The sequence below is a fragment of the Bubalus kerabau genome, chromosome 1 (assembly GCF_029407905.1).
Source record: "Bubalus kerabau isolate K-KA32 ecotype Philippines breed swamp buffalo chromosome 1, PCC_UOA_SB_1v2, whole genome shotgun sequence".
Taxonomy (NCBI): domain Eukaryota; kingdom Metazoa; phylum Chordata; class Mammalia; order Artiodactyla; family Bovidae; genus Bubalus; species Bubalus kerabau.
This window is the reverse complement of record NC_073624.1, coordinates 212,630,850-212,698,547: the sequence shown is the minus strand read 5'-3', so window position 1 is coordinate 212,698,547 and position 67,698 is coordinate 212,630,850. Positions and strand designations below refer to the sequence as shown.

The 67,698-nt window shown below is 55.3% G+C and overlaps 4 protein-coding genes and 2 non-coding genes across 13 annotated transcripts in view; 2 read left to right on the top strand and 4 right to left on the bottom strand.

The window, feature by feature from the left end:
• The window catches only part of DAZAP1 (DAZ associated protein 1), a 19,080-nt gene extending 993 nt beyond the window's left edge, over positions 1-18,087 (bottom strand). The window contains exons 1-11 of one of the 3 annotated variants that reach the window (XM_055553260.1): positions 17,892-18,087; positions 11,622-11,662; positions 10,970-11,136; positions 10,624-10,689; positions 9,209-9,319; positions 8,363-8,411; positions 5,326-5,408; positions 3,059-3,212; positions 2,214-2,243; positions 1,967-2,107; positions 1,183-1,359 (exon numbers count right to left, since the gene is read on the bottom strand). In XM_055553260.1, the coding sequence (XP_055409235.1) occupies positions 1,183-1,359; positions 1,967-2,107; positions 2,214-2,243; positions 3,059-3,212; positions 5,326-5,408; positions 8,363-8,411; positions 9,209-9,319; positions 10,624-10,689; positions 10,970-11,136; positions 11,622-11,662; positions 17,892-17,920 (1,048 nt within the window). In that variant the 5' untranslated portion in view covers positions 17,921-18,087. Of the gene's footprint in view, positions 1-1,182; positions 1,360-1,966; positions 2,108-2,213; positions 2,244-3,058; positions 3,213-5,325; positions 5,409-8,362; positions 8,412-9,208; positions 9,321-10,623; positions 10,690-10,969; positions 11,137-11,621; positions 11,663-17,891 lie in introns of those variants that run through there. The other 2 variants (XM_055553267.1, XM_055553278.1) reach the window with 2 other exon arrangements.
• A 7,199-nt stretch (positions 18,088-25,286) lies between these two features.
• GAMT (guanidinoacetate N-methyltransferase) lies at positions 25,287-28,308 on the top strand. Its single transcript, XM_055553245.1, has 6 exons — positions 25,287-25,531; positions 26,501-26,646; positions 26,762-26,825; positions 27,107-27,174; positions 27,378-27,488; positions 27,966-28,308. The coding sequence occupies exons 1-6, from the start codon at positions 25,351-25,353 to the stop codon at positions 28,104-28,106; spliced, it is 711 nt and encodes a 236-aa protein (XP_055409220.1). The 5' UTR covers positions 25,287-25,350; the 3' UTR covers positions 28,107-28,308.
• Positions 28,309-28,725: 417 nt separating this feature from the next.
• NDUFS7 (NADH:ubiquinone oxidoreductase core subunit S7) lies at positions 28,726-36,779 on the bottom strand. The gene is made up of 9 exons (XM_055553233.1): positions 36,725-36,779; positions 34,827-35,003; positions 33,171-33,204; positions 32,205-32,273; positions 31,707-31,824; positions 30,063-30,242; positions 29,932-29,978; positions 29,383-29,471; positions 28,726-28,889 (listed from the first exon to the last, which is right to left on the bottom strand). The coding sequence occupies exons 1-9, from the start codon at positions 36,762-36,764 to the stop codon at positions 28,792-28,794; spliced, it is 852 nt and encodes a 283-aa protein (XP_055409208.1). The 5' UTR covers positions 36,765-36,779; the 3' UTR covers positions 28,726-28,791.
• On the bottom strand, positions 35,105-35,178 carry TRNAN-GUU (transfer RNA asparagine (anticodon GUU)). Its single transcript has one exon. It is a non-coding gene; the product is annotated as a tRNA-Asn (tRNA).
• Positions 35,311-35,383, top strand: TRNAF-GAA (transfer RNA phenylalanine (anticodon GAA)). The gene has a single exon. It is a non-coding gene; the product is annotated as a tRNA-Phe (tRNA).
• Positions 36,780-38,282: 1,503 nt separating the features above from the next.
• PWWP3A (PWWP domain containing 3A, DNA repair factor) lies at positions 38,283-56,764 on the bottom strand. 6 transcript variants are annotated; one of them, XM_055553207.1, is made up of 15 exons: positions 56,190-56,764; positions 54,442-54,570; positions 53,793-53,878; positions 52,652-52,722; positions 50,391-51,083; positions 49,412-49,513; positions 47,649-47,719; positions 46,267-46,343; positions 45,740-45,800; positions 44,339-44,462; positions 44,072-44,122; positions 43,182-43,618; positions 42,845-42,898; positions 42,089-42,177; positions 38,283-39,622 (listed from the first exon to the last, which is right to left on the bottom strand). In XM_055553207.1, the coding sequence occupies exons 2-15, from the start codon at positions 54,496-54,498 to the stop codon at positions 39,568-39,570; spliced, it is 2,028 nt and encodes a 675-aa protein (XP_055409182.1). In that variant the 5' UTR covers positions 54,499-54,570; positions 56,190-56,764; the 3' UTR covers positions 38,283-39,567. The 6 variants fall into 6 exon arrangements, with proteins under 6 accessions (XP_055409182.1, XP_055409173.1, XP_055409166.1 ...); XM_055553198.1 differs by lacking the exon at positions 56,190-56,764 and adding an exon at positions 55,622-55,754; XM_055553191.1 differs by lacking the exon at positions 56,190-56,764 and adding an exon at positions 55,493-55,633.
• Between the last annotated feature and the right edge of the window lie 10,934 nt (positions 56,765-67,698).

Genomic DNA, 67,698 nt, shown 5'->3' with positions numbered 1-67,698 from the left:
CCCGGGCAGCCATCTTCACAGAAAGGAGAGCAGCTCCGAGACCCCTTCCCCCACTTACTGCCCTGTCTCGGGGCTGGGGGCCTGCGGCGCACCCTCGCGGCTGGCGAGGCCTTCGAGCTTGGAAACATAAGACACCTGGCCAGACCTGGGGGACCACAGGCTCCTACAAAGTTTGTTCTCCAGTGGAACTCAGGGTGGACGTGGCAGATTCCAGATTTGAAGAAACATTACAGATCAGGCTGAGCTGCAGAGCTTGGACCCCAACAGTGCTGCCCCTCCTTTGAGCAGGGCCAACCCGCCCCACAAGGCCCCCTGGGTCAGTAGTGCCGACCGTGGGGGCAGAGCTCCAGGGCCAGAGGGGTGGTGGCCAGTTGAGATCCTCACCCTGGCAAGGGCCCGTCCCCGAGGGCACCGCCGAGTCCACCCCCGCCCAGAACAGCAGAGGAGGTGCCGTCTGTGGCCCGGGCGCAGGCAGGGGGGACCATGGAGGAGGAGGCACCACCTACCTAGGCCACATCACTGCTCAGCCTGACCAAAAGAGTGTAAACAAAGTGTGGGCCGAAGCCTGGCGGCTCTGGAGAAGAGGTGCCCAGGCCTGGCGAGAGATGAGACCAGGGTAACTGCCCCGGGCGGCCTTGGCAGAGGAGGGAGGGTGGGGGGCACATGCTTGCTCAGTCGCTCGTACATCCCCTCTAGGGGTCAGCAACACTGCACCCACCACCACGGTGTCCTGCTCTGGGCGAGGCGAGAACCCACATGACCACAGCCGGGCAAGGCCCCGAGGGCACAAGAGCCTGAGATGTGGAGGTGCTGCGGGGGGGCATCTGTTCAGCACAAGAGAGCCCCCTGCCACCCCGCCCCCACTCGAGCTGCTCTCACGGGCGCAGACCCTGGTCTCCAGCACCTACTTGGTGAGCACCCCTTGGTGAAGCTGGATGCCGACTGATGCCACATGGCCCCCAAGCCCACCCTATGTATGGCAGATTCAGACACACACGGCGCAGGCCCACTGGGGCCCCCACATCCACAGGCCCCAGACACAGGTGCCGAGCTGTGAATGCTCCTCCACACCAGCACCCTGGCCAAAAGCCCACCTCAGGCCTGCTCTAGTCTGGGCCCTGCAAGCAATCCCACAGTCCTGCGGCACCCAACCCCCAGGCGGATGGGGAGCAAGGCACTCACCATACTGGCTGTACGGGAAGTCAGGCTGGGCGGTCGGTGGTTTGCTCATGTCTGGGGCGGCCTGAGATGGGGGTGGTGGGAAGGCCAGAGGTGCGGCCCCGGGAGTGGCCGGTGGTGGGGGAACCCCTGGAGGGGCAAACTGATCTGGTGGGGGAGGTGGAGGTCCGTAGCCAAAACCTGTGGACAGACAGGAGACAGACAGACGCGGTGCTCACGCTCTTCAGCTGCCAGGACCACATGCATCCACCCCAGCTGCCCAGCCTGCAGCCCAGGGAACGACCCTGCTGGGCAGACAGCGACCAGCCAGTGGCCTGGCAGAGTGAGGTGGGGCTGCGTTCCAAGCCCAGGGTCCCAGGAGGATAGGAAGTGCCGGCGTCTATGAAGAAAGACCTGCTCTTTCCCATTAGAAATGAAAGTGATCTAGGCCTGGGCCGGGAGTGGCAGCCTGACTTGGTTGTCAGGTGGCTTGCATGCCATGGCAGGGCTACAAAACTGCAGTGTCCTGGGACTCTGGTCACAGATGGCCACTCAGCACGCAGCGCAGGGTCGGAGAGGGATGGAAGGGGGAGGACTCCTCCTGCCGGCTGAATGACATGCCCCAGCACCTCCACCTGCTGGCCTAATGGGGTCAATGGGGCACTCCTCTTTTGGTGGACACAGGCTGCTGGGGACAGAGAATCCAGCCGAGTGGACAAGGTGAGTCCAGCCCTCACCTGAGGTGTGGGGAGTCGGCTCTCTGTGCTGACATGCCCCAGGCCCACCCCCAGGGGCCCAAGGCACTTACTGAACTGTGGGGGCGCGCCGTAGCCCTGGGGGAAGCCCTGGGGAGGCGGGAAGCCTCCAGGAGGGGTAGACACAATGTAGGAGGTGAAGGGTGGGGGTGGCGGGGGGGCTCCTCTTCCTGCGGGGGGCGGTCCATAGCCACCTGGAACACAGCATACAGGTGAGGCGAAGAAGCCCCCTTTCCCGCCTGCCCTGCCCCACCCCGCTCAGATCCTGCTTTTCTAGGTTTTTTTCCAACAGGGACTTACCGATCGCCTGTCCTGCCGGCACCCACATTCCTGCAGGGAGACAGGGGGGAGTGGGGCGTGCCACATCAGCACCAGGTATGGATTGGGGGACCCTGCCCCCCCAGGGGACCCAATTTCCTGACACATCTCAGGTGCAGGGCAAAGACGTCAGAGCAGCTCCAGGGACACCCAACAGGGAGGCTGTCAGCCAGGAGAGCGGGGACCCAGGGTATCCTCCGGCCAAGTGCTGGTTCTTTCCCTGCGATGGGCGTGAGAGCATCTGGTCTCACTGGCCGGTTTCCTATAGCTGTGGCTCATTTTGCAATAAAAAACACTTTTAAAGCCAGCTCTGAAGAGACCGGGTGAAACTTGGAGCCAGGTAGAAATAGCTCTACAGCTCAGGGTACTGGTATCCTTCCTTGGACGCCCTTCTCTAGGTCTCTAAAGGGCATGGAGGCTCCTGGCCATCCCAAGTGGTCTGTAAAAGGTCCACCCATGCTACATGGCAAGTGCAAAGCCAGGGGAGCTGGAACAGACCCAAAGGGCCCACAAGGCAGGGCTCATGTTTCCTCCTTGCTCCTCTGAGGAGCATCCAAGTGAAGCTCTGAAGACAGCCTGACCTGCCCACATCCACTCCAGCCTCAGTGCTCGCCCTGGGGGCAAAGCTGGCTGCTGGGCATGACCCCTGACCTCCCCTGGAGGTACCGCCCCAGCACCCCTGGTGCCTGGGGGTAGCTGAGGGGACAGACCCACTTGGCCCCGGGCGACGACGCTTCACAGTTCTGGCTCCCGTATCCCACCTGGCCCACCCAGGTGCCAGAGCTGCAGGAAGTTCCTGGGGCTGGTGGGCAGGCAAACACCCTTACCTTGTGGGCCGTATCCCTGCTGCCACGTAGGCGGGGGCTGGCCTGCCCAGCCGTTGGCGGCGTTGGGCACGACCCGACTGCCCCACTGGCTGGCACCTGGCTGTCCCGGCGCTTGGCTCTTGCTGTCCCGAGGTTCGGCCCGTTTAACTTCCACCTGGACAAACCAAGCTCTGATTTAGGGAGACGCCAGGGGTCTCAAGCCCCCTTCCCTTCAGACACACCCTCAGGTAACTTACAACTACACTTAGCATCTTATTATGACTTAAAACTAAATACTTAACTATAAACCTTATTTAGACTAGTAACTTTTTTCTTAAAAATTTTTAATTTTTTTGTCTAAAAAAATGTTTCTCAGGTACAACAGATTCAACTATAAAACATGTGAGGCCCCACCCACTGCAGACTGGGCTGAGGACCAAGAGTCTGCTGAGTTCTGTGTATGACAAGGGGTCTTTGGGTCAAGTTAAGGGACAGTGTAGACCCAGGGACACAGAGGCCAGGCTCCTCCCCACAAGAGCAGCCCTCCTCCTGGCCGCTCCGGCGGTCAGGCCCTCTCCAGAGCCCCCACCTGCCTGCGCTTCCAGCTCATACCTGAGAAACACAGTTGGTTTACTTAGGTTTTGTATTTAAAATGTCTAATGGAAGATAAAAGACTTACCTTCCCCAGGCTAACGCTTAAAGAATCTCAATTAACTCAAAATAATGTCAGAGGGGATGGATGTGATAAGAGAATCTTACATTACATCTAACAAAAAAGTAAACAAACATGCAATAAAATGGACATTTGAATCAGTAAGCAATCTTCATACTGTGTTAGGTCAGCAGCCCAGGAGCCTTCCCTTTTGGAGGTGCCAGGAGCCACTGCATGTGGAGGGCGGGCGGAGGACCAGGTGCCCGCCCCGCCAGGCTGCATGCCCCCCTCACACAGCCTTTTCAGTCTGGGCCGACTGAAAGCAGACCCCCATCTCCAGGGCTGCATCAGCACTCAAGAATCCCAAGTTGCTCTTGTTTGTAGGATAAATTTTAATGAGAAAGAGACAATGAATTCACCGGAGTCGTCCTTGGGGTCTCGGAGCCTGGCAAACATTGTGTACTCAGAACCCCGTCAACTTGGCCTAAACCCCTTTCTGTGAGAGGACAAGGAGGGCACAGAGGCACAAAGACCCCACCTTCCGATGCCCCAAGGACGCTCCACAGAGGGGAACAAAACCCCTGCTAGCTCCAGGCGGTGTGGCAGCAGGACGTTTCAAAGAACTCAAATTAATGAGTCTTCACACACTTTCCTTAAGGGAATAAGGTTCCTGCTTACAAAGCAAAGCAACCCTTGTGATTAAAAAAAAAAAAAAAAGCTGCTCTTCCTGGCCTGTGTTCAGGTTTTAATTACAAAGTGGGCCCCTGCCCTTTGAGGCAGGCCTGAGGCTGGACTCTGCCCCTGGGAGCAGACACCGCCCTGAGGAGGCCCTCACTGCTCCCCAGCTGTAGCCATCACAGGACCTTGAGCAGGGTACACAAGCACCTCGGACCCTGTGTTCATGATGGCACGCACCCCGGAGACCTGCATGCCAACCCTAAACTAGCCATTGATGAGCACCTAGAACAGCTGACCCAGCTGCCCATCTGTGATGTGAGGGACAGAGGGGCCACCCTGGGCCATGTTCCCTCTGTGTCTCAGCTGATGGGGGGGCCGGGGCTCTGGCAGGGGGGACTGGGCTTGCCTCTGGGACGAGGAGCCGGGGGCCTGGGAGACGGGGCAAGGAGGGGTCAGGCCACTTTCTGAGTTTCCCTCCGAGGCAGCAACACAGTATGAAGATGTAACAACCAGAGGTCACTTGACTGCATGGAGTTAAGAACTACCAGGAGCATGTGGTCGGACCGAGTTCACAGTAAGTGACCCAATTTGGAAACCAATCCTTCAGGATGTTTACGTTGCCGTCAGTTTTACACGGAACCAGTTCTCAAAGGTTCGCGGCCTGGCACGTTCCAGGCCGGCATGGGACAGTCAGGGAGGGGACACACATCTGAAGGAGAGGTCACTGAAACCAAGCCTGAGGCAACCCGCGACTTCACTGGACGCAGCCCGCCCACCCCCCGGCCATCCCCAGGGGCTCTAGAGCCAGGGGCTCCTGAATCAGGTCTGACCCACAGGAGGGGTCCTAGGACAACTTGCCCGGCCCTTTTCCTGTCAAGGGATCTCCTCTCCAGTGAAATCCCTAGGTTGCCTAAGACTTGGTTTGGTCTTAAGGTAAAATAAAACTACAACTACACACTTTTTTGCCCATGATGTCGTGAAAATGCATGTTGACAGCCTGGTCCACTGATTGTTCGTCCTCGAAAGTAATAAATCCAAAACCTAGCCAACGACGAAGAGTGAATCAAGGTAGCAGGGTGTTGTGACACAAAACAGGATGATGAACAGTATTAGGGACGGGCCGAGGGATCGACCAAGGGTTTCAGCGAAGCCGGTGTGTGAGGCTGCGGGGCAGGAGCTGATCTCAGCCGACGCTGCGGCCAGTTATAAATCAAAGATGACCTTGGGACCCCTGGGCGTGTCTTAGCCACCATCTGGACAGTGGGGTGGTGAGGGCCCAGCGGGCAGGCAGCCCCAAATGTGTCATGGGTGCACTTGTGCTTTTCTGAAACCCAGGGTCCTCCCCCTCGGCTGGCAATCGCTCGGCAGCTAGTGCTGACAGCAGCCGTACACTGCTCTAGCGTTAACGGAGGCACGTCTCTACCACAGTGAGAGCCTCGCCAAGCTTGCCCAACACTGTTGGGTAAGCCCGAGGAGTCCTGCCCAAGTACCATACGTATGCACACAGTGTCTATATCTGTACGTATCTATGGACTAAATACACAGAGATACAGGCCACAAGGGGTTCCAGCAGCTCAAACACTGCTGTCAGCAGCAACAGCAAGAGGCACCATGTCGTCAAAAGGACAATTTTAACGGGAAAGACAATTTAGTGTTTCCCAAACACAAGAGAGTGCAGTATAAACGAAGTTTGCTGGTCTGGTGTGCGGGCCACCCAGCTAGCCTGCGTGTCCAGCCCTCGGGCTGCTGTTCGTCCCTGGGGGCCCATCTGCACTGAACACTAAGACCACTCATGGCAGCAACTGCCAGAAAACCCCGCAGAACAAAGGACAGGCCAGGAAAGGGCCGAGGAGGGTCAGAAGAGGGGTGCAGAGGAGGGACAAGGGTGCAGGGGAGGGGCAGGGCACAGAGCTTCCAGGGATGTGGATACAGGGTGGGGCAGCCCTGGGATCCCGGCCTCTCAAGCTGAACAAAGAGGGATGTGGGGCCATGGTCGCAGGGACCGTGGGGAAAGACTCCTGGCAGAACTGAGGTGGGAAGAGGACAAAGACGGGAAAAGAAAGCAGCTTAGCTCAGAAGTGTGGGCGCCAGCCTCGTGGGGTGGGCCAGCTCTCTAGCACATACGTGTGTCCAAGCATGACACACGCACATAGCCTGAGCCTGCACACCACATGAGAAGAAACAAGAAACAGACCAGAGAAGACAGGCCAGGCAATGGGGATGTGGGGGGTGGAGGGGCAGTGTGAGGGAGCAGAGGCAGGGCCAGGTGCTTGGGGACCAAGCCCTGGGAGGGGCACGGATGCTCAGATGGACTGTGGGACAGGGAGGGAGGAGGAAACAGGGGCTGCATGGAAGGCTCAGGAAGAGAAATTGGGGACAAGCTATCTGGGGCACCTGCTGACCAACTGCTGCTCCTGCTGTGGTGCCCACCCTCCGCCCACCTAGCACTGGGGGACCCACGGGGACTCGCCAAGGCCCACGGCTGAGGATGGCAGGACCCACACGGAACACGGATCCGCAGGTCAAGCCTGGAGTGCCCTCCTGCCAACCCCTCCTGCCCAGACCCCGCCCAGGCAGCCCGGCGCGCTCCAGGGCCCAGGCCAAGGACGGCAGGCAGCCCTGCAGGGACGGCAGGCAGCCCTGCAGGGGATCTAAGAGCAGCCTCAGGACCCCATGTCCCAAGATGCCCCAAGATCGGAGGCAAGTGGTGGAGCACAACATGGGTGATGAGCGGCATGTGAGAAAGTGAACGTTTTCTCCAAGTGCAGGAGGGTCTGAAGCCACAGGGCTCGCGGTCCTTAGAGTGCAAGAGGCGGTGAGTCGTGGGGAGGGAGCCCCGGGGCGGGCCCTCTAGGGATGCGTCTGTCTGTCAAGAGGCGACATCACCGCTGAGGAAGCGGAACAGAAACACACTGAAACTTCGTTTACACCCCACTGGAGCAAAGCCCGCTCCCTCCTCTGACTGCGGGACTGGCCTGTACCTGTGTGATATAATTTAGCACCTGGAGAAGAGAAATCTAAAGAGATATCGTTAATCACAAATAATTCACAGAGAGAAAAGGAGAAACAACTTACTTAACATTACTGTACTTTTCTATGAAAACACTTAAGTGCATCACTAAGCAAGTACGTCTATGTAAAGTTAAGACTAAGACTTAACAGCTTAATCAACATGAGGTGAAAGTACGTTACTTAACCATGGAGGGAGAGGAGGGTGAGGTTCAAATGGCAAACTATTCTCCAGCATGGCGGGCGCATGCTGCGGGCGCGCGGCTGGTGCAGTGCCTCCAGGGGCTGGGCAGGGGCCGCGGGCTGGACGCACTCGGCTCACGAGGCCGCTCCAAAAGCGGTTCAGGAACCAAAACACAGAGGCGGGGACAAATAGCAGCAGCCAAAAAAAAAAAAAAAAAAGGAAAAAAAAAAAAACGGCTCGCAAATTGGGTGCCCAGTGTCCCAGCCTTGCAAACCAATGTGGCCGTGCAGGTGTGGGCAGCTGGGGCAGCTTTGCGCCTCACAGACTTCAGTCCCACAGACTTCAGGAAAAAGAACAGGAAAACAAGAAAAAAAGCATGGGACACACCAAGGAAACTCCATGTTCAAGCCGAGCTGGGGGAGACCTAGCCTGACAACATGAAATGAAACCCCCGCCTTCAATGAGTGAACTTCAAACAGAAGATGGTCGTAATTGAGGAAGTTCACGATTTAACAAAACCACTCATCTTTCAGGACACGCTTAAAAACAGAAACCATGCTGAAATTCATGTCAAGTTGGAAAAGCTTCCAAAGAATGAGCTTAAAAAACAAAACAAAAATGAAAGAACCCCAAGACTGTACCGCCTGACCTTTGGAAGCAGACAGGCCGGGGCTGCATGGGAAGGACTACGCTAGTCTCGAGTCACCCTGTGCTGAGGCCAGGCTCGCTACAACCACCACCTAAGTGTGAAATAGTTTGCCATCTGAGGGGGAAGGACAAGGACAAACTCGATCTCTTTTACCTCGAGGCCTCTGCTTTTCCGCATCGTAGATCATGACCACTTCTGTGACCTGTAACAGAGACAGGGGTCTGAGGGCCCAGGTCGGCAGGCAGCATGTCTGCCCACAGCCAGGAGGTCCAGAGGCAAAAGGCCCACTGCCTGGGGTGTGAGACCCTCAGGGCTGTGAGCAGGCTGAGGGGTGCTCATAGGCGGGGCAGGACCAGTGGTGGGTCACCAGGGGCCCAGGGCTCCATGTGCCAGGACCTCCCACTCAGGGTCGGTGCCCCTGGCCTGGCTGGGCCTGCATCCTCCCCATGCTCCCGCATTGTGCACTGCAGCACGAGTTCCTTGCCAGGCCCTGGGTACACATAGGCGCCCCCTAGACAAGCACACTGCAGCCAGAGAACACGTGCTCGGTGGAAGCTGGAGGTGACCTTGTGCTTTTGCTTAGGACAAGGGATAGCCTTCTTCCCCAACCCCCCAACACCAAGGCCCTGCCTGCCTCCTGTCTGCCTTATTAGAATTTAGTTCCTGTATAAGCCCCCATGAAGTTCTGAAAGATTTGAGGCTCTTCTGGAAAACAATCCCTTCACACCCTGTCCTAGGGGGTGTGTGTGTGTGTCTGTGTGTGGGCAGGGAATGGGACCCAGCCATGTCCAGCACTTCTCCAGATGCGGTCAAGTGCTCTCAACTGCAGGGTTACAACCAGCCGAGGGCCTCCCAGGAGGGGAGCTGGCCCCGTCTGCGGCAAGCACTCCCCTGTGGGTGACTGGCCATGTGGGGTGCTTTGCGCTGTCTTGCCTCCCCAGGACACAGGGCTCTGCCACTCCCGCCCCGATCGTGGCTGTGGGCAGGGCAAGGACTCACCACTCCAAATTTCTTGAAGTATTCCCTGAGCTCTGTCTCACCACAATTGTGAGGAATTCCTCCGACAAATATCTTATTTGATTTACTGTTATCGCTCCTGGGTCCTTTCTGCTATTTCAACAAAGAGAAAATGGTTAGTCCACGTAGGGTACCCTCCAAACACACCCTGCTATTCAGGGCACAGTCCCTGAAGGCAGACCAGACACTGTAGGAGACCAGGCTGCCCAGGAGTGCCTCACAGGCCAACAGGGGCCAGGGGCCCAAGTGCCCCAAACAGAGTGTCTCCAGCTCAGAGAATGAGCAGCAGGGCCTGCACCAACCCCACTGGTGACCAAAGGGTGGTGGGAAGTTCCTAAGACTGAGGACAGTCGCCACCTTCTTCACCTTCAGGGCCAGATCCTGCCCTCTGCGGACAACCCCTGAAGCTGCCTCCCCCAGGCACCGCAGCCGGGAACTCAGACTACGTTGTTGGGGGTGCTGGCGGCAGAGACACGAGCAGAGGTGGGCACGTGCACACACACACACACGCGCACACACACCGACCTCCACAGCCACAGGCTCTGCATCTGGGATTCGACCAACCATGGATCAAAAACACTTGGAGAAAAAGAAGTCCAAAGTTTCAAAAGCAAACCTTGAATTTGCCACATGCCAGCCAGCTATTTACACTGTATCAGGCAACCGCAGTCAATTAGAATCGATTTAAGATGCACAGAGGACGTGCGCCGTCACAGCCATTTTATAGAAGGGACTTGAGCGCCCACGGACTTTGGTCCCCTCGGGCGTCCTGGACGCAGTGCCCTCAGAACACACAGAGACACGGCTGTGCAGACTACGGAAGGACCTGGGCAGTGTTTCTACCCACATGTTCGCTGCACCACTGTTTCTGTGTTTGATATTTCCTAGCAGACTCAGAAACATACACGCCTGGTCTGAGGCCCTGTCTACCATCACAGCTGGGAATCCTGCCAGAAATGAAGGTTCCCAGGTCCCAGCCCTCAACAGCACCAGTCCACCATGTCTGGTAAGGCTCTCCTTGAGAACGGAACACTCTGGTGACAGCTGGCCAGGCCCTGGGGGCACAGGAGGCTCACAGGGTCTCCGAGGTGCGAAAATAGACAGGCCTCAGCCCTGGAGGGGAACAGCCAGCAGAGTGCTGAGTGGGGCAGTGGGAGCGGTCAGTGTGGATGAACACGAGGTTTCTGACAACAAACAGCCAAGAGCCATCGTTTCTAAGGTAGACTAATAAGATACTTCTTGGCTGCAAGATGAAAAGCTCCTGGCACTGAATCAATCCAAGTGCTCAGGAGCTTGGCTGCTCAGCGCCACACGGGAAGGCCTGCTGTCGCTCAGTCTGATTGAGCAAGGGCCCCAGGGAAGCATGCAGGAGGGAACCCCCGCCCCTTGCCCCTTACCCAGCCTTCCTTCGGCCGTGTCCTCTCCGGCTGCATCCCCCGAGGCGTGCATGGCTTTGGGTCAATCTGTCGGAAGTTTCAAAGGACCAGCTGTGAACAGGAGGCTTGTCTCCCAACAAGAGAAAGTGTTGGCGGTAGGGTCAGGGGTACAGGCCCATCAGGTCGCCGGGGCCACATCCTGGCCCAGCGTCTGGTCTAAGCTCAGAGCTGTAACTTTTTTTTTTTCGGAGTTATAACTCTTGTAACCCAACCCAGGGGAAAGCCATCCTTGGCACCTACACAGCGCTGGGGCGCAGGGGCACCAAGCAGGAAGGCGGCAGGTGCCTCCTCAGGGTCGGGCACTCACGTTTCGGCCATCGAGGGTATGTGGTCTGCTGGCCAGCACCGTGCCCACGCAGTTTGGATCTTTGAATTTGACAAAGCCAAAGCCTCGAGACTGGTTGGTCGTCTTGTCTTTCATGATCACGCAGTCCACGACCTCTCCATACTGGGAAAAGTAGCTGCGCAGTGTCTCTGCTCAGAGATCAGGACACACACAGCCAGGCGTCAGGCAGGTCACAGGCTACTAGCCTGGCAGCCTGACCTGGAGAGTGTGCAGCCAGTAACCTTTACGCCGGCTGACCTGCTGACGTGGGGGCAGCAGATAGGGAGAGGGGGAAGGACGGATGCCAGGGAAGGAAATATGCACCACGTCTCCCTGGGAAGGAGAATAAGCTGCCAAAGGAGGGACACCTACAAGGCCTGAGGCTGAACACAGTGACCACCACAAACGCCTAACTCTGCTGGCTCCGTCTCCAGCCTCTGCCTTCAAAGCCGGTCTCCACCCTCCCTGACCAGAAGCATCAGCACAAGATCAAGTTCCAAAGCGCTGCCCCAGTCTACTCCCAATCAAGTGCCCTCCGCCCCCCACCGCAATCCAGACAGTAAGTCAAGAATTGAAAAGCGAATTCTCACAACTTGAAGACAAGGTCACATGCCCACAGCCCATCTGCACTTACCTTGGGTGGTGCTCCAGTCAAGACCGCCCACGAAGAGCTTCCTGCAATTCAACATGAAAACATTCAGGTCAGGAGGGTTCTGCCCAAGTTGTTCCTAGCAGCCCAGTGGTTAGGACTCCACACTCTCACTGCCAAGGCCTGGGTTCAACCCCTGATCAGGGCACCAAGACCCCACAAGCTGCATGGCACGGCCAACGACCATAGAGGGATCTGCCTGCGATGCTGCCCATCGGGCTCACCCTGGGGTGGTCACCTGGGGGCACGGCCATGGTACGGCATGAAAAATGCCACCGGGATCTGCCCAAATGGCGGGAGTATGAGTCACAATGTCCAGAGCCGCACACAAATGTTGACCTCAACCACAGTAAGACAGACTGCCACCCCAAACCTGCCAGTGCGGGAGTGGGATCATGGACCCCCTTCCCAACTGCTCTGCAAACACCAAAGACTTCAACATCTGAGACCCGACATGGCAAACTCAAGGGGCAGCAGTGGTGGGGCTTTAGGACAAAACAGGGGCACCCAGCACATGGGCATGAGTAAGCACCACCAATCGCTGGGGAGGCCCCTGGAGCTTGGACTCAGTTGAATGGCTTAGGTTATACTTTTGAGCTAGAGCCCTACTATGTGAGAGGAAAAGTACTGGTGGCCTCCCTGGGGCCACCGTTTCCAGAGCCTCCGTGCCTGCCACGCTTGGGCTGGCTGAAAGGAGAGATGCCCCGTGCTGTGGGCTTCAACTGGGGCAGGTGTGACTAGAAGGCAAGGCAGGGCACTCTCCATCCCGCGTGCTGCCCCAGAAAAAGGAGTGAAACTGGCACTCTCAGAGTGGTACCTGGGCGCTATCCGGTCCACAGCCAATCCCCCCTTGCACAGCCTGGACACAAAACAGCCCCCTGAAGCTGGCTGCACTGAGGCCCCAGAACCGGCAGCCGGGGCACGGGGACAGACCCATCAAGGCAGTGGCCTCAGCTGTACTCAGGGGTCCCTCCCACTGTGGCTTTCTCCCTGGGGTTGAGAGACTCAGGGTAGAAGAAACAATTTTCCCACCCCACTCGGGGTTGTAGCCCCTCACCCCCATACACATTCAGGGCACGTTCCTGGATGGAGGCCAGGAGGCTCACACCCAGCCTCCTGACCATTCCGTCCGTCCCCTACACACCCCTGGGAGGTCAGGCAGGCTCCTCCTGCTCCCTAAGACCCTGGGGAGCGTAATCCCATCTGTGTCCCGCTCCCCTAGCACCTGACACCAAGGCAGGCAAATGACAGAAGGACTTGATCTGCCCCAGGCCAATGTGGACCGCCTCTTTGCTCAGGCCTTTGGCATAGGCACAAATGGGTTTGCTATGGAAAAGCAGCTTGGAGAGGAAAAAAATCTTGAGCATTCTCAGAACACCCAGGACAAACCCCAACTGAGAGGAATACCTGCCTGCTTAGCCTGCATCTGACCAAGATGGGAAGGCCTAAGTGGTGTCCCTTCGAGCCACCCAACCCCCCCGCTGCTGCAGAGGGTGGAACTGGTCTGACCAGTCCACGCTCCAGCCCATGTTTAAATTTCAAAATCAGACATTAGTGGAAAAAGACGAGAAAGGCCGTCCTCTGTGCAGCTGACAACATCCACCAGAACTCGCACTCCGAGTTGGCCAGGGAGCCAACATGGACATGGGGCTTTCTGATGCTATCACCTCGCTGTGTTTGGAAAACAGGACACAGTGGCGCATCCGCAAAGGCACGCTGGCCCGTGCGAGGAGGGCAGGGGACTGCACTCCTGCTCCTGTCACTGCTCTATGGGCCCCAAGTTACAGATACTATGAGGTGAAAACTGAGGAAGCGCCAGGGCCTGGCTGGCACAGGGCACAACGTTGGGGACGAACTGCAGAGCCCCAGGCCCAGCATTGTGTTGGGGCTTCATCTATATTGTCTCCTCTTGCTCCCCGTCTGCAGACAGGAGGTCCTGAGAGATCTCACTGACCCGTGGTGGTCTCAGGGGCCCTGGGCAGGATGAGCCGGACACACCTGCATGGGAACTGGCCTGTGCCCACCCTCCAGCCCAGACTTGCTTAGCACCAGGTGACCTGAGGCCTTGTTGAGCGTTTATACGCAGCTCAGCAGGTAAAAGATCAGCTAACCCTGTGCGGCTCCCTCTCCAACCCTGCCCTACCCTGAACAGTGTCATTCATCCCTCAGCTGCAGCTGAAGTTGGGGGCCCCCACAGACCCTGCACTCCACTCCTCTACCCCTGGGACCAGAGTCAGGTGGTCTGTGATAAGCGCAGGGTCCTGGGCCTGTACCCCAACAGTAGAGGGGTGACTGGGTGGCAGGCTCTGGGCAGCACGTCTTCCGCCTGCTGACCTGAAATCTAGTCCTGGATGGCTCCTGAGGGCAACCATGTGCCACTTATGCCAGAAAGTCAGCCTTTGGGGGCTTCCTCAACCGGGTTGCCTACAGCAGGCGCCACCCGGTGGACAGCAGGCACCACCAGATGGAGGGCAGGGGGCTGAGGCCGGGTCCATCACGTGAACTGGCAGGCCCTCTCTTCCTCTACAGCCCGTGTTCACGCGTTCCTGCAGCCAGGGAGCCATCCCACTTTGAGCCTTCTGTGACAGATTGTATGCCCAAAAACAACAGGTGAGGCGGGGGTCTCTTCCCACAGTCTGGGCTTTCCTTCACCTGCAGATGAGATCACCTCTCATGGACTATGGGGGCTGCACACACGAGACTCTAGCCTGGCCTTCACTGAGTGCCCCGAGACAGGACCAGTGTGTTCTCACCGGCCAAAGTGCTGCCCCCCGCCGACAGTGACCTCTCACCGAAACCTGGCCACAGCACCACCCCTCAAGAGGAAGCACTGCAGGAGCATCAGGGGTGCAAGGGGCAGCAGGCCAGCTCACCAGGAGTGCCGGCTCCCCACTCTAGCTCAGCCATGCCAGGAATGACCTTGACCACGTCCCCTGACCCTCTTAAGCCTCAGTCTGCTCCACTAAGGAGGCTCTGCCACAATGTCTGGAACCAGATAGGGGTCAAGTGGAACAGCCCCCAACCCTCACGGCCAACCGTGCAGGTGTCCAAGCAGCCCCGAACCCGTGTCCTAGTCCCCGGGAGCAGGCAGCCTGGACACACTGGGAACCAGGCCTCAAAAAGCATTCTCTTTCAAACAGGAGACCTCAACAGGACAGTCCTGCCCCCAGGGGCATCAGGCCAGGGATGTTGTTCCACCTTGCAATGCCCAGGACAGGTCCAGAACACGAGACACCTCCTTCCCACCACCGGACGACCCCCGCCACGGGTTCTCACTCCCTTAGGCCTTGGCAAGCCGGCCTGGGATGCTCCAGGTCCGCACCCTGTGACCCAGCCAGAGCTCCACACCAACCACTACACAGAGAGCTGGCCCACGGAACTGTCGGCTTACCTTCAGACCCCTCGGAGCTAAGTCACCTGAGCCCCACATGGCCTCCACCCCCACCCACCTCCAGCTTTTGACTACCCACCCCCCAACCTGCCCAGGTCTCTCTCCCAGAGACCCACACCCAGTGCTGCTCCCCTCACAGGTCCCCCTAGAACCCTCTCTTCGGACACATCGGGGTCCTTCCTCACCAGCCCGTGGGCCGCCAGCAGAACCACGTCTGCCAAATGAAAGCCCCACTCACTCCTCTTTGCCTCCACAACCTGTCAGCTCCAGGAACCTCGGTCAGAAGACCCTCCTTCAAGTTGACTCTCCAAGGCCATGGCAGAGACCAGGCTACTACACCAACAGCTCCCTGCGAGGCCACATGTAACAGTGGCTGCTCCCCCTGGCCCTCTGCCCTGAGACCTGGCCTGGTTCCACTCTGGCCACCGGGCCATTATGACAACCAGGATGCTGAAAGCCCAGCCCATCACATCCAGATGCAGGGAAGGCCTGCCTTCAGAGACGCCAGTGCAGAGGCACAGTTCCCCAGTGGGGTGGCATCCAAGCATCACACACTTCCTGAGGATGTGGATCCCCATCCAGGAGGGGAGCCGCCCCATGGCCTGTCAACCTCCCCCCAAGAGCCACTCAGAGAGGCTGACTGGACACCACAGTGAAGGCAGTCAAGAGAGGACAGTGGGTGCCACCAGTGACCAGTCAGACCGTCATATCCCAGCAACACAGGCAATTGCTTCCTCTGAGCACCATGTGGCAACCACCCTAAGTGGGCAACTGCGGTCCCCCCCACAAACAAGAGGGCCCGTGGTCAGGGAGCCGGCGGCGTCACAAGTACTGCACCGGAACAGCCACCAGAACAAGGAAGTTAAGGTGGACCTGTGCTCCCCATAGCCGCCAGAAACAAGGCTCCCGCAGGAAACAGAAACTGAGCAACGCTGTGGGGCAAAGCAATGACCAGCTCCTGGGACACCCGAGATCTACAGCTTTAGAAGTCAGGTGGCCTGGCTGGATTCGCTGGGGTGCCGGGGCAGGGAACACAGCCAGGCAGGTCTCTGATCCCATCCTGCTACCAACTCTGAGGCCTCTCCAGGTTGCCCGTGGGTCTGGGGTGGGTCTACGGTACAGAGGGTGGGACCTTCCAGAACCAGTGGGGATCCTGGCTCCGTCCTCACCCAGGGGCTGGTACAAGCTGTAGAGGGGAACTGCCTGGGAGCCCAGCCTGACTATCTCCTCAAGAACAAGAGGCAGGCCTCCTAGATCTGGAGGCTCCCTCCCCTCCAGGCCTAAGGAAGTCAGAAAAAGATCCCTTTGGCTGAGGGAGACTGCTGGCCCCCCTCAAGTCTGGCCCTTTGGGCTACAACTTTCATTCTGCCCACAGGCTAGTTTCCCATCGGAAGTGCTGCAACTTTTCATTTACCCTACACACAGCTCAGACTGCCAGGGCCTGCACTTCTCTCCCAAACAGACCAGGCTAGAAGCTAAGTGCCTTCTTTCTGGTGCTCTAAGAGCCGTGGGGACTCTGGATCTGGGATCCCACAAACACATTTTTCTGTCTTCTGGTGTAACCTGCTGCCAGAGCCTGGCCAGCCACCCAGCGGCAAACAATGACTTACTCACCAAATCAAACGTTTTGTAAACACCGCATCTGTTCAAAGCGAAGGGCACTCAGAAATGTACACAAGGCCACGGAAACCCAGCCCAGGCTGTTTTGCCATCTTTGCAAAAAGGATTTAACTATAAAATTATGCTGATGCTGTAGGAGCCACTCTGCAAAGAAAACTAGACCAAACCCCTAGACTAGGGCAGAAATGGATTTTCTGGTTCCTCTGGGAGCGCTTCCCTGCTCTCCCGCTCGTTTAGCATTAGGCAAGGCTATAATTAAAAGGGAAAACTTAGCTATAACAAACCTCCTCTCGCTAATAGCTACACCAAGGAGAAAAAAGACCTCAGAAACACCACCGTCAGTCCACCGCCCAAGTTTCCAGGTCTCTATCTTTCAAACACACCCATGGGGCTTAGATGGGGGCTGAGCAGGAAGGGGCTCGAGCAACATGAAAACAACAGTTGCAGACACCCATCAGGTGGCGCGGAGGCGCCGAGATGGTGGTCACTTCAGGGTGCGCGGCAAGCAGACCGGGGACCGGCCCCCATGACCTTGGCCCTCGGGCCCTCGGTTTGCAAACCTTCACTTGGTAGTGGAGTGGATGGTGGAGGGGCCGCCGCTGTGAGTTCTGGGTGGGAAAAGCTGGGCGGCGGCAGCACTGGAACCCCCCGCGACCGGGCCGCCACGTGCGCTGAGCCGCCAAGTTCGCGCACGGGCAGGGGGCGCCCTGGACCCCCCAGGTTCCTGTTCGAGGTCCCCGAGGAAAAACACGGGCGCGGGGACGCTTCTGCCCCCCGCCAGTGGAAAATACAGGCGCGGGGGCAGACAGGATGCCCCGGACCCCCTAGGTTTCCGACCGAGGGGCCCCGACGGTAAACTCTGGCCAGGCGGCCGGGTCTCCCTCAAGCATGAAACAGAGCGGACCCCCAAGAACGCTCAGGTCAGGTTCGGGGTTCCTGGTCAGGAAGCGGCAGGGCGCCTGGACCTCCAAGACTCCTCAGATTCTCTCCGGTTGAACCTCGGGGTCTCCGACCACGAGGCGGCGGGGAGACCAGACCCACAGGACTCCCTGGATCCCCGGTTCCCGCTCGGGGTCCCAGGCCATGAGGCAGCGGGGCGCCCGGCACCCCAGGGGACCCCGGCCCGTCGCGCCCCCGGACCCCCGGCCGCCGGCTCGGCGCGGCCCCGCGGCGTGACCTTGACGGGCCGGGCCGGTCTGGGCGGGGGCCGGCCGAGGCGGCGGCGCGGGCCGGCGCGTCCTCACCCGATCTCGTCGGCGCCCGAGTTGTTCATGGCGGCGGCGGCGGCGCTCGGAGTCCGGGCCCCCTGGCTCGCTCCCGCCTCCGGAAGGTCACTGGCCCCTGCGCCCTCCCCACAGCCGCGGCCCGGATCTGCGCAACGGCGGCGGCCGCGCTGCCTCCTCCCCTCAGCGCCAACGGTCACCGCGCGCCCCCGCGCCCGCGCCGCCGCCCTGCGCACGCCCGAGCGCGCTCCCGCACGGGGCCTCCGGGGGCGGGGCCAGGGGTGCACCCGTGAGCGTGCGTGCGTGCGTGCGGCGGGACCTGCGCCGCCGCCGTTCGGCCGCCGCGCTTCGGCCTTCTTCCTCAGCGGCTGCGAGCGTCGCCGCGGGGCACACTGGGAAGTGGAGTCCTGCGCGCCGGCTCCGACCCCGCCCCGCGGAGGGGGCGCGCGGGCCAAGCCGCGTGCGTGCGCGTGCTGAGAGCGTGTGTGCATGCGCAGCGGCGCGGGGCGCGCGCGCGACCGGGCGCTCCAGACTAGGCACTGCGGGGCGCAGGCGCGGCTGCGGCTTCCTTGACCAGTCTTGAGTGGGGGCCGGCGGACGCGGGTGGAGTTAGCTCCGGTGGAGGCCAGGCTCTCACGCCGCCGGACCGCAGGAAGCGGGGGCCCTACGTTCAGCTCCCGCGCCTCAGCTGCTCCAGCTGCCCCAGAAGAAGATACCGACGGTCAGAGAGGCTGAATCACCTGCCCAAGGTCACTCACTCAGTGGAAAAACTGGAATCAAACCCAATAGTTGGCTGTAGATCCAAAGATTATGAAAACACATTGAGCCCCTGCCATGTGCCAAGGATGGTCCTGCCCTCGTTTGTCGACAGGTGTGGGTTTCATCCAGGGTGATTCAGCCTTCTCTGGGGACACTGAGCTATGTCTGGAGATAACAGTTTTGGTTACCACTGGCTGTGGGGGCTACTGGCACCTAGTGGGTGGAGGCTTGGGATGCTGCTAAATACCCTACAATGGGCAGGAGAGTTCCCCAACAAAGAATAATCTGCCCACCGCGTCAAAAAGGGAGGTGGAGCAATCCACAGACCATGATATAATAAAAACTGACCTGTACGCTGTTGTCAGATGGTGGTTCCTGCTGCCTAGTGACTTTTCACTCACTTTCTCAGCCTCTTGGTAGCCTAACAATATAGCTGATTCACCATAAAATCAAATGAACTGTGAGGAATGAAGGAACAGGTGTCAGGCCAACTGCTGCTACTGCTAAGTCACTTCAGTTGTGTCCGACTCTGTGCGACCCCATAGACGGCAGCCCACAAGGCTCCCCCGTCCCTGGGATTCTCCAGGCAAGAACACTGGAGTGGGTTGCCATTTCCTTCTCCAATGCATGAAAGTGAAAAGGGAAAGTCAAGTCGCTCAGTCGTATCCGACTCTTAGCGACCCCATGGACTGCAGCCTACCAGGCTTCTCCATCCATAGGATTTTCCAGGCAAAAGTACTGGAGTTGGGTGCCATTGCCTTCTCCGTCAGGCCAACAGTATAACATAAAACATTTATAATACACCTCACTTAGGTCACTTTACAATTTGCTAAGCTCGTTGGCATCATCGATTCCACTGGAGGAGGGTAACTTATCAGTCCCCATTTGCAGGTGAGAAACAGAGGCTCCGCAGAGGGGAAAGCAGTGAGCTCAGGTAGCATCAGGGAGGTGTTCTGTCTTTCCCCTGGGACTTTGCAGAGTTTTTCAGCTCAGAAGAAACCTATAACACTTAGCAGGAGTGGGAGGAACATGGCCCAAGTGGGAAAACAGATAGACATGCCCTAATACACACACCCCACTATTAGAAGATCAGAAAATTTGAAACAACCCATGTGTCCGTCCAGGCTTCCCTGGTGGCTCAGCTGGTAAAGAATCCGCCTGCAATGTGGGAGACCTGGGTTCAATCCCTGGGTTGGGAAGATCCCCTGGCGAAGGGAAAGACAACCCACTCCAGTATTCTGGCCTGAAGAATTCCATGGACTGTATAGTCCATGGGGTTGCAAAGAGTTGGACACAACTGAGCAACTTTAACTTCACTTCACATGTCCGTCCATTGTTGACTGGATACATAAACCACAAGGGCGTGAATGAAAGGATGTGGTCAAATGAAGGAAGGCAGACATAAATCGTTTAAAATAATGTACTTTTAGGGACTTCCCTGACAGCCCAATTGTTAAGATGCCACCCCTCCATTGCAGGGGCAGGGGTTCAATCCCTAGTTGGGGAACTAAGATCCCCAGTGCAGCAAAATAAATAAATAAAAATAAAAACACAGACACTTACCCAAGATAAAACAAGCAGCCATGTACCTGTCACTGAAACCAACACATTTTAGCATTTTTGTAACTTTTGCTTCAGATCTTTTTAAAGAGATGAACTTGACAGCTTGCTTTTCCCTCCTCCCCATTCACTTCCTTCTCCCCACCCCAGTGAGCAGTGAATCAAAAACGGGTATGTGCACACTTTCCTGAATGTAACTCCTAACATGGGTTGGTTCAGGCATACCCAAAACACAGAATACAGTTTTGCCCTTTTCTCAATTGCAGTAAAATATACAAGTTGCCATTGTAACCATGTATCAGTACAGAGCTCAGTGGCATTAAACACATTCACGCTGTCATGCAGCCCCCACCCCCACCTCCTATCATCTCCCAACTTACTCATCTTCACAAACTGAAACTCTGTCCCCATGAAACACTGACTCCCCATCCCCTCCCCCAGTCCCTGGTCCCATCATCTACTTCCTGTCTCTGGATTTGACACGTCTAGGGACCTCCTGTGAGTGAAATCAAACAGTGTGTGTCCTTCTGTGTCTGGCTTGTCTCACTGAGCATCATGTCCTCAAGGTCCATCCATGTGGTAGTGAGTGTCAGTGCTTCACCCCTTTCCGTGGCTGAGCGATAGTCCCCCGTGTGTGGAAGGACCACATACTGTTTATTCATCACCCATTGACAGACACTTGGGTAATTTCTACCCTTTGGTTATTGTGCATAATACTGCTATGAACATGGGTGTACAAATGCCTTTTGTGTGTCCTAAGTTGCTCAGTTGTGTCCGACTCTGTGCAAGACCCCATGGACTGTAGCCCACCAGACTCCTCTGTCCATGAGATTCTCCAGGCAAGAATACTGGAGTGGGTTGCCATGTCCTCCTTTAGGGAATCTACCCAACTCAGGGATCAAACCCAAGTCTCTTATGTCTCCTGCATTGGCAAGTGGGTTCTTTACCACTAGTGCCACCTGGGAAGCCCATCGGACCCTTTTAATTTAAAAACTATATGTAACATTGTGTACAGAGAAAACATACGGCATGGACATTGCCTGGTAGAGGAGAGACCTGGACAGGGGGCAGGGGTCATGGGGATTTTGTTTTGTCATAGCTGCCAGGTGACATGCACTTATTATTTATTTCTTGTCCATCCCTCAATATGCTTTGAGCTCTGGGTGGGGCCAAAGCAGGACCCACGGGGTGAGGAACTTGATATGTGCTGAAGAACTGGATGACTTTCATTTTCCAGGAAGGAGCTGTGGGCTGCTCTGGAAGGGGGCTTGGGAAGCTTTCTCTTCAGGGCCACACAGTAAATGTTTTCGGCTCTGAAGCTCCGTGGCAATGACTCTGTGCTGCTATAATCGGAAAGCATCAGAGTTCATATGGAAACAAATAACTGTGACTATCAACTTTATTTACAGACACACCAATGTGACTGTCATATAATTTCTGTGTGTCTCAAAATACTTTTGATTTTCGTTCAACCATTTAAAGATGTGAAAAAAACATTTTTAGCTCATATACATCCTTTCGTGCTTAGTCACTCAGTTGTGTTTGACTCTTTTCGATCCCATGGACTGTACCCCACCAGGCTCCTCTGTCCATGGGAATTCCCAGGCAAGAATACTGGAGTGGGTTGCCATTCCCTTCTCTAGAGTATCTCACCCATCAGGGATTGAACCTGCATCTCCTGTGTCTCCTGCACTGGCAGGCAGATTCTTTATCTACTGAGGCTCTAACAAAACCACAGAAAGGGGATGTGACCCACAGGCCAGAGTTTGCCAACTCTATAAGTTGGAATGTCTTGATCAACGATGTCACCTTTCTAATCGGAAAATAAATATTTTCTTTCTTTTAAAACATCTTTGAAGACTGCATTCTGGAGTCAGGTACATCCCTGTTCCCATCCTCTCTGCCGCTGATTCACTGTGTCCGAGATGGTCACCTTCTTTCTCTGAGTCCAAGTCTGCGAAATGCAGATAACAGGGCATGCATGCTAGGCTCTCTTGAGAAAAGTGGACACAAGGAACCACCATGTGTCGTTTATTTGAAGACATCAGCGGGGCAAGAGTGGTCACTCCACTGAGAGAAGAGGACACCAGCCGCTGAGGCTGGAACAGAGAGCCCTGTGCTGACTTGCCAGCCAGGTTGTGCCATGCTCTCAGCCACACTTGGGGATGGAGTCTCGGCTGTTTGCTGGCAACCACTGGTAGGTGGCAGCTTGACCAGACAGACACGGGAGGTTCCATATCTCCTGGCAGCAAAGCTGCAGGTGACAGTACCATTTGACTCCCCTCCTCTGCCACCATGGCTTCCTCTTAGGGTCTGAGTGGGCAGCAGCTTCTGAGAATGACCCCTACTTCATGGGCTCCTGGGGTCCCTACCCTTGTGCACCTGGCTTCTAACCAATAGGACATGGCCAGGGTGTGGGGATGTCCTTCTGTGACCAGACTGTAAACAGTTTTGACTTCCGTCTTGCTAGAAGCCAAGGTGAAAATTCAGGAAGACCCACGCGGCCAGGAACTGAATGCAGCCAACTGCCAGTGAGCAACCCTGGAAGAGGACACATCCCCAGCTGGGTTTCAGATGAGTCTCCCAGCCCTGGGCAGCATCTCAATTACAGCCATGCCACAGGCTGTGAAGCAGAGGACCTGCTAAGCTGCATCTGAATCTGACCTACAGAAAGATGCTCAACTGGGTTGCTTTAAGCAGCTACATTTGGGGCAATCTGTTATATAGCAATAGCGAAGAGGGCTTCTCTGGAAGCTCAGTGGTAAAGAACAGACCTGCCAATGCAGGAGATGTGGGTTCGATTCCTGGGTCAGGATGATCCCTTGGAGATGGAAATGGAAACCCACTCCAGTGTTCTTGCCTGGAGAATTCCATGGACAGAGGAGCCTGGCGGACTATAGTCCATGGGATCAGAGAATCAGACATGACTTTGTGACTGAACAACAACAACAATAGCTAATGAATACAGCCTGCCTTCCCTTGTTTCTGGCTGGGCATTCTGGGGCATCGCTTGAATTGGGTGACATTAATGCCTCCTGTGTACAAGGGTGGCTTAAGGATACTGGGGTGCATGCCTGCAAGGCCCCCACCACAGTGCCCAGCACAGCCATAACCAGACAATATGAACTCATGTGAGACAAAAAGCAGTGTGAGCTGAGCCCTAGTGCCTGGTGCCTGATGCCTGGGACATCTATTTACCGTGCCTCTTCCTGAGAGTCTCTTCCATCCAGACCACATGAGAACCGATGTAACCCAAGATTTAATCAAGCACTTTCTGTGTACCAGGTGGGTCAGACAGACAATACCACCTTAAAGAAATACCTTCAGTGAGTAAAATACCAAAGAGAGGTACCAGAGATAAAACAGCTTCAAATGGGCTGTACTCAGCCTGGAAGGGGGGTGCCTCCCAGAGGAGGTGTGGCTGTAGCCATGAAGCAGAAAGAGAAGGCAACCAGGCCAGGAGAGAGGAGAAGCTGTCCAGGCAGAGGAAAGAGTGTGTGCAAAGGACTGGGGGCAGGAGGGACATAGGAGCTCTGCAGGGGGTGGGCAGGGACTGTGGGGAGGAGTCTGGAGCCAGGTCAGGGCTGTTAACAGCCATTCAGAGGCGGACACAGAAGGGCGTGGCTTGTTGTTGTTCATTCGCTGTCATGTCCGACTTTCTGTGACCCCATGGATTGCATCACGCCAGGCTCCCTGTCCTCATTTCCCACAGTTTGCTCAGATTCATGTCCATTGAGTCGATGATGTTATCTAACAGTCTCATTCTCTGTCGCTCTCTTCTCTTGCCTTCAATCTTTCCCAGCATCAGGATTTTTTCCAATGAGTCAGCTCTTTGGTGGCCAAAGTATGGGAGCTTCAGCATTAGCCCTTCCAATGAATATTCAGGATTGATTTCCTTTAGGATTGACTGGTTTGATCTTATTGCAATTCAAAGGACTCTCAAGAGACTTCTCCAGCACTATAGTTCAAAAGCATCAGTTCTTCCGCACTCAGCCTTCTTTATGGTTCAACTCTCACAACTGTACTTGACTACTGGGAAAACCATAGCTTTGGCTGTATGGATCTTTGTTCAGACCTCAGCCTCTCTGGGCCTCAGTTTTCCCACATGTTCACTGGGATGTGCAAAAGGTTTGGCAGGGATGGAGTGTTCCAGACTCACACCCGGGGGCCCCTGTGTGCAGACAGGAAAAGGAACAGCCTGGAGGACATCCCAGCTCCACTTGGGGCCGGATCCCAGCATGGCAGACAGAGGACATAGCTGACTCCCAGGCTGCCCTGGGGCGAGACAGCAGGGGTGGGCTGTCCTGCCCACTGTCCTAGGGAGGAGGATCTGGCAACTCCTGACTGCTGGGGTGGGTGTTTCAGGCCCAGCGCTGGAGGCCTCTGCGCCCTGAGCTGCTCATCAGGCCTGTGGGGTCTCAGGTGGCGTGGGGGAGTGATCTGAGCTCAGGAATGGTGGTCAGGGTTTGTTCTGGGTCCCCGCACCCCTGCACTCACAGCTGTGAGGTTGCCAGCTTTGCCTGTGGAGCATTAGTTTCCCCACCTGTAAAGTGAGGAGGGATAAGGGAACTCCCTGGTGGTCCTATGGTTGGGACTTGGTGGCACTTTCACTGCGCATCCCAGTTTTAATCCTTGGTCAGGAAAATAAGATCCCATAAGACATGTGGCACGCCCAAAACGAAAAATTTAATAAATAAGATAAAAATGATGAGGCTAAAATAAGCCGCTGCAACACTTCTGAAGGATGAGTAATTGTAAACACTAAAGCACGTCCAACCCTGTCTGGAAAATCCTTAGACCTTCACATTCCAGCAAGGAGGGGTATGTTGATGCGGTCGGTGGTGACAGATGAGGAAACTTGAGGCAGGAAAGAGACAAGGTGAGGACCCCGAGGGCTCCAATGCCTGGTCTACCCGCCAGGCGCTGGAGGCTTCGGGAGGAGGGACCGTCGCGGGGATCCGGGACCCACCGAGGGCCGCCTTTTCCACTACGGCAGCTAGAGGCCGCTCGTGCCTCCGTGCAATGAGCTCGCGCCCCGTGCCCTGAGCCGTCCGTCCCGCCCACCATCCGCCCCGCCCCGCCCCGCCCCCTGCCCAGAAGGCCCTGCAGGGACGGGTCCTGCCACTCTGGAGTTTGCAGGGTGCGCGGTCTATCCCGCAGCATGAGCGCCCCCGCCGCGACCCCTATCTTCGCGCCCGGCGAGAACTGCAGCCCCGCGTGGCGGGCTGCGCCCGCGGCCTACGACGCGTCGGACACGCACCTGCAGATCCTGGGCAAGCCGGTGATGGAGCGCTGGGAGACCCCCTACATGCACGCGCTGGCGGCCGCCGCCACCTCCAGAGGTAGCCCGGCCCGGCGAGCGGGGCCGACCGAGGCCAGCCCGTTCTCCGGCGACGCGGCGGAGTCTCTGTGCGCCTTCTTTCCTCGCCCGGAATGTGGGGCCGCTCGCAAGGGCAGTGGTGGTGTCCTGGGGGCGCTCCGGGCGCCTTGAGTACCCGGAACGCCCTCTCCAGGAGCACTGACGCCCCGACTCGGGGATGGGTCCTCAGACGCGGAACTCAGCGCCCCTCCCCCCCTCCCCCCAACCCCGCACGAGGCTGAGGACGGGGAATAGCAGCCTGGCGAGGTGCTGCCCAAGCCCACGTGGGGACTTCTGCCTAGGAGTCGCGGGAGGCCCGCCTCAGCTAAGAATAGCTCCGGGAAAGCTAAGGCCAGGAGACAGCTGTTGGAGGTGGCCCTGCACCAGGTGTCAGAGCCCGTGGGGTGCTGAGGGATCCCCACGACCCCAGAGGCTGTGCGTGCCACCTCGGGGCCTCTGTGTCCCCATCTACCAAATGTGCACAGCCAGCGTCCCTGCCTGGTTAGGGTATTTCTCTCTGCTTCCGTCTTTGACCCAAAGGGGATCAATCCCCGCCCCCGTCTGTTCCAGGCCTGGGCCTTGAATCCTGGTTCTTCCTTGTCCTTTGTTGACTTCACTGTTGCGGGGCTGCAGACTGCCCAAATCGGCAGATAAGCAACCTCAGAGTAAACAGCCTGGGCCAGGGCTCAAGGTCCAGGGTCTGCCCTGCTCCCTGGCCTGGCCAGCACAGTAGTCGTTGTCCATGGCTTCCCTGGCAGGCCACCCTCCCTGGCTACTGGCCCGGGCCCACGCTGTTCCCTCTCAGAGCTGCTGTATTCTGTCCCACCTCTGCTCTGCTGTGCTGCCCGGTCCTTGTGGCAAGTGTTTCTCCCCACCAAAGCCGTGCCCCCTCCTCCAGGTAGCCTCACCAGCCCCACCCTGCGGGTAACACCTGGGCTCTCTGTCTGCCTAGGGGGCCGGGTGCTAGAAGTGGGCTTCGGCATGGCCATCGCAGCCACAAAGGTGCAGGAGGCTCCCATTGAGGAGCACTGGATTATTGAGTGCAACGAGGGCGTCTTCCAGCGGCTCCAGGATTGGGCCCTGCAGCAGCCACACAAGGTACCTTTCTCTGCCCTTGGCCCGTCTTCAGGGTGAAGGCCCTGCCCCCTCCCTTGTAACAGATGGAGTTCTGGGCCCCCTCTGACCTAGCCTTCTTTTTCTCCTCTGCCCCAAGGTGGTCCCCTTGAAAGGCCTGTGGGAGGAGGTGGCACCCACCCTGCCAGACAGTCACTTTGATGGTGAGGGGCTCTGGGAGCTGGGGGGGTTGCTCTGCAGGGCCTGCCAGCCCCTCTGCCTGCTTTTGAAGCCTTGATGTTTCACTAGGGCATAGAGCCAAGAGGCAGGCACGGACGGATGCACGTCCAGGAGCCTGCATGCAGGTGCGCATATACCTCAAGGATGGAAGAGACATGATGCGTAGAAGTGGCCATGGCACTTGGGGCCTCCCCAAGGCTCCCACTGGCAGCCCTGCCTGGTGAGGCTGCCTCCCCAACCATGTGACTTCCATCCTCCCACACAGGGATCCTGTACGATACATACCCGCTGTCGGAGGAGACCTGGCACACTCACCAGTTCAACTTCATTCGGGTAGGGCCACTGATGGTGGAATGTGGGCTGCCAGCCACAGGATGGAGGGCCAGCCCTGTGGGGGGCACCTGCTGTCCATGCAGGGGTCACCTCTCCTTCCACTATTCCCCTGACCTGCCAGGAGGTGGGAGGTCCGCTGGGAACACCTCTGCCCACCCTCACATCCCTTCCTGACCACTGTTCACCCCCACCCCCACCCCCAGGACCATGCCTTCCGCCTGCTGAAGCCAGGGGGTGTCCTCACCTACTGTAACCTCACCTCCTGGGGAGAGCTAATGAAGACCAAGTATTCAGACATCACCACCATGTTTGAGGTGCCCCACCCCCATCCTGGGAAGTGACTCTGGGTGGGGAGACAGCTGTGATCTGGGGAGGGTCCCTGGCTTCCGCCAGCCCTATGGGCTGATCTCCTCAGTGGACTCAGCGCCCACCTGTACATCAGGAGAGATCAGTCTCTCCATGCTGACATCTGGTGGCTCCCCCAGGCCCTGGGGATACAGGGATGCAGCCCAGAGTCCCCGCACCCCTCCCTCTGCCCTCCTGCACCCAGGCTTCTCTTTATTGGTCTGGCCACCTTTGTCTCAGGCCTTTGCCCACTTGATTTCCTCTATCTGCAAGGACGTACTAGGCCATACCCCCTAACAGCCTGGAAGTGGTGTTTGAACACCTGGAGACACCCACACCCAGGCCTCTGACCCCACCTAGCCCCCAGGGTACCTGGCAGAGGGGTGGGCTGCAGAGCGTCACCCCTGCTCGCCACTCCCTGTGACGTGGCGCCTCCCTCTGGCCAGGAGACCCAGGTGCCGGCCCTGCTGGAGGCGGGCTTCCGGCGGGATAACATCCGCACACAGGTCTTGGAGCTGGTCCCACCAGCCGACTGCCGCTACTACGCCTTCCCGCGGATGATCACGCCCCTGGTCACCAAGCACTGAGCCCAAGGGCCAGCTGCCCACGCCGCCTGGGGGCCCTGGGTTTCGGGAACCCCTACCCCTACTCAGTACCTTTGTGACCGGAATTGAGGGCTCCAACCCTCAGCCCTGGTCCAGACCCACGCCAGCCTCCCTACCCCTGCCAGAGGACCTGGGGATGAAATAAACGCTAATGCTGGTCTGGCCCATCAGCAGTGGGACACAAGTGTGTGTTTGCTTTTACTTTTCCTGCCTCTCCAAAGAATGGTAAAAGGAAAGAAATCTGCTACAAGGGCTTTTTGGAGCCGGTGGCCATTCCCCACTAGTTTCCGATCTCCCGTCCCGCCCTCAGCAGACATTGACAATCAATCACCGATGGCCCCCCTCCCGCCCTCCCGCTGGTAGGCACCTAGGGTCCTCAGAAGAGGCAAAACTAGGTCAGGGCCACACAGGGTGGCAGCCCCAAGATCCAGACCCTCTGGTCCCACCCAGTCAGGTTGCACCCCAACTCTACCGTCATCCTGTTGCTTCTCACTCGACGCCCTCCCAGCGTCTCAACTTCCCCCACACGAGAGCAAGGTTCCCCTCTCCGCCCCGCCCTCCCCAGCCCCGGCCCACAGAGCACGCTGGGCGGGAGCGCAGGGAGGGTTGATCGGGTTTATTGACCGCCTCTTGGGAGGACGATGCTCAGGGCGGCCGGGCGCCAGCACTACCTGCGGTACCAGATCCGCAACCTCTTTTCCCGTTTGATCTTCTTCTGCAGCTGCAGAATGCCATAGAGCAGGGCCTCGGCCGTAGGCGGGCAGCCTAGAGAGGAGCGGTGCAAGCGGTGCCTCAAGCTCCTGACCCCTCCACCCAATGCCAGTTGGGATGGGCTTGAGGGAGGGCAGGTGGGCGGGGCCACCCTCGGGGTCCGCCAGCCAGACAGACGGAATGAACCCAGGACTGGACCTCCAGGCCAAGACGTGGGTGGGGGAAGGCCGGGAGGGCCCCGCCCAGGTGAGCTGCCCTGTCCACGTTCCTTACCCCCACGTGACCTGGCTCGGGACCCAGGAGACAAGTATGGGCAGCCTGCTGACACCCAGGCCACACTGCCCCGCTCCCCAGGACCCTTGCAAAGAGGTGGGGGCAGACTGGAGCGAGCTGAATCCGGGTAAAGTCAAAGATACACAGCTGGGGAGGGACAACGAGGGCAAAGGCTGAGGTGTCACTCTTCTGGGACCCTGGGTCTGCTCATGCTTCACAGGGCGAGCCCTCTCAGTGGGGGAAGAGGGGGTTCTGTGCACCCAGAGGGGCTCACCTGGGACGTAGATGTCCACTGGAACGATGCGGTCGCAGCCCCGCACCACTGAGTAGGAGTAGTGGTAGTAGCCACCTCCGTTGGCACAGCTGGGGGTGGGAGGCGGGGCTGTGAGGGCCTTTCCCACCACCGTGGCCACCTCTCTCCCCTCTCCCAACCCCCAACCCACACCTCTTCCATAGATATGATGGGTACACAAAACTGTAAATGTGCCAAACCCCACTTTGAAAGGGTGAACTTTATAGTATGTGAATTCCACCTCCACCAAGAAATTAGATGACTACACAGCCTTTAATGGCATGGAGAAATAGGAGCTGGCCAGATGGGGAGAAGGCTGCAGCCCCCCCAGAGCAGGACGTCCCTCCTATGGTCCTACTGCAGACACAGACAGGAACTGGACAGGCTGCTGGGGTGGGGGCACGACTGTCACGGGCAGAAGGGGACATTCTGGATGACCCCAGTGAGAAGGCAGCACAGAAAGGAGACAGGAGAGAGGCCAGTGTGTCACTGGCATGTCTGTCATCCGACCCTGCCCCACTGGGCACTCACCTCCCCATGGATACGACATAGCGGGGCTCCGGCATCTGGTCGTAGACCTGGAAGAGACAGGGGTCTGTGTGCAGCTCAAGGCTGGGGGGTGGGGGACAGGGAGTAAGGGTGAGCCTTGGGGCTGGGCCCACCTTGCGGAGTGCAGGGGCCATCTTGTTGGTGAGCGTCCCAGCCACGATCATCACGTCGGACTGGCGTGGGCTGGCACGGAAGACCACGCCAAAGCGGTCCATGTCATAGCGGGGCGCCGCCATGTGCATCATCTCCACGGCACAGCAGGCCAGGCCAAAGGTCATGGGCCACAGCGAGCTCTGCAGGGCAGGGTAGGTGGCCAGTGACCAGACTGAGGGGCCCACCGTTTTTAAAGAAACTGGGTGATTTCACAAAGAAAAATCCAGATGCCTAGCCTTTCTTCAAAGATGACCCCTTAGCCCACAGTGACTACATGACCTCCAGACCCCCAAGACATTCTGGATGCTAGTCACCAGCCTGAGCATGCTGCTCCAGTCCAGGACTGCCCACCAGGAGGGCAAAGTGAGTTTGGCCAGTGGGTCCATGCTTCCCTGCAGCCACGTTACCAAAAAGAAAAACAGAAAAGCCCTAAAACCAACTGCAAATAGTTTTAATGATACAGTGCACACAACCCCTGCTGCTGCTGCTGCTAAGTTGCTTCAGTCATGTCTGACTCTGTGCGACCCCATAGATAGCAGCCCACCAGGCTCCACTGTCCCTGGGATTCTCCAGGCAAGAACACTGGAGTGGGTTGCCATTTCCTTCTCCAATGCATGAAAGTGAAAAGTGAAAAGTGAAGTCGCTCAGTCGTGTCCGACTCTTAGCGACCCCATGGACTGCAGCCTACCAGGCTCCTCCATCCATGGGATTTTCCAGGCAAGAGTACTGGAGTCTCCCCTAAATCTGGTCTCCAACATGGCACATGCTGCTCTGGGTGCCCAGTGATCACTCCTGGCACAGATTTAGAGCCTGCGACCAAGCCCCTGCAGGGCCTTGTTCCCAACAGTGCCTGAACTCAAAGGGCTAACTCCTCCAGGAAGCCCTCCTGGATGCACCCTGACTTCCCTCCGACTTGTAGTGTCTGATTCTCACCACCCCCTGCCCCCCACCACCCCAGATGTTCTCTCTGCTTGTCTGTGTCCATCTGGGGATCTGGCCAAGGTCCCTGCTGCCCTGCAGATGTGCTAATTCAGGTGACAGAGCTTGGGCCATCCAGAGAGCAAGGGCAGCCCAACATGGCAGGGTACCCGAGCAGTGCCCACAGTGGCCGACTCCACAGTGCCTGGCCACAATGACATGGCCACCCTGGAGCAGCGGGTCTGGACGGGCGCTCACTGCCTGGACACTGTACAGCACCATCAATGGGGGCCTGTTCCCCAGGGGGGCGCCCTAGGGGCACTGAAAGGAGCCCCTGTCCTAGGACAGAGAAATGTGTCTTAAGGAGACACAGATGAGCACAAGGATACCCAGACTGTCCCAAGGCCAACATGGGGGGTGGGTGGAAGTTAGGATACCTGCTGGGAAGGAGCTACTGTTTTCATGCCCATTTCCAGTTAAAAACATGGGCTTTACATTAAAAGAGCAAAGAGAGGAACAGAAGACAGAAGGACAGGAAGGAGGTAGGTCATTCTCTCTGGGAGGTGGCAGGGGAAGGGCAGAGATCCTGAGAATCAGAGCCTCAGATCTCCACACAGAGGGGCCTGGCCCACTCTGTGGCCACTTGGCAGCAGGGCCCTGAGGGACAGAGACAGGGAGGGGCTCACCCGGCGTGCCCAGTTGATGAGGTCGTCCAGCTTGGCCACCACATACTCGCCCCGGCTGCTGGGAAGTGCGGCAGGTTTGGGGACCACGGCTCTGGCCTGGGATACGGCGGGCTGAGTACTGGGCATGGACACATGGCATGGGGAGGCGTCAGCCAGGCAGGCGCCCCCTCTGCCCCCACCTGCTGCCCAGGCCTGGGGCAGGACATGCCTTGCTACAGTCCCAGTGAGACCTTGTCCTCTCAGGGACTTGGTCTCCTTATCTGGAAAACGGGTTTGGCTGACACACTCTTGTCAGGAAGCTCCTGGTCTGGACATGTGCAGCCATCAGCCTGGATGTGCAGGAGGGGGCTGGGCAGGACTCTGAGGGCAAGGATCCCTGGCATTGCCCCACTGGGTGGTGGGAGGGCCCCAGGGTTGCCATGGGCCACTGCTGTGCCAGTGGGGGGGGGGGGGGCGGGTGGTGGCTTGGGGGATAGCTCCTGGAAAGGCCGGCCTCACCTGCTCGGGCTGTCAGCAGCCATGCTGGAATGGACCCCTCGCACCTGCAGAGCGGCACCCATGCCAGAGCTGTCAGGAGATGGATCACACATGACAGGGAGCCCAGGGTGCCTGCTGACAGGGTCACCCTGGGACCAGCGTGGGGGGACTGACCAGGGGCCAAATATAGCCCTCCACCTGTTTTTTGTAAATTAAGTTTTACTGACACACAGCCATGCCCATTCACTTTCTTGGTGGCTGTGGCAGTTTTTAAAGAGCCGAAAATGTTCACTATCTGGCCCTTTCCGGAAACAAATCTGCTGATCCCTGGTCTAGAGAGTGCCTGCTCTGCATCTGAAATTTTCCTTGTTTTCCCATTTTCCCTTTGCTTTGCATTATCTATTTTATTCCTAGGGGAAAAGCCTATCAAAATAAAATCAGCCCAAATCCACGCCGTCCTCAGGGCCCCCAACTCCCCTCCATTAAGAAGACCCTCCCTGGGGTTTGGGGGAGAATGGATACATGTATATATATGACTGAGTCTCTTCACTGGAACTATCACAACATTGTTAATCAGCTGCAACCCAAAACAAAATGTTTTTGGTGTTAAAAAAAAAAAAGGAAGAAGAAGACCCTCCCCTGAGATCTGCTGTGTCCCTGAAAGCTTGGGGCTGGGGCTGGATTTCTGGGCTTTGTCTGCACCAAGGGCCTGGCAGCCACCTGCATTCCCGTCCCAAGGAGGTTTGCACAGGGCTGCTGCCTGAGCAAATGCACCAGAAGCCTTCCAGTGCCAGGTAATGGCTGAGTTGAGGGCACGAGGGCAGGGAGACATGGGTCTGCAGGCCAGGCAGGCGACCCCCAACCTGGCGCTGCTGGAGGGCCCTCCCAAGTCTGAGGCACCCTAATGGCTCCGTCTAAGCCCCTCCCGGCCAGGGCCTCACTGCTGTGGGTAAAGGGTCAGGATCAGAGCCCAAGGCAGGCACTCACCGCACAGCAAGGATCGGGTGGAGCAGGCGGGGAGCTGCAGAGAGAACCACAGGGTGGAGGCAGTGAGCTGAGGCAGCATCAGGCCACACTGGCTGGGAGTGTCCAGCTAGGCATTTGCCTGCCAGGACCTAGCACCCCCTCTCTCTCACCCTCAGTCTATCTAGACTCCATTTAACAAATGTTTGGTACAGAGCGGTCTTTCAGGGGACTTCCCTGGTGGTCGAGGGGTCAGGACTCCGTGCTTCCACTGCAAGGGGCCCGGGTATGATCCCTGGTCAGGGAACTAAGATTCTGCAAGCTGTGAGGTATAGCCCCCCCCCAAAAAAGCCATCTTTCAGAATATGAAGCAGACACCAGACAGTGTCCAGTGTCATTCCTCTGTTTCCAATGACACAGCCCACACTGGAGGCCAGTGCTCCTTTGCTCAGGCACATCAGTGTCCCACCTACCTCAGGGCCTTGCACTTGCCATGCTCTCTGCCTGGAGCACTTGGCCCTTCTTGTGGGTTTCAGCTCAACTGCCTGGGTCTACACTAGCTTCCTAGGCCCTCCTGATCCTGCCACATCTGCATGTTCTTGTATGGTGCCTGCCTGCCCCAGCGATGGCCTCCCTGGCTTCCCTTAGTGTCTGTCACGGTCTTGACTCAGACTGACAGGTGTGTGTCAAGTTAACATATCCACAGACTTCAGCGAGGCTCCAGGCCCTGGGCTGGGAGTTCCGGAGTCCCAGAAGCTGGGCAACTCCAGACTCCTGTGTGAGCTGCCTCTGTCTCAGCCTCAGCCCCCTAACCTGACCTTAGTTAGGGTTTTGGGTAAGCTCACAGCACAGTAAATGCCCTTCACCTCCAAGGTGAGGGAATTCCAACCTCTGGTCCAGACTTAGCAAGAGGCTGCTGGTAAGGATTCAGAAGGCCGGCAAACTTGCACGGGAAGGAAAAACACCCATTTTATGGTCACCCACGTCTTACTAAAAATTTGGCCTTTCCTTAGTATAGCCCAAACTACAGCAGTACTAGCAGGATGCAGGCATTTCACCAACAGAAATGACAGTGGTTTCTTAACTACGCCACAGGGACTGCTGCCAACCCTGTGTAAAGGAACGTGCCCACTCCATTCCTTCAAGGACACAGCAGTTGGTAGACCCGCCACTAGACCCTGACATTCCAGGCATGACTAATGAAGCACCCGGACTGAGAACAGATCCCTGGTTCCCAGACAATATCTTGAGAGCTGTCCCACTTTTCTTTACAATCCTGGGAATCCATCCTAGGCGCTTAATCGCTAATCGGAGGAGGAAAGGGCCCTGGAGCAGCCAGGGTTAGGACGCCTGCTCAGCGGGTGACCGACCCCTTCCCAGGGTGGCAGGCTGCCCTGGGTCGCGTTCCAGCCCTGCCAGGCCGCGTGACCTCCAGGGGGTCCCAGCCTCTCTGTGGGCCTCACTTTTCTCCCTGTCAGGGCCGTACCCACCAGCGCCGCCTCTTCCCGGGAATTTCAGGGGCAGGATCCCGGGCCAAATGTGGGCCCCTTCTGCCCCCGCCTGCAATTCCTCTCAAAGATGGCAGCCTGCATCACCCTCGGCCTCCGCTTGCCCGAGCGGCTGAGGGTAAAGGCTCCCGGAGCGACCTAAACCCCGACCCCGCCACCCCGGCCCGCTCACCCGCCAGCGCCGCCATCTTGGCCTCGGCCTTCAGACAACCTCTACGGTCCGTCCTCTGTAGCGCTCCGGATGCCCCGGGCCGTCGCCCAAAGCGGCTCGGCTGGTGCGGAAAAACCGGAACTCGGGTGGGGACGTTCCGCCTCTGTGGACGCCCCACCGCCGCCCGACTCCGACACCCTGCGCGGAAATAGAACACAGAGGCGTGGGCGGAGAGTCTTGGCAAAAGGAAGAGGGTAGCCCACTCTCTTCTTACCCGGGGAAGCAAAAAGTGCGAGCTCCGTCCCTGGGTGGGCTCGAACCACCAACCTTTCGGTTAACAGCCGAACGCGCTAACCGATTGCGCCACAGAGACGGCGTTGTGGCTGAGTTGCAGGCGCGACCCTACGAGGCATGCGCGGCCCGCATGGGCAGCCCGAGCTACGTTTGCGTGCGAGCCGCACAGAGCGGGGCGGAGTCAGGAGGCGAGGAGGGCCCCTGCTATCCAGCCGAAATAGCTCAGTTGGGAGAGCGTTAGACTGAAGATCTAAAGGTCCCTGGTTCGATCCCGGGTTTCGGCAAAAGTTTTGGCGCTGCTAGCATCATCCTTCTCTTTGACTCAGAGCTGATGTGTGGATGTTGACATTGGCTTATGCCAACGCGGGAGGGCTTGAATGGAAAAAGGCCTCAAACTCGCCCCGCCAATCCCCAAAACTGTGAATCCAGCCCCAAAACACCGCCCTCTTCTACCTCGATTTCCAATGTATTTTAAGTGGTAGGATTAGAACGAATGCTAATTGTAAAAAGAAACACTGCTAAACACCAAGAGCGGCAAAAGGGAGTTTGCAAAAACACCTTTGTCTCCGATGTGTGTGTGTGTGTGTGTGTGTGTGTGTGTGTGTGTGTGTGTTTAAAGTTAAGTATTTATATTTGGCTTCATTGAGTCTGCTGCTGCACAGGCTTTTCTCTGTTTTCGCAGAGCGGGACAGTAGTTGTGTCGCAGGGGCTTCGTTGCTCCAACGCATGTGGGATCTTCCTGACTAGGGAGCCAACCCGTGACTCCTGCATTAGCAGGCAGACTCTATCTGTGGACTGCCAGGGAAGTCCCTCCTATGTGGTTTAATTGTGACAATCCTGTGGGGCACCTGTTCTACCCATTTTACGTATAGGGAAACTGACTCTTAAACGGGGGAACTCAGGTGAGCAGCAGGGCTCCTCCTGGCGGGCGAGGACCAGCCCAGGTGTGTCGGGGAGCCTGGCGATAGAGGTCCGGGCAGGGGCAGGTGGGATTTGGCCGCCCTCACCATCCATCTCCAGCACATGCAGGAGTAAAGAGCAGGTGGGGCCGAGGGGAACCCTACAAGTCCTCAGTTCCCACGACTGGCCAGGCTGTGGAGCTGGATTTTTGTTTTAAAATTTTAAATAAACCCAAATAATTAATTTAAAAAATGAAGACCCAGCACAGCCAAAAACAAAAACAAAAAATTTTAAGGTGGTGGTGGTGGGCGGGGTGGGGGGCGGGGGGAGCGGGAGGCTTCTCTGGTGGCTCATTGGTAAAGAATTTGTCAATGCAGTTGTTACGGGTTCAATCCCTGGTCCATGCAGATCCCACATGCCCTGGAGCAACTAAGCCCTTGTGCTACAGCTATTGAGCCTGTGTTCTAGCACCCGAGAGCCACAACTACTGACATAGGGGGCCCTAAAGCCTGTGCTCAGCAGCAAAAGTCACTGCAGTGATAAGACCACACATTGCAATTATAGTAGTCCCTGCTTCCGAAACTAGAGAAAAGCACACACAGCAAAGACGACCCAGCACAGCCCTAAATAAATAAACTGTTGATTCAGAGAAAAGTTGTGAACATAGTACAGAGCTTGCTATGCTCAACACCCAGTGTCCCCTATTGCTAACATCTTACACTCACGTTCACGATTCAGGAACCAATGTGGATACATCGCCACCATGATCACGTCACAGCTTTTAAGAGCTCGTTTTCTCCTCACGTCCTAGTCCTGTGAGCCAGGCACCTGGGAGCCGAGCCCCTAGCCCCACCCAAGCCTTCAGATGGTGCAGCTCCAGACGGAGATCTGAGACCACAGAGTGGCGCACAGGAGAATGTAGTTTCTGGACAGCAGGGGCCGGTTTCACTGCTGATGCAGGGCTGGATAACTTAGGCACTGGATGGGGAGGGAAGAGCCTGATCAGGAGCTTGGGGTGTCCTGGGAGAACCTTCAAACAGGCAACCCTCCAGAAGCAGGTCTGATGGGGCAGGGAGTAAACAAGAGGGCAGGCAGGGAGGAGGGAGGAAGAAGACAGGGATAGGGGGTGGGGGTGGGGAGCAGGGTTAGAGGAGGAGCAGGGAGGAAGGCAGAGGGGCCAGAGGCAGAGGGAAGCTGCAGGGCAGGGGAGGAAGGCGAGCAGGGGCTGGGGGAGGGGGTGCCCTGACAGGAAAGCCTGGAGGGAGAAGCCCCGCCTCAGAGTTGAGAGGCCATGACCACACTGCCCAGACATGCATAGCTGATTTGAGATTCTCAGCATGCTCGCCTGTGCTGGGCATTCCTCGTTTTAATCAATTTCCCGAACGATGATGGGCTTGAAGAGGTGCCCAAGTAAACGCAGGGAACTCCTCCCCAGGAAGCAGTTTTGTTGAAATGTGCTGCTCCTTCCATTGGGGGTCTGATCACCCCCTCACGCCATCCGGGCTGGAGCCAGACAGGTGAAGCAAATGCAGGAAGAGCGTACTGATGAGCTCTGGGGTCTGGGTGGAAGGAGGGTCAGGGAGGGCAGACTGGGAGTGTGACCACATGGGAGATGACCAGACCTGGGGGCAGCAAGGTGGCCGTGCAGAGGTGCAGGCAGCTGTCTCTAGATGGCTGGAGCCCAGGACGGCTGAGGGGGGACCGCAGGTGAGGGGGTGCAGGGAATCTGGGACTTTGGAGGACAGGGATGCAGGAGGCCACAGGCCAGCTGGTGGGGGCCCCTGCCTGCTGCTGTGCTGGGTATGTCTTCTTGATGCTTCAGAAGCAGTGCGTGTGCTGACTTCCCCAGGGAGCTGGGGCCACCTGACAGGCCCTTCTGAACATCCCTCACCTGGTGAGCCAGTTGGGTCAGCTGGCTCCAGCTTCCTTACCGCTGCCCAATGCCACCTGGGGGCATCAGCAGGTCCCACCCACCACCGCCTGCCCTGGTGGATGAAGGACAAAGCTTGAAGACAGACATGCTCAGAATCCACAGAACACAAGACACAGTGAGAGCTGAGGCGCCGGGTGGGGAGGGGGTGGGGGGCGGAAGCCCCCAGCACATCTGCTCAGCACGGCACAGTGCATCTATAGACACCTGCTCTACTCGGCCTGGTGTGGGAACCGCCCCCCCCCCCCAGCAGGGTTAAGGGCCTCCAGAAGCAGTTGTTGGGGACAATGTGGCTGCCTGAGTGCCTGTACATGGTGGGCTGCAGGCGGATCCCAGAAAAGAATAAGCAGGGCTGCAAAACGGCCTTTAATTCCAGTCTCAACAGTTCAGTTCCACAAGCAGACCTCAGAACAGATATATAAAAATACCCGACGGTAATGGAATAGTTCATGTGGTCCCCTGCCCCCAAGAGCGTACTGCTCTCCACCCGGACCTGCTTCAAGAAGGCTCATTGTCAAAGGACCTTCCAGAAGCGGGTGAGTCCTTCCAAGCCAGCCCAGCCAGGACATCCCTGGGGTCTCCTTGGAGGGTGGCTCAGCCGGACCTCGGGCCAGCGGCTGCACCTCTGCTCAGGGTCATGCAAAACCAGCAGAGAGGTCACATGCCGGTGCCCGGTGCCTGCAGGGATGGCTATGCCTCCTTCCTCCTGGACCACTCCACTCTGGTCAGGGCCCACTCCTTCACCCCTCCACCTCCCTAACCCCCACAAGAACCTCTCCCCACTGGCCAGGCTCAGACTTTGTGGTGCAGCCATCACAGTGGGGAGCTGGAGGTCTCCTTCCACAAGCAGCTCCGTGTCAGCTTAGAATAAATAATCTGTGGTGTATAGAATTTCTGTGACCGCACTGAGGACCCAGCCTTCAGGCACCTAGCCTGGGACCCTCGGGCAGCAGGGGACCTATCCATGCTCTGGCTTTAAGACAAAGGGCTGGTTTCCGCAGGTGCCAGGCCACAACCCCACAGCCCAGGCCACATGCACAGTGACCCTGGCCAGGCTGGATGGGAGCAATGGCCACTAGGGATTGTCACACCGGCCCAGGAGTGCAGGCTGGGTGGAGAAACCCACAGAGAGACCGAAGAGGAAGTGGCTGGAGAGGTTCAAGGTCTGCCTCTCCCCTGCCCGAGTGCCAGCAGAGGCAAGAATGCGGACGGCAGCTGGTCTCTGGGCTGCCTCTCACAAACACCGGGTTTTCTCAAAAACACAGAACAGAGGCACAGCAAACTCAGGAGCCAGTGTGAGAGGAACCGCACAGAAGAGAGAAACAAATGGAAAAACACGCTGATGTGCCGAGAGCAGCACACTCGTATGTCTTTAAAACTCCTGTTGAATGTCAGATACAATGCTTTTCAACATAAAAAACAAATGTGCACCTTCTATGAACCTACACAGTACAGTCACAGGTAATGACGTGAAATTTAAAAAAAAAATAAAATAAAATAAAGTGTTTCTTTTCTTTAAAAGCCTGTTGGGAAGTATACCTTCCACAAGAGCCAGGAAAATAGAACCCACAGACAGAAGGAGGCAAATGGCCTGCCCGGCCCCCAGAGCGCAGGCATGGAGCACTGCCACCGCCTGCTTCAGCATCGCCGATTCCGTTCTTCTAGGAGCTGGTTATCAAATATTTCTTTTTCCCTGCAAAAACAAAAGGAGATCACTTCATTTTACTCAGTAATTTTGTTTTAATAAACGTCAACAATCTTCCAAGGCAACAGAAATAAAAGCAGAAATAAACAAATGGGACCTAATCAAACTTACAGGTTTTTGCAAGGCAAAGGAAACCATCAGCTTACAGACTTGGAGAAAATATTTGCACATGATGTGACTGCCAAGGGCTTAATCTGCAAAATATACTAACAGATCGTACCACTCCATAACCAAAAAACATACAAACAACCCATACCACTCCAAAACCAGAAGACAAATGATGCAATTGAAAAATGGAGAGGACTTACATAGACATTTCTCCAAAGAAGACAGATGGCCAAAAGGCAGATGAAAAGATGCTCAACATCACTCATTATAGAGAAATGCAAATCAAAACTACAATAAAGTCTCACTTCACACTGGTCAGAATGGCCACTGTTAAAAAGTCTACAAATAACAGATGCTGGAGACAGTGTGGAGAAAAGGGAACCTTCCACTGTTTGTGGGAATGTAAATTGGTACAGCCACTGTGGAGAACAGGATGGAGGCTCCCCTCAAAATTATTAAAAATAGAGTTGCCGTATGATCCAGCAGTCCCACTCTTGGACAAATATCCAGATAAAACTATAGTTCAAAAGATAAATGCACCCCAATGTTCATAGCAGAACTAATGACAGCAGCTAACACATGAAAGCAACTTAAATGTCCATCAACAGATGACTGGATAAAGATGTATACACATACATGATGGACTACTACTCAGCCATGAAAAAGAATAAAATAATGTCATTTGTAGCAACATGGATGCAACTAGAGATTATTATACTAAGTGAAATATTTGTAGTTTTTTTTTTTTGCCACACAGCATGCTGTGCCGGATCTTAGTTGCCAGCTACAGATGGAACCTGATCCCAGTAGAGAGAATGTGGTGTCCCAACCACCCAGGAAATTTCCATGCTAAATGAAGTAAATCAGATGGAGAAAGACAAATACTGTGTGATATCACTTTATGTGTGGAATCTAAAATATGACACAAAAGAACTTCTTTACAAAACACAGACTTCACAGACATAACTTATTGTCATCACAGGGGAAGGGTTAGGGAAAGGATCAATTAGGAGTTTAAGATTAACAGATGCAGACTGCTATGTATAAAATAAATGTCAAAGATTAACTATAAAGCACAGGGAACTACACTCAATATCTTCTAACAAACTGTAGTGAAAAGAACCTGAAAAAAAAAAAGATATATACACAAACATACATACATATATACTGAATTACCCTTTCCCTGAAAATAATGTAATGTTATAAATCAACTACATGTCTATTAAAAACGAACAACCCCCGTCATCCCTTAAACAAGAATTGAGTGTTCAGTGGGGACACGGTTTCTGTTTGGGGATAGTGTCCTGGAGATGGCGTGGATGCTACACGACAATATGAATGAGCTTAATACCACTACGATGTATGTTTAAAAGTAGGGAAGGTGGTGAATATTATGTATATTTCACCACAATGGAAAATGAAGTATCAAGTCGGCCTTAAGTGACTATCTATTATCAGGTAGGTGACTGGCCGCTCCTCTCAGGCTAAACAAGAAACATGACCCTGAGGGGGATGCCCTTGAGGGAAATGGGACACGGCAGCCTAAGGACCCCACAAGGAGACCTGACCTTGTCTCTGTGTGAAGGTTCAATGACCTGTGTATAAGAACCTAAATGCAACTATGGTGTGAGAAGACGGGGGAGGTGGGTACATTGGGATAGACCCGCTGGACAACTAAAACCCAGCCCAATGGAACCCTGGCCGCCCAGGCTCAGCCGCTTGGACTGTGTCCCCAAGGCAGCAGACAGTGACTTGTGCAGCCCACAGCCCGCCCCCCACCTCCCCCCCGAGACAGGACACCCTCTGACTGGCGCCTGATCTTGAGGGAGGCACTGGATGGTGAGGGGCCACTTGGACCTCGGTCTCCAAGAGCACCTTCTCTCTATGCAGTTACAGGGATGGCCAGCTGACCACTGAGACCAGGGACAGACTCCATTGTGAGCGCCTGCTCGGCCCTGGCCCAAGACCCTAGTTGAGTCTTCAGCCTGTCAGGGCCACGCGGCCGGCCTGCTCCCAGCCAGCCTGGCAGCCGGCCCAGAGCCGGGATTAGGGGCTGGGAGGCCAGCCCGGGGCGGCTCACCATGGATGTAGAGGAACATCTTGATCACTGCATTATTCCTGCCAGCCAGGGACGGCAGGCAGCAGCTGCCGCTTAATCTTAAGGTTTCCTCAAACAGCCATGGCAGTGAGGTGACCGGGGGAGGACAAGGGGGAGGTGGACGTCAGCCCTGAGGATCAGTTCGGATGAGGTGGGCGCAGCTCTGCCCACTCAGACCAGCGGCCCAAAGGCCCAGCCACCCGCATGCAGAGACAGAGCCCTCGGGACACAGTGTGTGGCCCACCTACCGGGAGCTCAGCGCCGGTCCTCGGATGTACTTCTCCTCGGCCGTCTTGTAGTCCACTGCGTCTACTGCTGAGATCGCGCAGATGATGGCCTGCAAAGAGGCACCACGGGTCAGGCTTGGGCCATGTGTGGCCACTCACACCAGGCTTGGAGACCACCATAAAGGCAGACAGTCCAGTCACCAGGGCCCTCCCAGCACCGGACTCACACGCATGTACACCATCTGCGAAATCTCTGCTCCCAGTGAAATCAACAAGATGAGAGTTCATGGCACTCAAAGCAGAGAAAGGCAGGACCCAGGATGTCCCTGGTGCCAAGTGGCTAGGACTTGGTGCTCTCACTGCCAAGGCCAGGTTCAATCCCTGGTCAGGAACTAAGATTCCATAAGCAAGATAAGCAGTGCCCTCCCCCACCTCCAAAAAAGGCAGGCCACCAAACAAAAAGCAGCTGTAAAAATCTGAGTGAACCAAAACAAACCAAAAACACAAAGTGGTAAACTGAATACACATTAGATGTCTGGTATCACAGGATCACTGTTAGTTACTCCAGAAGAAAGTGTATTGCAGTCACTTCAAAATTCTTACAAAGTCCTTCTCGTTCCAACCAGGGGTCCCTCACCCGGGCACCGCTGACATGGGGCCATCCTGGGCTGTAGAGGGTGGAGCAGCGTCCTGTTCCATGCCAGGAGCACCCGACTTGTGACAACCTCAGAAGCCCTCAGTGTCCCCAGGGGGCAGGGTCACCCTTCCTACACTCACATTACAGTGTGTCCAGAAGAAGGGGCTGGAGGAGCATATGGAGCAAGGCCACTGCTGCAGATGGGAATGGACACATGAGGGTTCACAGAGCTGCTTTATTTTTTAACGTACTTGAAATTCTCTGCGGTTACAAAGCTCAGTGTTCCTGAGCCTTCTGGCACAGTCCCACACGTTCTGTTCCCATCCACAGTGCCCTCTCTGAACTGAGGCTCAGGTGGCACCAGGTTCAGGGAAGAGGATGGAGAACGACACCCGGCCCCTCCACCCCGCTGCACGCCCTGGGAAACCTTCCCCACACACACACACCCTGCGCACGGAGGGCCCGCTGACCACTCACCTCAGGCAGTAACACGTCCAGGATGAAACGGATGCCGTCTCCGTGCCCACGTGCCAGCAGCTGGCAGCCCGCCTGCTTGTACACGCCCTGCAGGTACTTGACCACCAGGTCCAGCTGCTCCTCGTCCTCCAGGTATGTCTCCACACAGGTCATGTACTGGCCAGAGCTCAAGAAGGTCTTCAGCCACCGGGATGGCTTCCTGTTCCTCAGGATGGCCCGCAGGTGGCTCTCGGCGCCCCGTGCCTTCACAATGTACTCTACCAGCTTCTGGTTGGCCCGATCCCGGGCGGCCCGCGAGCGGTCGGGCAGCACCTTCCTGTAGGCTGGCCTCCTGCCCTGTGGGCTCCCAGCCACAGGCTCCTCGGGGTCTCCCCCACTCAGCTGGGGGAACCTCGTCCCCTGAACGTCCTGCTGGATGGACTTGCGGACAGGGGAGCCTGTGAAGGAAGCAGAAAACTACCCCTAACTGGGCGCCCTCAGCAACCATGTGGGAAGGGGCCAGGACACCCCACCTGGGCAGGAACCCCCAGAGGACCCTCACCGCCCTTTCCAGCTCTGCCCCCTACTGCCCACCCCACGGAACCAGCATCAGCTCATCTGCACTGCTCCATAAGGAACAGTGCCACTGAAAATGCCCAGGACGAGGCAGAGGGGAGGAGCCACCCAGATGCCCCAGCTCTGCACACTTGGCGAGTGGCTGCAAGTACAGACGGTAGGTGGGGGCCCCTCAGCAGGGGGATCCATGGGGCCTGGAGACCCGGGGGCGGCTGCACAGTCAGCCTCAGGCTCAAGACGTGCTGCCCACTGCACACCCCGTCCAGAGATCAGAGAAACTGCCACTTCTCGAGGGCTAGGAAGCAAGTCCTGCTTTGAAGGAGTTGGTGACTTACTTATGTCAGCCGCATAGTATTCCAGGAAAGAGCCGGCGAAGGAGCCACAGCCTGCAGGGCAGGAGGGGTGCTGGTTACACAGGACTGATGGTACCAAGCTGCCTGCCGGGTGTACACCTCGACTGCGATCAGGAACTGGCAGATCACCCTACCCCGCCCTGGGCAGTGAGCCCCTGTGGATGGAAACCACCTGCATGCAAAGGAAACTGTCCTGTTTGGACCCAGGATGGAGAGGAGAAGCCCACCTGAGGGCCAGGCTGTGCTCACCCTGGGGGCGTGAAGGGAAGCCCACATCACTGCCCCAGCCCCACGCACCAAGCCGGACCCTGTAGTCAGTGATGAGGGAGACACACCAGCCGATGGCCTGGGCAAAGTCCTCCCTTGCCTCGTCCTGCAATGAGACCCGGACGGCGGTTGTCAGCAGGAGGCCGCAGGCAGCACCTCCCTCGTCCTATGTCCTCAGTCCCTCGGCCAGAAAGGAACCTGAGCAGGGCTCCCGAGGCACGTCTGAGGCCGAGGCTGCTCAGAAAATGGTCACTCATGGGCCGAGCCCTCAGGGCCAAGAGAGAAGCACAGACCTGAGAACAGGAACGGAGAGACCCCACCCCACTGCAGCCGATGGGCCAGCAGACGGAGGGGACATAGGGTGCGTGAGAGCAAGCCCACAGGATAAGCCTCTGCGCCTGCAACTCCAAACAAACACTCCTCCCAGAGTGTTGGTGGGAGGAGGGTGCTGCCCTCAGGGTGGGAGACCCCTGAGCTGGGAGGACCAGCGAGACCAGCCCAAGACCCACAGGTGTCTGATGGGAGCAGGCAGGAAACTTAGGGTGAGGAGAGGCTCGCTGACAGGCATTTGGGACAACTGGGGTCTGGCCCCAGGACAGACAGCCACTCCCATAGCCCATTTCCAGGAAATAGGAGAATGGCGAGGGATGGCCAGACATCAGGTCATTTATGGACCACATGCCATCTCTGCAAACCTAGGCGTCCCCCTGGTATTTAATGCACATGATCTCAACCTCAATTCCTGCTTTCCTCCTGCCCCCCACCATCATTCCTGAAAGCCCAAGGATGCGCTCCACATAGGTGCCGGCCTTCCAAACAGCCCCCACGTACCCTAGGCCCTAGCTCACTGTCCATGGCCAAGACGCTGCTTCCCAAGCAGGGAAGCCTCATCCCATACAGAGCCTGAACCCTCTGACTGGGCCAAGCAGACGCTGGCATCAAGGTGGAGCTGACATAAAGCACTATCTCAAATTAGACACAGTGCTCTGCCTGCACCAGCTCCCAGGGCGCAGACAGGCGGGTCACAGGGCCATGAGGTGGCCTCCCTGAGGAGCACGGTCCACAGAATCACAACCCCATCTGGGGGCAGCTCAGGGCCCTTGGCCTCAGCCTGAGCCCTACCATCTCCCCTCCAGGGGGCACCCTGTCCACCACCAAACAGCCACCCTGCACAGGGTCAGGGGGAATGGTGGGCAGCCTCCCTGGAGGCTGAGACTTTAGGGTGATGACCTCCAGCAGAGCAGGCGGGGCCGAGTGCCACTCCTGTGATGGCCAGTGTCTGAAAGTACACATGGCGGTGGGGGGGGAGGGGGGGAGCACGCGGACAGGGTTACCAACCACCAAGCCAGCAGCTCAGAGCAGCACAAGGAATCACCCACTCACCAAAAGTGCCTGCTTCTCTTTGCAGTCAAAGTGCTTCAGTCGTCGGAGCAACACTGAGATACTAGAAGCAGAGAGCAGAGATTAATGGGACTGGTGCCATCTCACGACCCAAAAGCAGCCCTCCTCTGGGACAGCCCCACTCATGGGGGAGGAGGCCCCAGGGAGCCAGGCCTGGACCCAGGTGTACCTCCAGGGGTCCCTAGGCGCCCCCCCCTTGGCAGTGGGGTGTTTCTAAGACCGGCTCTGGGCAGACGGTGCTTCTGTCCCACGATAAAGGTCTGTGGGGATTACCGAATGGTCACCTGGCAGGGGGTTGCTCACAAGCCTTCAGGGAGCGAACTGTGCTGTGGTTTGTTGGGGCCCATGGCCATCCGTCAGGGCTGATTCTGGAAGCCGACAAGCAGTCTGGAAAACCCGACTGTCTGGCCAGGTGTCTCAATACAGCCTTTGTGGGGGTGCTCCATCAGGGGTCAACCTCAGGGCCCCCCCACCTAGAGCACTGGGCAGAGCAGATAACGGTGCTTTACCCTCTCCCTCTGGGGTTCATGTTCCCTTCAATGAAGAGCACGCTCGCCTTCTTATCTCTCCGCCTGACGCTCTTGACCTGTAGGCAGACCCAAGAACACAAGGTGTCCAGCACCCAGGACCCAGGAGGCTGTGTTTGAGTTTTCAACACTTTCGTGGTGTCACCTTGTCAAGTGTGTGACAAGAAAGGTGGCTGGCCCGGGGTGACCAGGGCACAGCTGACACCAGGAAATGCTCAGCAAGCACTACCCGGCTCCCAGCACTGTTACAGCTGAGCAGAAGTGGGTGGGGTGGGTTCTGGTCAGTTTTATAAAAGAGGAACCAGCCGCTGTGAGCGCCCTTCCTCCCGCTGAGTCTTTTCAGGCTCAGGGCGCGTTCCTCCTCATTCTGGGGGACAAGCAAAGCGAGCTTGGGGAGGTCCACAGCCAGGGGATGGCTGGCCTGACTACCCCATTTCCTGTACTCACTGGGAATTTACAGTGCTGGCCCCAGTTAACCAAAAGCTCCCCTGGGAACTGGTAAACAGGGAGGGGCACGGAGAAGGCTGCCAACCACAGGGGGACATGGTGCCTCCGGCAAGCAAGCACTAGAGGAAGGGAAGGGGCCCTGACGGTCAGGTCCCAACTGCCGAGGAGCTGCAAGGGAGCCAGGTTCACCTGCATGGCCAAGCTTTTTCCACAGACACCATGCAGGTTTAATCCTGTCCTTCCCAAGACCGCCAGTCACGTGCCTGGAAGCCATGCTGACGGCATGAGCCAAGACTCACTACAGCAAAGAAAGCTGCTCCACAGGGCGGAGACCTTCCAATTCACTGCCTCTTCCCCAAATTAAAGACCTATAGCTAGAACCCTGAAATCCTGTCCCTGCTGGAAGAGGACACAGGATAAATTCAGGCAAAAATAGAAGGGGCAAAGGCAGGTAGGTGGTGCCCTGGCTCAAAAATTCTCCACCTGACCCACTGTGGGCACCCTTCAGGCACTTGGAGGAGGTACGACCATGTTTAAGGGTATCCATCCCACTGAGGGTACAGCCAAAACCTCAAACACCTGCGATTACACCCATGGTAGACCCCCACCCTAACCTACAAACCAAAAAACTCAAATGTACAAAATTTAAAACGAGCAAATACTGGGCATTTTTTCAGAGTTGGCCTTTCTAAAGCTGCTTGGTGAAAACCTGACCTACGAGGTTCATTCTCAGCAGTGCCGGGAGGCTGAGACCCCTTGCTTAGGTGAACTTGTCTCTACATTGTTGCTCACGGACCCACCGTTTCACCAGCAGCAACAGTGAAAACCCTGTCCGGGCCCAGTGTCTAGAATGGGGCACCCTGGGCTGCACACTAGGGAACCAACTGACCGAGCGGGAAGCAGAGAGGTGTTCTTACCACGGCCGGCCAGAAGGGGTATTTTTGGTATTTATGCCAGACTAGCATCCCTACTTCAAATGAACGTGGTTCTAGAATTTAAAGGAAAGAAAAAAGCAAAAAAGAGACATGTTAGATCCATATTGAGCACCAGACAAAGCTGCTTGAGAAAACACAACCACAGAGATGCTGCTCAAGCCCAGTGTTAATGTGGTGCCTGGGACAGACCCAAGAGTCGGGAAGGCAGGGTGCACTCCTGACTCTGGAACCTAAGTGCTGGCCACCAGCAGCTGGGGTGCACATGGATTTCCTGGTGGGGACCACGCGTGTACAAGCAGGGGCGCAGTGCCACCTCTGCCACTTTTCTGAGTCTCAGATTACTCCAGGGCAAAGCACTTTTTAAATGTAGCACATAAACAGAAAGGAGACCGTGGCACACAGTGAGGACCCCACACAGGGAGTAAATTTCTGAGAAGCTCATCTGAGAAACTGGGGGCTTTAAAAAGTGGGGGGCGGGGGGAGAATTATTTAAATAATCATATGGTAACTACAAATGATTTCTGAACAAAATTTAACTATATCCTCAACCAAAAAAAAAAAAAACACCCAGAACAAGTAAATAACTCAACGTTAAAAAACCAGGTAACAAAAGCAAGCAGGAACAGAGGCTGCTCGCAGACCCCAGAGTGAGGCTCATGGCCGAGCTGCAGCATATGACGATAGGAAGAGCTTTGAGGGACAGGGGGCCGTGAGGGAGGAAGGGGAGACGCCTGGGGCACAAGTGGAGAGCTGGTCACCCTCGGGAGGAGCACAGGGCCACCCAGGACAACAGTCACAGGTGCAGTCAACCCAAACACCAGCAACCAAAACCCATGGAAGACAAAAGCAGGAGAAAGGAGCTGACTCTAGGGCCTCCGGGGGCTGAGTGACCCCCCCCAGGTGGACAGAAACGCCCTCTGCAGGAAGGTATGGGGCCCCTTTTTGTGCCCGCAGGAACTGACACCAGTGATGCCCCAGGAGCCCACACACTGCAGGCCCCCAGGCTGGATGCATCCAGACCCCCAACAGCAGGGTAGGGCTTGGTGAGTGACCCACACCCCCACCGTCCCTCCCGGTAAAGGATGACCAGCCACCATAAGAACAATCGGAAGAGCCCGTGGGAAATACCCAAGAAAGCGGATCAGCCTTCCAGCCAGGCAGGAAGGGCCCCCAGACCACCCCGTGCAGCTCTAGCCACAGTCTCTGAATGCACAAATATCTCAGGCTAAAAAGATTAAAAAACAAAACAAAACTAGACTACGTTAAGATGAATGGTTAATGGGTGAGTGGAAAACTGAAGCCAGTCCTCAACTGTTTAGTTCAAGGCAACTAACTTTCCCATGGCTGGCTTGAATGCTTGGGCCTGTGTTGGACCCCTGCCCGGGAGGACAGGGCAGCTGACCTGTGCACTGCTCAGCGCTGGGGCGGGGGGCCTGCGTACACCTGGAGGGGGGCGCCCACCCTGCTGTGGGGACACTGTTTGGGAGGGCTGAGAGGCAGCGCCAGGCCACACCCAACAGTGGTGACAGAGCCCATCTGTTCACTTGGCCGCCCTCCGCCATTCCCTCCAAATGGCGTCCTGGGAGCCTCCCCCACCCCCCGGCATGTGTTTGTCCTTGAGAGAGGGGAGCCAGGGCTCCCTCTCTGTGAGGTCTGGGTTCAGGACAAAAGCCAAACAGCGAAGACATCTTCCCCAGGACAGGGGATGTCAGGGACCTCACCCCAGGAAGGTGCCAGTCACTCACCGTGATACAGCAGGATTCTTGGGGGCTCCTCGTCATCCTCGTCCTCCTCCAGGAGAGAGTTCACAGCGCTTGGCTCCATAAACTCTTCAGACAATGGTCGGGCTGCCAACAAGGATAGATCAGACCTTACTAGTCACAGTCCTGGGGACTTACCCAGGGAACACCACCCCCTGATCCCTGAACATCAGCTCAGAGAGCAAAGCCACCACAACGTGGACTTGCCCTCAGCCTCACTCGGTGAAAGCATGTTCAACAGAGGAAACAGGGCAGGAGTGGCTGCAAGTGCACAGAGGGCAGATGAACGAACCAGGGGCCTGTCCCTCCTAGGGTACACTCGGCCACATGGGGAGGATGCGGCTCTGGGGCTGGCCCCCTTCAAATAGTAGTCCCTGCTTCACTGCCACTGCTGGGGAGGGGGCCCCTTGAAAGGGGAAGAAGAAAGGCAGACACCCGGAGCGAGTGTGGGCAGGCAGAGCGCGGTACCTAGCCATGCAGAAATGAAGATCTCCAAATTAGCATTTCAAAACTAAGTGGGATGCTACAGCATCCCAACAGAGAAAACCATAGCGCATGGCTGCAGCCACACAAAAACACATGCACGCGGGAATCCTGAAAAAGTCAGGGGCCTTTTAAGTGAGTTAATCACTTCTGAGATTCCTGCCAGTTTAACGGGAGTGCATTAGGGCTTCTGCAATGGGAGGAGAAAGGAGTTAATCCTCCGGGAGCAGACACGGCGGTACCGCGGCCACTGTGTGCCCCTCCAGTCCCTCTGCCGCCAAACAAAAATAAAAACACAAGTATGGGAAGCAGTTGAAGTGCTTAGAGCACGGTGGAGAGACAGAGAGAGAGAGGCCCCAGGAAACTTCTACTCAGGATCTGTTCTAGTAATGATCTCATTAAGATCTGGGGCCTGGCTCTGGATCGGCCACGGGAGAACCCACTGCCAACCTCTCCCAACTCACCCTCTTGGGGCCTTTACCTTCCTCCAGTGGCCGGGTGTCTGCTGCCTCCTCTGTGGGGCCGAGCTGAGCAGGGCTGTGGGGACTCATGTGAGCCCTCGGCCTCTGGCCACTGTCCAGGCCCAGGTGCTCTGCGGGACAGCCATCCAGGGGACTCAGGTCCCTGCCTCCGGGAGGCGAGCACAGCGCTGCCGGGCCGGGCCCTGTCTCACCATCTTCCTGGCCGGCTCCCTCTGAGGATGGAGCCACTCTCTGACCTGAGCGGGGTCCCTGTGCCGGGTTCCTCCCTTGTTTACCGAGGGGTGTCATCCAGTCTGCCCGCTGTTTTCTGGATGCCTCCCTGTCCTGAGCGCCACCGCTGGCTGAACACACAGCAGGGGCATCCAGGCCTCCACTCCTCTTGAGCCCCTCCTTGTGGTCCACTCCGTACTCCAGATCCTCCTCACCAGCTGGCAGGCCGAACAGCCTCTGGGACACGCGTTCCCTCTTTGTTGGCCCCGGACTGCCCGCCGTGTCTTCAAGGAATGATGGGGAAAGGCTAGGCTTGGGGGGCCAGGAGGCTGGTTCCATGGGCTTCACTCTTGGAGGCCGAGGGGTCGTTCCTTCCCTGGAAGAGCTCCCCTGTCTTTCGTTCAAGACATCCAGAGCCACGCGGAGTGACCGCCGGTAGGTCAGCTCCTCCAGGGGCGCAGCAGGAGTCCCGTCCTGCGAGGCTGTGGGACAGAGGAAGAGGAACAAAACCTGGTGATGAGTGGGCCCCAGGCTCCAGCACCCAGCAACACCCTGCCAGCTCTGGTGTGTTGCCAAAGCTGGTCCTCACACCTGAAGAGGGGGTGATGCTTCTCACCGGCATATTCCCCAGAACAGGGACTTGGGTATCAAACCACAGCTGGTTCAGGGCTGCAAGGCTTCCTTTCCCCAGAAAGCACGCTGACTGAGCCTGCCCTGCTTGGGCTGGTATACTCCTCCAGATTTCAAAACAATACTGCCCACAAAATGTATTCAGATATTTCTCAAATCCTCTCTCAGCCTTACAATTTCAATTCAATCAGGGTCAATAAATAAAGGACACTGCTGGCAGGGTATTTTCGGGTAGGGGCGGCAGGGGTGGGGGTGGGTAAGAACAGCTGCCTAAAAGGCTCTTTGTGGGCCAGCAAATTGTCCACACTTCCCTGCAAGGGCGTTTCAAAGCCAGTGGACGGCATCGCAGGTGCAGAGATTCCGGCCTGACCTCCCCACCACCACAGTTTATTCATTCATTCCCATGCGCGGCTCTGGCACCCTTTATTTGAACAAGATGACGGACGCAGTATCAGAACACAGCAGGCATAAATAACACCTCCTTCGGCACAGGACTCTGCCCTGTTTAATATTAAAGGCGCCCACAAACACCAGCCCCCCAACACGATCTGCACGAACAATCAGGGCGGCCGAGAGGTGGTGTTGGATGCTGCCTGAGCTGGGCACCCCGCTCTGAGCCAAAGCCATTCCCTGAAAATGCAGGAAAACAGACCCTATTTCCCAGTCGCCGCTGGGAGATCCTGGGCAATCTTTTCACAAGACAGAAAATTCTCTGCATGTGGAATAAGCTCTTAGGTAGGCACCCAGTGGGTCTGGGAGTGGGCAGTGCACCAGGGGTTAAGCTCAGCCAGACTCCAGCCAGGTCTGTCTCACCTATGACACTGACCCTTGAGGGGATGGGAGTCAGGGCTCCACTACCAGCCTGCCTCGCCCTGCCCTTGCCCTTGGCCCCCACATCCCTGCAGACACCAATGGCAAAAGGCTGATGGCAGTGACACCGTTTTTTTCTCCCCTAGGCTTGGGCAATAAAATGTAAATATACACCCAACTGCTTCTTAAACCTTGGACAGAGGCCAGACCAGCAACAGAACCGTTTTACAGTCTTACTACAGATAAGTGGAAAAAAAAAAAAAAAACCCACACAGAAAGAGAAGCCTCTTGCCCTTTCTTGGGGGAGGCGCACCCCTTCTGAGTGCACTGCAGGCTGTGGACGGAGCCAGCGGGCCCTCATGCTGCTGTCACTGGCCATCCGGGGGCCAGGGGGGCGGGGAGGGTGGGTCAAGGACAGGATGGGCTCGAGAAGCAGATTCTAGAAGGTTAGAGACAGCAACTCCTCTAGTTCACGGAAATCACGTTTCCTTGAAGGAAGGGGAGAGACAGGGAACGGGGTCGCTCTGCATCCAGAAGGCCAAGTCTGTTTTCTCCCAGAACGCCCCGTGATCTTGCCAGACCTCACTGGGACGGAAAAACACACTCTCACCTAATGAGGAGGCGATGTCTTCGATGTGCACCTTTCTCAGGACCTTGGCTTCCGCGCTCTTCACCTTAATCCTGCGGGGACAGGGATGCCCGTTATGCGCTACCAGCAATGCCACCGAAACCTTCGCAAACATATTTTGCTTTAGATGACAAAAGAATCAGATTCGTTTTCTTCTTTCGCACCCTTCCACTCAAACCAGGAGTCACTGCCAACAAGGAATTCAAGCGCCTGAGGTTAGAGGCAGCGAGGACCCTTGTGAATGTGGCTTTTTTTTTTTTTCCTTTCCCCTTTTAAGACAGAAAAAGGCTGGTTGGATTTAAGAGTAAAAATGAATTCAAATTGTGACTTTTAGGAGGTACATCCCACTTTCAACTGCACAAATAACTCCTTTGTTAGATTTCCAGAGTGGATGATAATGTCACTAAAAGCTGTTTACAGCCCAGCAGGTGTGTTTTAGTTTAAAAGGATGTGCTTCCCTTTTAAACTCGAGTATTCAATTACTTTCCCAGCCTCAGGGAAAGTGTGAGCTGCGGACTAAGCAGGCTTAGGATCGGCTCTAAAGAAAGAAGGATGGGGACCCAGAGACGCAGGAGCAGGGGCTGACCCTGTTTCATTTTCTACTTAGAATCAGGAATTCGCCCATCAGAAATGCGCAACCTGGGCCATTTTAATCGTCCCCAGTCATCTGTGTCCTTCCACCATGGGATGTAACATGCTACCCTGCGCCCTCCATGCATCTGCCTTCTGAATGCTAAACAACAGTTTCTTATTACAAGCACAGGCTCAAACATCAAATATCCCAGAACGCAGGGGGCTGACACACGTTTCTGAAAGAAAGTCACACAAACCTATCCGTAGGAAAGAAACAGGCCTACCTGAACCCCAATGAGAGTCTACCAGCATATAATTTACACCCATCCCATTTTTGTACTGATCTCTCTGGATATCAATACCACATAGAGATTCTTCAATTTCCAAACGTACATAAAATAAAATTGGTTGTTTTCCTCTTCGGGTTACTGTGGCCACATTGATAAACAAAGAAGTGAGAAGACTTAAGAGCAGACTTCGCTTTTTTTTGGCGGGGGGGTGGGGTATCACAAATCCCATGCAGGGGGACTACAAAAACACAACACTTAACTTTTTGTCTAAGGAGAGTATCTGAACGTTTAGAAAATATCCTTTTTTCCTCTTATTTTTGGCTGACTTTTCAGTTCCGGCCAGGACCTACATTAAAAAAAAAAATACAACCTTGTTACAAGGCAAAAAACACAGCTGACCCTGACAAGCAGTAGCAACATATAAAAACAAATGCAGTGGATGATTCTTAAAGAATATAAGATAGGACTGCAGACACAGGGAAACTGAGGCACAAGGAGACAGCAGCAGACCGATACCAGAAGCAGGGTCTTGCCTCAAGATTTGGCCCTCTTCCCACCACTGTTGGAAAGCGTCCCCAAGACAGTCCTGTTATTTACTATCAGGGCTGCTTGCCAAAAATTTCCTTGAGTTACAGCCTTACATGCCTTTTTATAGCTGACACTGCTAAATTCTTTTTTTTTTAAAGCGTGAGAAAAAAAAAAAAGACACTTCCAGAAGTGTAACCTTGTAAGCACTCGACCAAAACCCCATTAGACCAGGAGCAAGGACCAGTGCCAACAGATCTGAGCACCAACTGTTCAAACTCAATTATTTTGCTGAAGCAACTCCTAGGTATCTCCTGATAAAGATTTTACTTGTCACCCGAAAGTCATTTCTTATTCCTGAAATTACAGAATAATGGTTGTCACCTTTGCGGGCCATAATCGCTTTTTCCATCTGCAAAGGACATACTTGGCATCCGTCATGATTTAGACTCATGTGGCAAGTGGTAATGATTTGGCACAAACAAAGTACTTGAAGGTCTGACGCGATGTGCCCTGCAACAAAATTTGCACGGTGGTTTATAACATCATTTGCTTCCCGATTCGACGCAACCACAACTCTTAAGGGCGAAGGTGAGCCTGGCTGATCCTCAAGTAGATGGTTCAATTCCATCATCCTGTACCGAGGGGCTCCATGCCAAAAAGAAATGACTGGCCTTGATGCCTGGGGAGGCGCCTGGATTATTTTAACAAATAAAATTCAGTCAAATCCCCTCCCAAAGGTTCCGCCTAGATTATTTTTAAAAGGCTCCTGAATAAATCGTCCCCGTGCTGAGGGCCTGCCTCTGACCTCAGCACGACAGGCGTTTTAAATGGTCAAAGCTTACAACCCTCCCGTGTTTGGGGAGCTAACAATTGACCCCGGCGCAAAAAAATAAAATCGGAGGAAAACGACTGCTCTTAAAGGACGGGGACAGCTGCGGGCCATTCATTACATCAACCAGGAAGGCTGATCTGGCTGCTGACAGAAAAGAAGAGCTGGGGGGTGGGGGTGGGGGTTCGTTTGTGCAAAGTTGGGGGGGGGGTTCACCACAGCAGGAGACTGGGCCCATTAGCAGGGGAGGGGGATTCAGGCAATAGAGGTGGGGATTCAGACAGCAAGGAGGCGATTCAGAGAGAGGAAGCCAGGTTCACCGAGCAGAAGTACGGGCGCAGACAGCAGAGGGTGGGTTCAGGGCAGGGAGGAGGGGGCTCAAGAAGCAAAGGAGAGGCTTTAAGGCGCAGAGGAAGAGGTTCAGGCAGAGGAGGAGTTCAGTGAGCAAAGGGTCAGAGAGCAGAGAGATTCAATGAAGAGAAATGGGAGATCCGCTGCACGGCGGATCACCGCCCCGGGGAGTCTCTTTCGGGGTTCGCCCCTCCCCCCAGGCCCAGACCCGCCGCCACGGCCGGCCCGAGGGGCGCAGCCTGCCGGGCTCACCAGGCCCCTGGCCTCCCCAGTGCGGCGTCCCCGAGCCCGGTGCTGGGGGCGAGGAAGCCGCGGCGGCCTAACGGCGGTGGCACCCGCGCCGCCCCAGGCGCCGCCGCCCGCGCCCGCGCTCCCGCTCACCGCCTCCGCCGCCGCAGCCGCCGCCGCTCCCGCGGGCAGGGGGCGGAGCCAGCCTGGCGTCGGCGCCAAGCCCCACCCCCGTCGTCGACCAATGGGACGCCCGCGTTCGCGCTGTGACCCCCGCCCCTTCCGCCCCGCAAGGCGCAGAGTGACGGGCGGGCGCGCGCGCGAGGCTGACTGACGGGCGCGGGGCGCGATGGCTGGAGCTAGGTGGGCGGCGACGGCGGCGGCCTCCATCTTCCCGGCTCAGGCCCCGCCGTCTTCCGCCTGTGCCCGTCGGGTCCGCGCGGCCCTCGAGGCCCCTCCCGCCGAGGCCCTGGAGGAACCATTGAGAGCCTTACAGAACTTTCCAAGGCCGGAGGTGCCTGACGTGAGGCGCCACGGCGGTTCCTACCAGCGTCCACCAGAGGAGGGGTCGTGCGTTTTCACAAATGACCCACTCGTGTGGGCAGTGACCCGGGAAGCAGCTACCACGCTGGGGCCTGCCTTCCCGCTGTGGAGTCGGTGTGAAGACACTGTGCTGTGAGATGTGCGATGTAGCGAGCCCACAAACGGCTCCCGCCCCCACCTCAGCTCCGAGTGTGTCTGTCCCGTCAAAGGCAGAAGTTGGGATTCAGGGTGGCCCGTTCGGGAACCTGTGCTGCTCGGCCGCCTCGTTCTGGGAAGTTTTGTGTCAAACGTGGCGGGTCCCTGGGGCCCAGCCCACGCAGGGACAGGTGACCGCTTGGCCCGTCCCGCGGGGATCAGAGTCTGGGTTAACGAGGTCGAGGTGACCAGTGGGGTTCCTTCATGGCCTCCTTGCCTGAATTAATGGAAATATCGTGGGAGGGGGCAGGTGTGTCAGTTCTTTAGCGATTTGGATGTTCTGTTTCCGTCGTTTTAGAAAATACCAGATTGCGGACTTCTCTGGTTGTCCAGTGGCTAAGACTGAGCTACCAATGCCGGGGGCCAGGGTTCCATCCTTGGTCAGGGAACTAGATTCCACATGCCACAGCTGAGAGTTCACAAAACTAAATGTCCCACATGCTGCAAGGAAGATCCCACGTGAGGGCAACTAAGACCCGGCCCAGCCAAATAAAGATGTTTTAGAAAAGAAAATACAGATTCCGTCCTGATACAGGCTCCCTTGCTAGGGTGTGTGTAAATACGTTTTCATCTTTGATTCGGTTCATGGTTCAGGAACAAACTTAGTGTGTTTTTCTTCCCATCATCAAATTAACAAAGAGGAGAGAACTCAGGCCCTGCCCCAGCACCGGCTGTGAGATAGCACTAATTCGGGGCTGCTGGGACGTGTGAATTGGTACCTTTCTGGAAAATGACTTGATGTTATCTGTCAGATTCCTCAGAAATGCTTCAGACCCTCCAACCCTGCAGTTTCCACTTACAGGGACATCATAAGAATATAATCAGATGTGCACAAAGATGTATGTACAGCAGTGTTTTATGCAATGTTACTTGGAAAAAAATCAGGAGGCCCTGAAATGTCCAGCAATAGAGGTCTGGTTAGCAAAAACACAATGGAAGCTATTTTTTTAAAATGTGTTCAGTCTCAAGAAATGTTTATGATACATTTCCAGTAGAAGGGAAAAATTTTAAATTAAAGCCAAACAGACTTCCAAGAAGGATGGATCTTGTTAAAGGATGTTCTCTCATCAACTTTGCCAGTCATTTGTGCCGCTTTAGAAGGAGGCCCTTTGCTGCAACTGTGAGTCTCAATGATTTGGGGCATGTATTTATTCTTGAAACGAAGATTTGAATGACTACTTGGTGACAGGAACTGGGCATATAGTGGTGAGGAAAACAGCGCTTGGGGAGCTCAGCCTTATGGGGAAGACATTTAATAAAATCACAAGTAACATTGTAACACTTTTTGCTGCCACTACTATAAGTGCTTTATAATTAATGTTATTTAACACAAGAGCTCTAAAAGGATGGTGTAATAATAAGCCCCGTTGTTTCAATTATCACTGTGCAACAAAGCATCATGAAGCATACACAAAGATGTATACACTTAGCCAAAAGAACCGATTTGTTTGTTCACAGGTGTGCAGTCTGGCCTGAGTTCGCCTATGTGGTTGTTCTGTCGGTCTCGCCAATGGCCACATCGGTGCTTGTGTTCAGCAGAGCCTGGGACGGTGGGGTTTGCCTCTCTCCAGATGCTCACTCCTTCAGGGAAGCTGACTTCTGGCTTACACGACTGCTCAAGGTTCCCAGGACCACAACAGTGGACACTGCAGGTCCTTTTTAAGGCATAAATTCTGAACTGGCCTGGCTTTACTTCGACCACGTTCTCTTGGTGAAAGTGAGCCTCGGGCCCAGCTCAGCTATAAGAGGAAAGGATTATAACAGCAGACGTGAATCATTGGGCATCACTGCACCCAGCCATAGTACAGACAAGGAAACCAAGATAGAAAAAGGTTAAATCACCTGTCTAAGGCAGAGCTAAGGTTAAAAACAGAAAGTCTTGCTGCAGAGTCCAGAGTGTTAACCACTGCACCATAAGATAAATACAGGTTGTAAAGAAGTTTGTACAGGAAAAGTGCAGGGAACCCTGAGAATAACAAAGACAACTTTGTCTGGAGTGAGGGGGTGGGGGGTCAGGATAAAGGAAATAACATTTAACCCTGAAACCTGATGACTAAATGGGTTGGGAGCAAGCTTTCAGAGCTTCAGATCAGATCAGATCAGTTGCTCAGACGTGTCCGACTCTTTGCGACCCCATGAATCGCACACGCCAGGCCTCCCTGTCCATCACTGACTTTCAGTTTCAGAGCTTAGGAAACTGCAAAGGCTCTGGCGTAGCATTGGGCCTAACTGCACAGAAGAACTGAGTGAAGCCTGGTGAGGTCAGGACCAAGGTGTGAGGGTAGAGTGACATGCAAGAGTCCCTTGGGGCTTGGATGTGCTCTCGGAGGGTTTTGGGGGTTTTCCAACTTATTATTTTGAAATAATTATAAATTCATAGAAATTTGCAAAAACAGTACAGAAATTTGCAAAAACAGTGTACCTGTCACCCAGCTTCCTCCTAAGGTTATAGCTTATGTAACTATAGTGTAAAAACCAGGACAGTGACATGGGAACAGTCTGTGTAGATTCCTGTAACCACAAACCCAGTTACAGGACATTTCTGTCCCCATAGAGAGCTTCCTCCAGCTACCCCACCCACATAGACTGCCCCCCACCCCACTGCCATGCCTCACCCCTGGGCTCTAGGACTCTTCTCTGTCTTTGTCATCCTGAGAATGCTCTATAGAGGCGACAGCACAGCCCGGAACCTTTGGAGCTGTTCTCCCCCTCAGCACAGTACCCAGGAGATGCCTCTGAGCCCACCCGCGAATCAGGACTGCCTTCCTTTTTGTTACTGAGCAGTAATCCATACTGAACACATGCTGGGTGACCTCCCTATCTTAAGGTGCCTAACCTCATCCCACCTGCAGAGTCCCCTCTATCATCTCACATGATATATACGGAATTTCCAGAGAGGAAGGGGTGGACATCTTTGGGGCCCATCTGCCCACAGCAGGGGGTCGAGAGGCAGTCGACGGCCTGAGTCACCTAGACTGTTGTACCAACTCTGTCCCATATCCCACATAGGGTCCAAACAGACCCTCCCAGTAATGCCTAGGGAGCAGGCCGGTTGGGAGAGCTGTCTTTATTCTGGGAACCACCTTCCCAATTAAAAACAGGGGTCTTCCATTTGGGGGAGAAGGGATATTGGGAGGCAGCTGAGAAGTCACAGCAGAAGCTATCCATACCTCACCCCTGTGTAACCCAGAGCAATATTTTTGTTACTCAGGACCCTTACTTGTAGCACGTAAAATAGAGGGGAGGCTGGCTGTGACTCTGGGGGCCAAGGGAAAAAAAACAAAGAGAAAGGCACCTGCACATCCTGAATCGCTCCTACCAAGACCACAGGTGCCAACAGCCAGCAGCCACACCTCTAGCCGTGGTGCCATTGGATATCCCCCCGCTCTCACTGTCAGTGTCTTTCTGTGGCAGGCAGAGTCCTAAGCCAGTCCACAACGGCTCACACCCTTGAGTATGGGTAAAACCTGCCATATGATCCTTTGATACTCTGGCAAAGGCAAAAGGATTTTCCCAACGGAATGAAGGTCCCTAGTCAGTTGACCTGTAGTTAATTACAAGGGAGATTATTGTGGCTGGGCTTGGCCAGATAGAAGGAGCCATTTAGCAGAGGAAAAGACTAGGGTACCCTAGAGACTGCAAAGGCTCTCCTGTGGTTCACGGGGAGGAAAGATGCCCCGAGTGCCAGGAAAGAAGTTCAGTCAATGACCTGTGAACTTGGAAAAGGCTCCAGCCTCGGATGCAACACAGCCACCGTGACACCTGAATGACCATGGGGACCCTAGCAGAACACCCAGTCATGCAAGCCCAGGCCCCGACCCACAAAACTTTCAGAAGGTGGTGTTTTAAGCCACCATGTTTGGTGCCTGCTGCATGGTGTCTCTTGGTCCACTGAGGCAAAGCTCCATCTTTGCCTCACCTGCCTTCCTCTGTTTCCATGCTCCCCAGGCCACATCCCCCTCCAATCCCAGCTCGAGTTTCAGGAAGCCCTCCTGGGAGCCTATCCCGGGAAGCTGGGTTCTCCCTCTGAGACCACAGCCAGTCTGAACCTAAAGCTTGGTGCTCACTGGCACTGCTCCCATCTGTGTGGTCCTCTCTCCTCCATGCCCACATCCTGCCCACTTGATACAGACGTGGTCAGGGCACTTGCTTTGATGACATATGAGCAGAGCACCATGGCAAGCATGCATGTCCCCATTTCCCCTTTCTATCCACCCTGGGGACTGGCTCTACTGCTGATGCTGGCTGCCTCACTAGCTGGGCCTGCGATGGAGGAAGACAGTGACACGCAGAGGGACCCTGTCAGCTCTGGTGGATGAGCGCCCCTGGATGCAGACAGTGGTATCCATGAGCTCACATTTGTGGAGATGTTGAGATTGAGGCATGGGCTGGGCTGGTTCTCTCTGGGGACTTGGAGAAGCTGCTTCCTCCCAGCTACTGGGGCTCTAACTATCCTTAACTTTGTAGACACACCACTCCCTCTCTGCCTCCATCTTCACATGGCCCTTTTCCCTGCTTGGTGTCCCTGTGTCTCCCCTTATAAGGACACCAGCTATTGGATTTAGGGCCCACCCTGATCTAGTACAGGTTCTTCTCAATAAATTAATGTCGGCAAAGGCTTGTTTCCAAACAAGATCACTTTCTGAGATTCTGGGTAGAAGTGAATTAGGGGGGAATGATGTTCAACCCAGTCCCACTAGTGTCCATGAGAAATGGGCCTTAGTTGTTTATAGATGCCGAGCTTCAGGGTATTTGTCACCGCAGCACCACTGTGCGAAGCCTCGCTGGTCCACGCTGTATGTAATTATTTGTCTATACGCTCGTCTTCCCCAGACGCTGACCTCCCGCCGAAGAGAGACGGCATGTCGTTTGTTATTGTATCATAGAGGATGGTTAGGAAAGAAATTAATTTTACCGGCTGGCACCAGAACTCATTTTAGAGATGCAACTGGGCTTGTTTAGGAAAATACCTTAATTAGTACTCGGGGATGGAGAGCGAGGCCCTGAGGATGTGAGATGAAAGGGCACTCAGAGAGACCGCTCAACACCTCTGTGTGAGAAAATAGCTGTTATTTGAAAGGAGAGGAAGAGGAGCTGAGAGAGGTGGGGACCCATGGAGATCAAGAGACAGATAGCCAGGAGATGGCAGAGCAGGTGTGGTCAGGGACCACCAACATTCCCTTTTCATGCCCTTCAGCACCTGGCAGATCAGCCAGATCCTGGCAGAGCCAGACTGGCTCAGCTAAAGCAGAGAACTAGCCTGCATGACCCAGTCAGCCAGCTGGCTGGAGCCTGGCACCCAGCTGCCCTGGCCAGCACTCAGCAGGAATGTGGTATGACCATGTCTGACAAAGATGAGTATTAATGTCGTTATTAGAAGATGCCTGCGACTCACGAAAGCCCAAGAAGAACGATACTCCTGATTAAAACAACAAAACCCAAACGTGCCCACATCCCCATAGACTCCAGCTTGTCTCATGCTGATGTCAGCCAGATGTGAGTGAACTGAAGGAAGAGCCAGTGGGGTTCCGTCTTGTTCCTTTTGTCCCATTGCCTTTGGCCTGTGTTACTTCTGTATTGTTTTTCTTTAATTTAAAAAGTTGTTTATTTATTTGCTTGCCCTGATGTGAATCTTCTGGGATCCTTGTTCCCCGACCAGTGATCCAACCCCAGGCCCTTGACAGTGAAAACTCGGAGTCCTAACCACTGGACTGCCAGGAAATTCCCTGTATTGTTCTCTTGTTCTTTTTTTTTTTTTTTTAAACTTTACAATATTGTATTGGTTTTGCCATATATCGAAATGAATCCGCCACAGGTATACATGTGTTCCCCATCCTGAACCCTCCTCCCTCCTCCCTCCCCATTCCATCCCTCTGGGTCATCCCAGTGCACCAGCCCCAAGCATCCAGTATTGTGCATCGAACCTGGACTGGCGACTCATTTCATATATGTTATTATACATATTTCAATACCATTCTCCCAAATCATCCCACCCTCGCCCTCTCCCACAGAGTCCAAAAGACTGTTCTATACATCAGTGTCTCTTTTGCTGTCTCGTATACAGGGTTATTGTTACCATCTTTCTAAATTCCATATAGATGTGTTAGTATACTGTATTGGTGTTTTTCTTTCTGGCTTACTTCACTCTGTATAATAGGTTCCAGTTTCATCCACCTCATTAGAACTGATTCAAATGTATTCTTTTTGATGGCTGAGTAATACTCCATTGCGTATATGTACCACAGCTTTCTTATCCATTCATCTGCTGATGGACATCTAGGTTGCTTCCATGTCCTGGCTATTATAAACAGTGCTGCGATGAACATTGGGGTACATGTGTCTCTTTCCCTTCTGGTTTCCTCAGTGTGTATGCCCAGCAGTGGGATTGCTGGATCATAAGGCAGTTCTATTTCCAGTTTTTTAAGGAATCTCCACACTGTTCTCCATAGTGGCTGTATTAGTTTGCATTCCCACCAACAGTGTAAGAGGGTTCCCTTTTCTCCACACCCTCTCCAGCATTTATTGCTTGTAGACTTTTGGATCGCGGCCATTCTGACTGGCGTGAAATGGTACCTCATAGTGGTTTTGATTTGCATTTCTCTGATAATGAGTGATGTTGAGCATCTTTTCATGTAAACAGTAAAATGTTTTAAGACCAGTTATACAATGCTAGCTCTTCCATGATCCGTGTCTGCCTCCATCCAGGCCCCAAGGAGTCATCAGGTGCCACTGAGCTAACTGCTGTTTCCCAAACTGTGTTAACCCTCTTCCCTACAGCTGCCCCATTGCCAGCTGTCCTGGGAGCTCAAATTCCTCACTTGACCTCGGGTGTCATCCGTGGCTCCACTGACCTCTGTGAAGGAGCTGTGTGCTCTGCTCAGCACTGATCCTATTGTGTGCTGACCAGTTTAATGCCAGAGCGGCATCTCCCCCAGTTCTGCTGATGCTGAAGTCTGTCATTTTCTGAGGGGAGTGGGGTGTCTCAGGCACTGTGGGTGATGGAGCAGCATCCCTAGCCCCCACCCACTTGATGCTGGGGGCACCCTCAGTCATGACAACCACACATGTCCCCAGACATGGCCCCGTGTCCTAGGGGAGCAGAGTGCCCCTCGGGGGAGACCCACAGCCATAGACTAATTGCATCCCTGCCAGAGTCCTGGAAGTAGCCAAGCCTGGGTCAGCTCTCTCCCTGGGGTGTCCTCGGGACAAGCCCAGTGCCTGCACCCAGTGTGCGCCCTCCACCTGGTGTCTGAACAAATGAAAGGCAGCCATCTGTAGCAGACAGATCTCCTGAACTTCCCCTCGTAGGTCAGCATTGCCCTTCCGGCAGGGGCCACAGCAGGAGGAGGGGAAAGCCCGGGGTGAGGAAGCATATCCCATGACGTCTTTTGCCAGCTCCCAATGTCAGCCCACCCCATCATCCCCCACCCCGCCCAGCCACCCTGCTTGCCATCTCCCGGCATTCCCAAACTGATTTTGGCAAACAGCTTGATTTTTCTCCTTACCCGAAACCTTCCTTCCTGAGATCCAAGACGGGTCCAGTCGAGCACGTCAGTAACCAGCCGTGTGCATTTGGCTCCTGAAAGGTCGGTCATTCACGGGGCTCGGGACTCAATGCCACTCACGGCGCTGTCCTGACCAGGGACTAGCCCTGCAGATGAAATGCTAACTGGGCAGCAGCTACAATACCTGGCCACAGACCCTGTCTATAGAGCACTCTGGGTACCCCTGGAGAGACAAGTGTGTCACCAGACAAGGACAGAGATGCCTCTAGAAGCTTGAGAAGGAGGCACGGCCCTGCCCACACCTGGATCTCAGCCCGAGAGACCCATGTTAGACTCCTGACCTGCAGGACTGTAAAGGACTATGAGATAATCAATGTGTGTAGTTTTAAGCCTTTGAAAAAAATTGCCTTTGTGGACTATGGAATAAGAAAATTACCCATGCTTTCTAATCCCCATTTTACATATTTCCAAACCCACCTTTATAGAAGTAAAAAATATTGAGCCTGGTCATATTACTAAGAACGGAGTTCAAAAACTCATACCACCTCATGCCATTAGGATGACAAATACTAAACAACAACAACAACAACACAGGAAATAACAACTTGATGAGGATGCAGGAAAATTGGAAACCTCTTCCATGAATGCTGGGAATGTAAAAAGGTACAGCTGCTGTGTAAACAGTCTGGAGGTTCCTCAAAAATTTAAACATAGAATTGCCATATGCTCCAGCAGTCCCACTCCTGTGTACAGACCCAAAAGAAGGGAGATTAGGGAATTTTTAGAGATATCTGCACACCCATGTTCTTAGCAGCACCATTCAGGACAGACAAAAGGTAGACACAATGTAAGTGTCCATGGATGGATGACGGATAAACACAATGTGGTCCATGTACACACTGGAATGTTACTGCACCATAAAAAGGAAGGAGGTTCTGACACCTGCTACAACAGGGATGAACCCTGAGGATGTGATGCTCGGTGAGAGAAGCCAGACGCAGAAGGACACACTGATTCTACTCACAGGAGGTCCTAGAGGAGTCAGATCCACAGAGACAGGAGGTAGATGGTGGGGCCAGAGACTGGGGAGTCAGTGTTTCATAGTGACAGAGTTCTGTTTGGGAAGATGAGAACGTTCTGGAGATGACAGTGCGGCTGGTTGCACGACCGTGTGAACGTGCTTAATGCCACCGAGCTGTGCACTTAAAAATGGTACATTTTATGTTATGTATATTTTACCACATAAAAAATATTTTTTCTCTAAATTCATCCCCACCAGCAAGCATTTCCCATACCAAGTGGGACACCTCCCATTGTGTTCACTGTTCCGCTCAGAGGGCAGCAGACACCCTGCCGGGAACCTGACCCCGCTGCGGCCCCCCTTCAGTTGTTCTCTTGTCGTTGCGTCCCCCACTCCATGGAGATCCCCACGTCCCCAGACCAGGAGAGGGCGGCGCACTGCAGTGTCTCTTCAACAAAGAGTCAAGGATTAGGCCCCGTTGAGTTTCCATCCTGTTTGCCTTTGATTTTTTTTTAAAAAAAAGCCTTTCATTTTAACTATTAGGCATTTCAGGGCAGGCTGCACAGTGTCATCTGCATTTCAAACAAGCGCCGCTGTGAGGGTTTGTTTTCTTGCTTTTTTTCTGTTTCCTTGTTCTTCTCCCAGACGTCGGTAATCTACAACCGTCTTTTATTTGTTTTCTTCAAGGTCCTCTATCATATTATCTCACATTGTTCCAGGCAGTAACTTTCCTCTTTGTCTACAGCTTGTCCACACGGACACAGCGCTGACCGTCCCCTTCCAGTCCCCCCAGGCTCCAAGCCGGTCCTCTGACGGGACACCAAAAACTCAAATTCTCAGGGTCACTGCAACCTTGTTTCCATTCCACCCAAGACACAGTGGCTTCCCTGGTGACTCAGACTGTAAAGAATCTGCCTGCAATGCAGGACGCTGGGGCTCAATCCTTGGATCAGGAAGATCCCCTGAATGAGGAAATAGCAACCCACTCCAGTATTCTCGCCTGGAGATTTCTACAGAGGAGCCTGGCAGGCTACAGTCCATGGGGTTGCAAAGAGTCAGACACAACTGGGAGACGTACACTTTCACTTTTCACAAGACACACTGAGCAAAAATAAAGATTCTGCCTCTCTAAGTCCCCTAGAACCTTGGCCGCCCCTCCCTGTTGACAGCTGCTCGAAGCACCCAGAACTGCAGCACGGCGCCAGGTCCTCACTCCAGGCTGGACCCCGGTGGGAACCAGGCTGCACACCAGAGGCAGAGGGACTGTCACTTGCCTCTCATCTGGCAGGTACACCTCAGTTCCGTGGTATAGATTCAAGGTGGATGAGAAGGGTTATTTATTTCTGTGTCTAATTCTTATACAGGGCAGTTTTCAAAAATTATGGTAAAACACTCATAATTTAAATTTACTCTCTGAGTACACAGTTCAGTGGCACTCAGCACATTCACACTGTCAGGCAACCATCCCCACCATCATCTCCAGAACTTTCCATCTTCCCAAACTGTAACCCTGTCCCCATGAAATTCTCCTGTCCCCAACCCCCGACTCAGGGCCTGTTTAGAAGCTTGGGTTCTATTTTTTGTGTCCATCCAAAGCTGTCATTGGACAGAAGAGGCCATCATAAATCTGGTTAAGAGATGAAAACTGCAAGCGTCTAGTTAATTTAGTCAAGTCATATTTTGTATTTGCCATGGTTCACGGGTCAGCTTATGACCTGAACCATGGTGTATTTAGGCTCTTAATTCTTTCGATAAGGACCAGACGACTTCGCTCAACAATCTTGCCAAAACGAAGTGGGATGGTGCTGGGAGGTGTCTATCTCCCTACCATCCAGAATTTCATTCTCTGAATGTGAAACTGATCAATGAAGAGTGTGAAACCCCAGGATCGCCTGTCAGAGTGATGGCAACTGGAGGAAAAATCGCATTTCCAGCTGAGGACCAACCACATTCGCATCTCCCGTGTGCAAAGCTCTCCTAGGCTGCCTGGATCTGTGTGTTGACCGTCTCCCATCATTAGGGAGTCTCTGTCCTCATTAGAGGGTTTAGCACCAATTGCCAGTGCCCTCTGCCCAGCCACAGAGCTGCCCCGTGTCACCGGTCACTGCTCATCAACACACACCTCATCGGTGGTACGATGTAGCTGTGAATATTTCCATAAACACTCCCCCCAACCTTTTTTGTATGAAAGTCCTAGGCTCTGAGGCCTGCTTTAATCAGCACCACACATCAGAATATAAAGGAATGAGGGAAACAGAGGAAAGATAATCAGAACAAACTTTCAGACACACAGTGCATTTGCTGTGTTCTCAATCTTCCCGCCACCTGCTCCGGAATCTGCCTGGTCCTCAGGCACCCACGGCATTGGTGGAAGTGGTGCTCAGGATGGAGGGCACCCAGGTGAGGGCGGGCCTACAGGGGGTGGGGCAGGAAGGGAGCCCACATCCTCCTGTAACTTGACCCCAGGAACTGTGACTCACATCTGTGCTTGTGACCGGATGGCAGGGAAACACAAACAGAGGCATGCATGGACCTGGAGAGCCGAGTGGGCTTTGGGGTTGGGCCAGTAGCAGCATCCTGGACTTGATGATGCTCTGCAGGGCAGCTACTCTGTCGTCTGGCTCTCCTGGGATCTCGTTACTCTCTGGGCACTCTAGTACGAGGGTGATCTAGTTACCATCTGCTTACTCTGGTATCTAGTTACTATCTGTGTGCACTAGTACCTAGTTAATCTAGTTGCCATCCACTTACTCTGGTTGTTGTTCAGTCACTGTATCTGACTCTTTATGACCCCTGGACTACAGCATGCCAGGCTTCCCTGTCCTTCAGCATCTCCCAGAGTTTGCTCAAACTCATGTCCATTGAGTCAGTGATGCCATCCAACCATCTCATCCTCTGCCACCCCCTTCTCCTCCTGCCTTCAATCTTTCCCAGCATCAGAGTCTTTTCCAATGAGTCAGCCCTTT

Excerpts from the sequence above, each read along its gene's own strand:
- PWWP3A (XM_055553207.1), bottom strand. The coding sequence starts at position 54,498 with ATGACGGATGCCAAGTATGTCCTTTGCAGATGGAAAAAGCGATTATGG. Across the intron at positions 47,720-49,411 it reads AAGAATCCTGCTGTATCACG|AACCACGTTCATTTGAAGTA; the intron begins GTGAGTGACTGG and ends TTTAAATTCTAG. Across the intron at positions 44,123-44,338 it reads CTTCCCTTCACGCCCCCAGG|GCTGTGGCTCCTTCGCCGGC; the intron begins GTGAGCACAGCC and ends CCTGCCCTGCAG.
- NDUFS7 (XM_055553233.1), bottom strand. The coding sequence starts at position 36,764 with ATGGTGGCGATGTATCCACATTGGTTCCTGAATCGTGAAC. Across the intron at positions 33,205-34,826 it reads CAAGATGGCGGCGCTGGCGG|CTCCCCGCCTGCTCCACCCG; the intron begins GTGAGCGGGCCG and ends TTCTCTCTGCAG. Across the intron at positions 31,825-32,204 it reads GCTGCTGACAGCCCGAGCAG|TACTCAGCCCGCCGTATCCC; the intron begins GTGAGGCCGGCC and ends GTCCATGCCCAG.
- GAMT (XM_055553245.1), top strand. The coding sequence starts at position 25,351 with ATGAGCGCCCCCGCCGCGACCCCTATCTTCGCGCCCGGCGAGAACTGC. Across the intron at positions 26,647-26,761 it reads CCCTGCAGCAGCCACACAAG|GTGGTCCCCTTGAAAGGCCT; the intron begins GTACCTTTCTCT and ends CTCTGCCCCAAG. Across the intron at positions 27,489-27,965 it reads ACATCACCACCATGTTTGAG|GAGACCCAGGTGCCGGCCCT; the intron begins GTGCCCCACCCC and ends CCCTCTGGCCAG.